This window comes from Sceloporus occidentalis, unplaced genomic scaffold, assembly GCF_023333645.1.
Source record: "Sceloporus occidentalis isolate IW3139 unplaced genomic scaffold, rSceOcc1.0.p SCAF_1, whole genome shotgun sequence".
NCBI classification, from domain to species: Eukaryota; Metazoa; Chordata; class Lepidosauria; order Squamata; family Phrynosomatidae; genus Sceloporus; species Sceloporus occidentalis.
The window spans coordinates 243,747,622-243,819,710 of record NW_028316981.1 but is presented as its reverse complement, the minus strand read 5'-3'; the positions used below and the strand labels follow the sequence as shown (position 1 = coordinate 243,819,710).

The following is a 72,089-nucleotide window of genomic DNA, read 5'->3' as shown; positions in this document are numbered from 1 at the left end:
AACTACAAATGCCAAAATTCCATAGCACTGGGCCATGGCAGTTAATGTAGTGTTAAACTGCATTAATTCTGCAGTGTAGCAACTGCCTGAATAAGAATAAATTTTTATTACTGTCATACACTAGTATAAAAGAGTAGGGTGAGATACAGCCTGAGTCATGTTAATGCTGACTTGACAAATCCCACTCATCCTTTGAGTCTATGCCAAGAGAATGAACTGGCTCGAGTCCACAGTCGCCAGTCTGAAGGCCTCTTAATCTTTCTACTTTCAGAGTCAGCTGATACCCAGCTATAAGAGATGCATTCTATCTCCCTTTAGCCCCAATTGACATGATTTCAAAATACAGTCCGTCCTCGCCTTATGCGGGGGATCCGTTCCGGATCCCTCCGCGTAAGGCGAATTCCGCCTATGCTCGAGCCCCATTGGAAACAATGGGGCTCGTGCACGGCGACGCAGCGGCGCGGGCGCACGCGGGGCGCAACGGGCGCGCGCGCCCATTCAATTGAATGGGACGCACCGCCCCTTCAATTGAATGGGACGCGCCGCCCCTTCGGCCCCGCGCGCCGCGGCTTCAGTGCATACGCTCAAGTCCGCGTATGGTGTGCCCGCGTATGGCGCGGGCGCACTGTACCGTATTTTCCAAAAGAATCATTATGCTCACAGGGGCAAGTCATCAAGTGGTGAGATGTGGGAGCTGGTGGTGCCCATTCTGGTTAGTGGGGCAGAAGGAACAACAGCTGATGGTGGATAGAGTCAGGTGTGACACACAGAGCCGAGAAGAAAGTGGGTGTTCATAGACACAAATGGCAGGCAGGCAGGCAAGCGAGCATTCTCTCTCTCTCTCTCTCTCTCTCACACACACACACACACACACACAGAGACCAGCTGGCAAGGATTCACTCATCAGGGATGCTACTAAAAGTAGCCTGAGCCTGAAGTAAGACAATGTCCTGTTTCGGTCAGGACTAGAACCAGAGATTCATACAGTAACTTGGAAGGGGCCTCATGGGACACTGAGTCCAGTCCCCTGTTCAATGCAGGATCTCCAGCTAAACCTCATCCCTAGCAGAGAGCTGGCCAGCCTTTTTTTGAAAAGATCCAAAGGAGACCCCACCACCTCTCTAAGCAACTGGTTCTGTTGCCAAACTGCTCTTACAGTTAAGAAGTTCCTTTGAATGTTCAATCAAAATCTACTCTCCTATTAATTAAAACCATTGGACCTGGTCCTACCGTTTGGGGCAGCTGAGAAGAGGCTCACTTTCCCAGGCCTATAAATGTCCGTTTGTGATGCCACAGATGGCACAACCTGGTGATGTCATTAAGCATGAGACATTATGCATCAACCACACGTGTGTGTTTGTGTGTGCATGCCTTCAAGTCACACGTGGACTTATGGGGACCCCATGAATTTCACTGGGCTTTCTTAGGCAAGGAATATTCTGAGGTGGCTCTGCCAGTTCTGTCCTCCAATATATAGCCTAAGCACCTGGTTTTCATTTATGGTCTCTCATCCAAATAGTCAGCGCTCCATATCTACAGATTCTTTATCCACTGTTTGAAGCATCCACAGCTTGAAAATATTAATAAAAATATAAACTACACGAAGCAAACCTTGATTTTGCCATTTTATATAAGGGACATGATTTAACTACCCACTCTACTTAATGGGACTCGAAGATTCATAGATTTTGGTATCTGGGGGAGTGGGGTCCTGGACTCAAACCCCAGTGGATGCTGAGGTCCCACTGTACTCAGAAGGACTGGCCCTAGTTAAGCTTCCAAGATTAGACGGGATTAGTCTTTCAGGTATTTGGGCAGAACCACCCTAGCTGCACTGAACACAGCATTCAAATAAGAAACACGAAGCTTAAGAAGTGAGAAAGAGGTGCACATGTTTTTCACCAGTGTTCCCTCACTCTGGGATTCTGCCCCATTTACCCTGAGACCTGGCAGCCCTGGTCTCATTGGTTTTGGCTGGAGGGATCATGCATGTGTGAATGCCCTTGAAATACCAGGCAGAATAGATCTTGTTATCACCCCATCACCTTCCAGCCATCTAGAACTGCATTTTAAAGGAACCCCTGCTCAAACCAGGGGATGGGACCGAGATAAAAGGGACTGAAAGGGAGCTTTTGCAATGTGCTGTGCATTGGGCTACCTCTGTACCAGGTTTGGAAACCTCCATTAGTTCAAAACACAGCAGCCAGATTGATTACTGGGACATCCAGGAGTGATCCTATTACACCAGTATAACCACTCCACTGGCTGCCAGTTAGTTTCCAGCCAATGTAGAAAAAGTGTTGGTTATTACCTTTGGAGCCCTCCCTACATGGTCTGAGTCCAGGTGACTTACAGGATTGCCTCCTCCCGTTCCAAGGCTGCCGCAAGAGATTCGACAGCTGAATACAGACAAATTCAAAACAGCATTGAAGAACAGTCTCTTCCGGCAGGCTTACAGAAATGGGTTTTAAATGGTGAATTTTAAATGTGGATTGTTTTAACATGTGTACGTCTTATTTCTCTTTTTAGACTAACTCATGTGTTTTAACTGAAGTTGTTTATCTGTTATTTGCTGCTGTTCCTCACCTTGATCCACGGGGAGAGGCAGTAAGACATAAACAACAATAACAATGCAATAACAACAACTATTAATTACTACTACTACTATCACCATCTTGTTGACATCTTATTTGTCCTTTCAAACTGATGTGTGTTTTAGATGATGTTGCTTGGCTGTTAATTGTTGCTGTTCCCCACCTTGATCCACGAGGAGAGACAGGTAAGAAGAAACAACAACAACAACAACAACAACAACAACATGGATGACGAGGACGATGATGATCCCATTTCCCTCCAGGCTGGAAAACAACTCCCTCCTATTGAGGGCAATGGGAGGGAGGTCCTAGGAAATAGGGGTGTGTGGAGGCACCTGTGGGGTTAGGATTGGTTGCCATCAGGAGGAGGAGGATCATAATAATGCTCATGGTGATCCTCATGATCCTCATGGTCCCTTTGAAAGGGCTGTCCTCCGCCTGGGGTCCGTGGAGAGAGGCGGCTGACACACTCCCCTCCTGCTAGTAGTGGGTGCTACTCACTGCCTGAGGGGGTCGTGGAAGGGGAGGGCCAGCCAGTCCCCGTGGGAGTCCCTGAGGGAGGCGGCCATCTCCTCGGGGCTGCGGTCGGAGGAGACGAAGACCACCTGGAAGGGCGCCTCCCTGGCGCCGACCAGCTCGGCGTGGAAGTCGGCCAGCAGCGGGGTGAACTCCCGGCAGAGGGAGCACCAGGCGGCCGAGAAGTAGAGGCCCACCACCTTGTTCTCCAGCGCCTGCTCGGCCTCCACGGCGGCCCCGCGGCGGTCCAGCAGCAGACGCCCCGAGAAGACGTCCACCATCGCCCTCCTCCTCCTCCTCCTCCTCCGGGACGCAAGGCCTTCAGTCAAGCAGGGAGACAGGAGGGCAGAGGAGCGGGCCAAGAGGAAGCCTTCCTTCTTCGTTCTCCTCCGCTGCTTCGTGTTTACCTCAGGAGAGGCTCCCTCGACGACGCCGCCGCCATCGGGGCTGAAGGAAGGAAATGGCGGCCAGGGCGCCCTCTGAGGCGGCCGTTGGGGCATTAAGCGGCCTAAGCGCCGCCAAGAATAGCCCTCTGCAGGAAGGAGGGAGGGAGGGAGGCCGCCTCAGGATCACTAGAGGCTCCCAGGCTTGCCTTGTTTCCCCCTCAGAAGCAGGGCCTTGGCCTATCAGGATTTCACCCCCATGAGGCCCGTGACCTCCGTCTGGCATCATGGCTCCCTCTCTTCCCACTTCCCTCCATGCTTTGAATGATGGAGAGTTCCTGCATGGCAGAATGGGGTCGGGCTGGGCGGCCCTTTTGGGGTCTCTTCCATCTCTATGGTTCTAGGGCCTTCCCCAGCATTCATGGGCTTCCCCAATGAGTCCTTCCTTCTCATGATGGGTCCCAAGTAGTACAGCCTCATTTGGGCCATCTTGGCTTCCAGGGAGTTTCTGGCTTGATCTGCTCCAGGAGCCATTTGTTTGCCCTTTGGGCCGTCCATGGGGTCATCCTCCAGCCCCACAGCCCAAATCAATGGGTTTTCTTCCTCTCTTCTTTCTTAACTGCCCAGCCCTCGCATCCTTCTACTTTGTTTACACATTCCTTATCAGCATCCATTATTTTATTATTCAAGTAAATGTGGAAAAATATAAATAAAAATTTTATTATTATCATCATCATCTAGTAGGCAGGAATCCTTCATAAATGTCACTCTGCCCTTTATATCCCATCATGGAAAACAGTTCTTCAGCATTTCTCTCACTGGCTAAGTTCACCTTTTGGGTCTTTTTCTCCATTAAATTCAAGGGAACTAGATATTGATTATATAAAATAAAAATCGAATATTGCTTTTAACCATGACAATACAACACAGCATAATTATGTGAAGCGGCTGAAAATGGAAATAGGAAGTATATACATCCAGAGGAGTAAGGCTAATCTATCACTGAACATCAGGGGGGATTGCATGCAGGTAAATGTGGATACGCTCCAAGGGTGGGCTATTTATGGCTTCCCACAGATGAGAACGGTAGTGCAGCATTGGAAGGGAGACAAAATCCCCATCTGTGATTCAAAGCAATGGCTCCCCATTATCAAGGCTGTAGTGGATACAAGAGTTGGGGATGATCCCAGCTTCTGCCAAACAAAAGTGAACTGATGCTCTCCTTGCTCCTAGGCCAAAGGCCTAGTAACTGTAAAGGTGATAACATGAGTAGTGTACAAGCAAGAGGAGAGATTTCCCCCAAAGGCTGGAATATAGGATTTCCCCCCACCCCTTAAGAGTGTATTTTCCTGGGCAACAGCTCCTAAATCAAGAGCCACTTGGTTTTGTTGGGTACAAGTTGAATTCTCCTTTCAGCTTCTGGGGGTTTATTAACATTGTGAAAATAATCCAGGGTGAATCCAGGTTAAATCTCTGTTTGTTCACATGCATCCTGAATGCATCCGATTAAGGGTTTTTTTTGGGCCGGGGGGGGGGGGCTGCCAAAACCTACTTAATCCAGGATAATTGATATCAGGGCTTTTCCCTGAGTTATTTTTAAAAGATCTGCATCGTCACTAGTGGGAATAACTGATGTGAATAGACCTGGGATAAAACACTGCATCCCAAAAAAGGGGTTCCGAATGCATTTCCATCATCGGCAACATCTTTCTTCGAATGCTTGCCTGTGTGAACAACTGAACTCGCAGAGATGTGCATCAATGTGGTTCCATAGTGTGAATAACAAACCTGGAACGCGGGACTGAGATGATCTGCACTCTTGTGCTAAAAAAAAACAACGTGTGAATGACTACCGTTCCTGCTGGTAGGTTTTTGAGTGAGGTTTATCCTCACTGGTCAATAGGCTGAAAGGTTCCAGATGCAGACAGATGGCAGTCTGGCAGAAACAGACATTCCTACCCTTTCCTCCTTATGGCATGCCTTATGGAAATACTACACAGGGCTCCATTGAATGGGGCAAACTGGGGTGCAGCAGAGGGACCCCCTCCATAAGATGGAGACATGTTCCAGGAACACAAGGCCTACAGTCAACAGAATCCTTGTGTTTAAAAGCATTTGTGCCCATTTTTACTCCTTGCAAATAATTTTTCCAATTGCTCCTCATATGTCATTTTTCCCCCTTTTGAGACAATGTTTATACATGAATTAAGATGAGTAATCGTACTTCAATGGCGGAGGGAATCTTTCAAGATTTAGATACAAGATCTTGGTCTTCTGTCCATCTTGCCTAAACTGATAAAAACTGTTTATTAATCATTGCTTTGCAAAGTTCACAGCAATGTATTCGCTATCACAAAAACATGTGTTTTTCCAGAGTTATTCTTATCTCTTTGACTTAATGAGAGAGCATAGAGTTTTCTCAGGACTGTGTGTCAGCTTGCCCAGAAAGTACAAACACTTCATAGACAAAACCATTGGGGAGATGGCTCTACTTTGGAGAGACAGCTCTTTTGTTCACTGAGAACATTGTTGTTGTTTTTTAAAGTTTAGTCTGGTAATAAGTTTCCCCAGTTTCTCTGTGGGTTATCGGCATACTGAATTCTCACTCGGCCATGAAAACCCACTGGGTGACCATCAGCAAGACCCACTCTCTTAGCCTCAGAGGAAGGGAATTTATCTCCCCAGGACAAATTCTGCCAAGCAAACCCACATGATAGGCTCACTGTGAGTCAGATCTGACTTAAAGGCACACAAAAACAATTGTTTTGTTCAGTTGTGTGTTTTCCTAGACTGCAAATTGTTGCTTTCCCACTGAACCTATTGTCCTGGTGCTGCAAGGCTGACTATAAAGAGATGAACCTGTACTCCTGTAACTCCCCCTTTCCATATTCCCCTAGCCTGGCTTCCAGCCATTTTCACGTTGCTCCTGTAAAGTAACCCGAAGTCATTCACAGGGAGTATGTTACCTGCAAGATAACGAAACTAGCATCCCATCTAGTGGTAATATTGGGGCATGCACCTAAAATGTGTTAATTTGGATGGCCATTTTGGGTTAGATGTGTGCTTTAACTGTGGATTTCAGCATGGCAAAGGGTTGGATTAAATGGCTGATAGGGTCCGTCTAACCCCATGATTCTATTATTGCTGTTGTTGTTTAGATCTAACTTTTAAATACCTCCTGTTGACATTTCATTTATACAGTGAGCCCTTGGCATCCGATGGAGTTTGGTTCCAGGACCCTGCATGAATACCAAAATCTGTGGATCCTCAAGTACCATTAAATTGGAAGGCAGAGTAAAATAGTGTTCTTTATATAAAATGGCAAAAGCAAGGTTAGGGTTTTTTTTTGGAGAATATATATATATATATATATATATATTTAAAAAAACCCTAACCTTGATTTGCCATTTTATATAAGGAACACTATTTCACTCTGCCTATATATATATATGGATGCTTGAATCCATGGATTTAAAAACTTGTGGATATGGAGGGCTGACTGTACTGAGGAAAATGTGTCTTCCATGTTTCTTTATTAATGGGAGTAAAACTTGCAACAAGTATAACCACAATCATTTTTTCAACATTTGTTTGTATTTCCCTTTTGTTTTCATGTAAATGATTTCTTGTAGTTGGAGTAATTTGCGCATTGGCGTACAGCAGATTTGCCAGAGATGTGGTTTAGGTCAGTTGCCATGTGAAAGCAAATCTCAACACAGGGAATTTTTAACACTGAAATTTGAAAGATCTTTATAGAGTCAATATGCCAGAATAGTCAGCAGTGGTGCAAAAAAAGTGGGGTGATAAGAGTGGGGTTACAGTAATAAAGGAATGTCGTCTGTTCAGAGGGAGAGGATGAGGTTAGGGCAGCAATAGCTGAAATAGCCCACCCTACAGAAGAAAAACCACCACCAATAGACATAAAGGTAGACATGCACTGTGGTACATTGCCAAAATAATAATATTTAAAAAAGGTGGTGGTGGACATTTTATCCAAATAGTACTGTATAAATAAACTGGAATGAAATGAAGCAATGCACCATAATGCAGTAAGATTTAAAAATATTTTAGTATGGCAGCTGAGACATATTAGGATGATTCTGTCTGGATAGCAAGTTTGGCACAGGTCAACACACTGCAGGAATCATTCAGTTTGAGACTGCTTTAACTGCCCTGGAGCAATGCTAGGGAATCCTGGGAAATGTTGTTTTGTGAGACATTTAGCCTTCTCTGTCAGAGACTCTGGTGCCACAATAAACTACAATTCCCAGGATCCCCTAGCCCTGAGACAAGGCAGTTAAAGCAGTCTCAAACTGGATTATTTCTGCAGTTTGTTTTGTTCCACAGTGGTTTGAGTATGAGATGAGGGAGCAAAATGAGAAATTTTAAGAAGGAATAAAATGAAATGTTGAAGTTATTTACACCATAATGATACTAGTATTATGCTCTGGGACTCAGAACATTATCCTCTCATTGCTCTATAATAGGTGCAATAATTGAATTAACTCATCTTAAGAAACTATATTTCTTAGGTTCCACAGGTTACGTACTATCAAATCCTTAGTCATAACTTACCTTGGGCTCATTCCCCACCTCATGCCTAGCACCTGCCTCGCAAGGCTGGCTGTGCTGAAAAGGAAATTAAAAATAACCCTGCCCAGGATTAAGTTGGGCTCCAGCATTTTCATGGAGATTGTAACTGTGGCCAACCCACTGTGTTCAACAGGCGCACTGCAGACATTCCAGTCACTAGGAGGCTGTTAGGAGTAGAGTAAGTTGACTTGCATACCGCCATTTTCCATCAGTCCAGTGTATTTCTCACCAAGCTAACAAAAAATAGCTGCGCTTAATGAGACTATTGCAAGTTCTCATTGTCCTTTTAGGAATAAAAAATATGCCTAAATTAAACATGGCAGGCAAGAGAATGTTTTTCTTCCTACTCACAAACAAGCATGTAATCCCACCCCCAACCTAACATCAGAAAATGGCTCTTTTTGTTGCTATGCTTTATAGGGGATTTCTTAAAAGATGAGGGGGAGATTTTAACCCCATCTCAACTGCTGACACAGCAGGGCCTACACACCTCCTTGTGAATGGAAAATAAAATAAATCTGCAAACTACATTAATTAGTCTGCTATCTGTTTCAGGGGATGGGTAAAGCACAGATGGGAGACTGCAAGGAGCTCCCAAAGCTCTTTTTGTAGCTCCAGCTCTCCTTTTCCTGCTAAAAAGAACGAAGTATTTTTCCTTAAAGCTTCAAGGAAGAGTGGTTGACCTTTCCCATAGGTTGCAGCCCTCCTCACAAGCTTTAACACACACACACACACACACACACACTCCCCATTTTTCAAATCCAGAAGTTGAATTCTTGTACTTCTAGTGTTAATTGTTGTTATTTTTAAATGCCAGTCTGTGCAGGAGTAAATTGGCCATTGGATCTGCTGGGAGTGTCATTCTATTTAACATGTAACTTTCAATTCTTTAAGTCAGAGCAAGATGTGAAGACCCCAGATCAAAATAATGAAAGAAGGGACCACCTTTACTTCCATAACAAAGGCGCGGTACAGGCTGCTCAAAAATGGCGCCTATTTTTCTGCCAGAGGGAAGCCTCAGCCGCCGGCAGAAAAAGAACCAAGTGCGCCACTGGTGCAATCATTATATAAGTGCCGCACGGCACCATGCAGCACTTATGTAACAATGGCGGCGACCATGTAAACAGGGCGCCGCCATTGTTACACCCTTGTCACGTGCGAGGGTTGTGGGCTGTGTGGGTGCTCTGCCCTCCAAGCAACGCTCGTATCTGATGAGGGCACCTGAAAGGCCAGTGTGTACTGGGCCTCACAAACCTATTTTATTCCATTTATATAAGGTCTTCTTGTGTTATTCAAAATGATTACTCAATATTATGGTGTTCAAAACTGTGTAAAGTGCCCAACTCTTAACATTTGATTCTTTGTACCTTCTTTGGGCATGGGGCATCAGATTTCCTTAATTTTATAGTCAGCTTCTTTGGCTGTGATATCCATTGAGCATATAAATCAGTTGGCATATTCAGGGTGTTTGGGGTCTTAAGAAGAACCTGTGACTTAGCCAGATGCTGGTATTATGATTATTATTACTATTATTATTTCTTTATAGAGTGCCGTCACTGTACATGAACAAGAAAAAGAACAAAGGAAAAAAACCTGTTCCCAGCCCTCAAGCATACAATCTAAAGACATGACACACAAGAAAAAGGGGTGGCAGTGGAGGAGAGGATAAAGGCTGAAACAGACCAGCCACAAAAGCCATCTTCTGGACGAATTGAGGATGGGCATTTTGACGCCACGTGCCCCCAAGATGCCCAGAAGCTGCTCAGCCAACCACACGGAAGCAGCTTCAAGACACTCCAGGGGCATGGTGTTTTGACGCCGCCTGCTGCCAGAGTGCCTGGAAGTTGCGCCAGGGCCGCCTCAGGCAGCCCAAACTTAGCCCAAATAAGATGGATATTTTCTGCTCCTATTTGGGCCAGTGGTGGAGGGCACCTTCAGGACAACAGTGTGTGGTTGCTGCGGTCCTAAGGTGTCTTTGGGAGGGTGGCTTCAAGCTGCCCCTTCATGCCAGTTTGTTCTGGCCCTAAAAGTCAAGCAGAAACTGCCTCTTCTTCTTTCCCTCTGAGGCCATGGCAGTGGCATTTTGGAATGGAAGGAGGGCCCTTCATCTGGCTCTGGGTTAGGCATGGTGGAGCGGTGCCTGCCCCTTCTCTCCTTCCAAGGCTATGGCGATGGCAGTTGCAATGGAGGCAGGGCTTTTCAGCTGCCTCTGGGATAGGTGTGGTTGAGCAGTGTCTCTTCTCTCCCTCTGTTGGTGGTGGGAGTTGAAATGGAATACACTTGTCCCTCCATATTCGCTAGGGTTAGGGGCACAAGACCCCCGTGAATATGGAAAAACCGCAAATAACAAAAACACCATGTTTTTACCTGAGGACACCCCTCTAGGAATTTCTAGGCCCTCCAGTGAAATTTTGTGGTCAACATCCATCAGAGACTGGCCATAGAACTGCGCTGGAGAAGCTACAAATGCCTATTAGAGTATACACTCTAGGAATCTCTAGGTCTTTCAGAGCAACTTTTACTTAAAGTTGATCATGGAGTTTCACTGGAGGACCTAGAGATTCCAAGAGAACATATTAATCAAATCCGTGAATAATCAAATCTGCAAATATCAAAGCTGTAAATATGGAGGGATGAGTGTATATTAAAAGTGTCAGTATATGTGATGTTCACAGTCCAAGGATTTCATGCTGTAGTTGGAAACCTATCTTTCCCCTATCCTCCCATACTGGAGGATGTGTAATTTGCAGGGCTTACCATCTTTGCTACTGAGGACATGCCTAAGTAAAGCAACAGCTTTTTCCAAGGACACCTTCCTGGTTTGCGGTTTGAGAGTAACCATCTAGTCCAATGGGACACAGACAGCTTCTGCTTGAACATGCCGTACACTAAAGCCTCTTTAACTAAGAGTAACATGTACACAAAATGCATTTCCAGTACACCTTTAAGCAACCAGGCTATGCAACAGCAGTTAACCAAACACAACATGAATTTAAAATATTATTTTAAAAAATGAAAATAAAACAATAATTTCTGGTCACAACTGAAAATTGCAAAATGAGTCATAAAACAACTTATTTCTGATGTGTTCCTACCAGGCATGGTATTTTCATATAGCAATTAGCTGCTCGCTTAGAACTGTAATTTTTTTTTGTTTTAATTTTTTACAGATATTTATATTTACAGGTATATTTGAAGTCACCTTAGGCAAAATGTTTAGAAAAATATAAAAATAAAATACTAAATTATGTGCCTTTTAAAAGGGACATATGGGAATGTCTGAAATAATTTTTCTTCAAATCATCTGGACAACACCATATTTTTGCCAAGTTTTGTTCAGAGGGTTTTGCCTCCCACTGAGACAGAAGCACAGTCCAACACTCAAACCAGTATGCCATGCTGGCTTTCATGTTTAATTATGTATGTTTTAATTTTTTTGATTTTTAAAGTTGTTTTAACTTTTGTATCTTGTGAATTTTTAACAATGTATTTTTTTTATTTGCTTTGAGTCATAAAGTGGGGAAAAGACAAGTAGAAAATAATATCTCCATGCGCAGTGTAGAATTAGAAGGGGGTAATGGCCATTGCTCTCGTTTCTTTACTGGGTTTTCTGGGGAAGTAGTTTCCTCAACAAATGATAGCCTCTTAACAGAAACAATTATTTTGCAAGTATCCTTTACCTACCCTTTTAACACAGCCTCCAACAACTTGGCTAGGGGATAATGGAAGTTGTAAGTGAAACATTGATGTGCACTGGGGGGGGGGGCGCTAATCTACTGCCAAGAAATTGGGATTTCAGGCTTTATTTAATATTCCTCATCCTTCTCACATGCAGGAAATTAATTGTCTTTAGAAGGTAAAAAAGGGTACATATAAAACCTTGGTAACTTTGTGAAAAGTGAGAATTAGTAGATGACAAATGTATCCTGTCACCTGACATCACATCTAGCAGTCTTTCTGGTTTAAAACAGATATTGCTATGTGCCCACAAGATATTTTCCAAGACCATTGATGGAACTGCTTCCCTCTTCCTTACAAACCCTTATGCATTCTCAAAACTTAACCTGGAGAGGAAGAACTTCCACAGCAGTTCTGGACAGGGGAAAAGGTTGGTGGGAAAGGGAGAGATAACTAAGTACTGCTGTGCCGTTAGACATTCACCGGAGTAACAGTGGATTTAAAGCAAAGTGTATCATGTAAGAGAAAAATAAGCAAATATTTTTCAAGCTGCTTTATATATTTGCTTTACTTCCTTAGATAGTATTTGTCAATACGTGCAACAGTTCTCATAGCTGCACTTTAATTTTAGATATGTAAAGTAAAATCATGTTCAGCTGCCAAAAAAATTCTATGCAGTTTAAATGGCTAATATAATTTAACATCCTTGGCAAAAGTTATTGCCTAATAAGCACATCTGTCTATGTAAGATATATCAGCATAAATTCTCATTGTTAAAATAATTTTAATTATAAAATGGAAGAAATTCCTGCTCACTTTTAAACACAACACTACATTTGCCTTGTGAGAACAAGATTTACAGTCATATGTTGCACATAAAGGGTTTATTTTAAATGTTTTAAGGATAGAGTTACATCATAATTATAAAAATTACTTACAGAATTAACAGATTTAAAGTGTTTATACTTCTAAATGCAGAGAACAGGGAACTGTCTACATTGTTAAAAAAAATGAAACCAAGCTCTAGAGATGAAGTCATTTACCTAATTTTAAATGTGAACACGAAGACCTTTGAACTATACACATATCAATAACCATCCAAATTGCACTAATGATGTAAAATACAAAAAAAGCACAGCATTTTCAAGGAACCACAAACTTGAAACTCCCCCCCTCCAGTTCTCTGAAATGGTTACAATTAATGTTTCTGCAAAGAAGCCTTTGTGTGTGTGTGTGTGTTTTTGTAACGGTACCAATTTAAAAAGCTTGGACATGTATCCAGTGAAAAAGGCTTTTCCCATTTGGGATTTTAATATGATTTGATTTCAAACTTAATTTAGGATTTGGCACAAAAAAGGATAATTTAAATTCAACTGATTTTTATTTTATTCTGAGCAAAGTACATGGTCCCTTCAAACGCTGCATGACACATACAACTGGAAAGTTACCTCCTGTTGGCACTATGTTTGCCTCACCAGTGCATTTAATCCTACTAACCACCATTAAAACAGCACAATAAGCAAATCCACAAAAAACACAAAATTAAAAAAAAACCTAAGAACCTAAACATTTTTTTAAAACATGCAACTTTTAAATTTGTTACACTGAACATTCTACCTTCTAAGCATGCAAAAAAGGGATGGTCTGCATTTTATGTTCATTGTTTAAAATTGTACAGGGCAGCCTGACATCACGCAAAACACACAATATACAATACTACAGCAAGTAAATGGAGAAAGGCCAGTAACTTTTATACACAGACCCATAGCTTGTGCTACCACAAGCCCCATGATAACTTGAAAACCATGTTGAATCCCTAGAATGAGGAACCAACATTTAGTTACCAGGGTAACAAGCACTGCATGCAGATCTGAAACATGAGCCTAAAACAAAGCCCAAAAGCAGATGGGCAGGGAGTAGAATTAGTCTCAAGCCTCTGAAAAACCAAAAGCAAAAGGTGTTCTAAGCTATCAAAAAGGCAGACAATGTGGACATTTAAAAAACCATAAAATTTATACAGAATATAGATTACTCTAAACTGGCAGAATGTGGTGTATTAAGAGACTCGCATAACACCCTTACCCCAATTGCAAGCTCTTTGTATGTGACATTTTCGGTCTACTTAATCCTCAGCAAGTATCTTGAGACATACCTTGGATTCATTGTTTATGTAGCCCCCAATTTTCAAAGTACTACATTTACATGTCTTGTGTATGTTCAAATACACTCACTCATTCTTGTGCCACAAATATCAACTTGGGCTCATGGAGCCAGGCTCAGCTTTGAGATTTACATGCAGGACTCTAAAGAGTCAATAGAAAACATACAGATCTGCAGGATGAAAAATACTGGGTTGCAAATCTGCTCACTTTGTTCAAGAACACAGGAACATTTATGACTCAGGTACTTAGGGCTTAAGGACTGCATTTGAGAAGCTCTTCATGGAAAAGACATTAGCCTGCCTTTGGTTGCCCATGATGAAATACTGGACATAATGCAACAGTAGCAATCGACAAGAGATTTTAAGATACTGTATTTATATGGTGAGCTTTTATTACCATTAAAGAGCATAATGAGGCACAAGCCTTAAGGCTACAATATGAATTCAGGCAAAAATAAGAAGGGCTTAAAACCACATGGATTTTAATATGTATATTCAACACCAGAGGTAATCTGGGTCTCAATAAGTAAGCTGATCAGCAACAGGTTTTTTTTAAAAAAGAATCTCTTTTAAGTTGTGTATAAACAATGGTGTTTGGTTCTTATTTACTTGTGCAAGGCAGTTTTTTAACAATCACAATGCCCTGTGTCAGCTTTGTTGCTGTTGATACTTTTCCACTGATAACTTTAAAAAGCTGCCACACCAACCTACCACTTTACCAAAAAGAAAGAAAGAAAAAAGAAAATAACAGGAATAAAAACGAACATTGGCTAACCTTGTGAGATGTTTGTTTTCAGCGATGAGGGCAGAGACATCCTTAATGAGAGTTGGTTCTCCTGTTTGCCCCAATCAGGCAGGATCTTAACTTTGGGCATCAGCATAGGGAGCCCCCCCCCCCCAGTAGCCCAGTCATTGAAAAGCCAAGCAAAGTATAGGTAAATCTAGCAGACTAACTGACCCTATTATCATAAGTACCTAACATTGTAATTAACCCCAAACTCAACAATCTATAACTAGAAAACTTTGGTTTTCAAGTTATCATGGGGCTTGTGGTAGCATAACAGCTTGTCCCCCCGGCACCGGGGAGAATATTTCCTCAGTTTCGGGAGGGCAGGATGTCTCCGCCCTCATCGCTGAAAACAAACATCTCACAAGGTAAGCCAATGTTCATTTTTCCAGCGGTGAGGGCAGAGCCATCCTTAATGAGAGATATACCAAAGCTCTCCAATGGGTGGGGAACTGAGGTAATCAGAATCTATAAAATGGACTGAAGTATCCGCCTTCCAAAGGATGCCTCAGCCGATTGGAAGGCATCGATTCGGTTATGATGGATAAATGTGGAAGGGGATGACCATGTGGCCGTCCTACAAATATCTGCTAAGGGAGCATTAGTTGCAAGAGCAGCAGACGTCGCAGCACTGCGAGTGAAGTGTGCGGTGACCTTTCCCTGGAGTGTGGCCCTGGAAATTGAATAACATGTAGCTATGCAGGAGCGAATCCATCTAGACAGAGTGGAAGAGGAGACCTTTTTTCCCATGTAGTTTGAGCTGAAGGACACAAACAGGCGATCTGATTTGCGAGATCTGCGAGTACGCTTGATATAGGTGAAGAGGACCCGTCTAACATCAAGCGTATGGCACGTCTTTTCGAGCTCCTTTTTAGGATCTGGAACAAATGAAGGCAAGATACTCTCTTGAGATCTGTGAAAAGTGGAATTGACCTTGGTCATAAATGTCGGGTCTAGTCAAAGTAAAGCCAAATCTTTTCTGAATATGCACAGTTCACTTCTAGTTGACAGTGCTCCCAATTCAGACACTCTACGTGCCGAAGTGATAGCTGTAAGGAACTTTAGATCTGCTTTGTCTAAGGGTTTGAAGGGCAGTTTAGTTGGTGCCTGAAGGACAATGTGTAAGTCCCAGTTAGGGTATCTGTGGACCGTGGGTGGCTTGATGAGAGAGGTTGCTCTCAAGAACCTTTTGACATAGCGATGGTTAGATAGTTTGAAGGCCAATTTTGCTGGGAGAGCTGATGTAATGGCGGAAATCTGTCTCTTTAGGGTATTTGGCCTGAGGCCTTTGTCGAGACCATTTTGGAGGTATAACAAGTGTGTTTATAGATATTGAGGAAGCGGAAGTCTGTTTAGATCTACACCAGTTATAGAAAGATCTATAAGAATATTAATAAATTCTCTGAGTAGATGGTCTCCTCAATTGGATGATGGTATCTGCGACTCGAGGTAATAGTCCGTCTTAATAAGCACCTCTCAATTTCCATGTGTGAAGGTTTAGCCATTCTGGTTCTGGAGAAGGGACTTGACCCTGGGTCAATAAGTCTCTGTGGATCAGAAGGCGCAGACAATCTAGAAACAGTTGGGATATCTCGGAAAACCATGCCCTTCTTGGCCAGTGTGGCGCTATCAGGAGGACTGTTGATCTTTCACTTCTTAGCTTTTGGAGGCATCGCGATATCATTGCTGTTGGAGGGAATGCATACAGGAGGCCCTAGGGCCAAGGTGCGTGTAGGGCATCTATTTGTTCTGCGCCCTGACTCAGAAAGTGTGAGAAGAACCGAGGGACCTGGTTGTTCACTGGGGATGCAAACAGGTCGACCAGAGGCATGCCAAACCTCTGTGTTATCAGGAGGAAGGTCTCTGGATGGAGGTGCCATTCTGCTTGATTTATGTCTGATCTGCTCAGCCAGTCAGCCTTTGTGTTTAGTTCTGCCTTTGTGTGTTCTGCTTTAAGGGAGAGAAGTTTGTTTTCTGCCCAGTGCAGCAGTATCGATGATTCTTGCATTAGGGATGTCAATCTGGTCCCTCCTTCTCTGTTTATGTGTGCCTTTGTTGTTATGTTGTCGGTGCGTACTAGGACCGCTTTGTTTTTTATATGTTGGGAGAATGCTAGAAGCGCTAGTCTTACTGCCCTTAGTTCGAGCCAATTTATGCTGTGGGCCCTTTCCTTTGGGTTCCAACGTCCCTGAGCATATCAGTCGTTTAGCATGGCTCCCCAACCCCTCAAGCTGGCATTGGTTGTTATTAGGATCGGGGGGATTGGCTGAATTGGAAGTCCTCATAGGATGGAGCGGGAATTCCATCATCGTAGGGATAGTTTGACCTTGTGAGGGAGTGGAATTTGTTTGTTTATTCTGTGAGTGATTGATTTTTGATGAGGTAATATCAGCCACTGTAGCGTGTGGGAGTGAAATCGGGCCCAGGGAACACATTGTGAGGCCGTTATCATGAGGCCCTGTAGCCTTGCGAGGAGGAGGAGGTGTGTTGGTTTTTTGGTTATCAATGCGATTGTGTCTTGAATCATTAATCACTCCTAAATTATGGATACATTGGGAACGAGTAAGGTGGTTTTTCCCAAGATTTACCAGAAAACCATGGTGTTGTAATGATGAGAGAATGACATTGACATCTTTTGTTGCCAGAGATGGGGAAGAGGAGGCGATCAGGAGGTCATCTAAGTAAGAGGGACCTTGAAGTCTCCAGTGTGCCACCAGAGCTATCATGATTTTGGTAAAAACTCTTGGAGCCGATGATAGGCCGAAGGGAAGAGCCCTGTATTGAAGGTGTCTTTGGTGATAACAGAAGTGGAGAAATTTTCAGTGGTCCCTGTGTACCGGAATATGAAGATAAGCTTCAGTCAAATCCACAGAAGCTAAGTAGTTGCCTGGATGGAGATTCTAGAATGGTCTTGAGTGTTTCCATCCAGAAGTGACGTTTGGGAACATGTCTGCTGACTCTTTTTAAGTCGAGGACTGATCTCCATGATTTGTCCCTTTTTGGGATTAGAAAAATGATGGAATAGGACCCCCTCGTGATTTGGAGAGGAGGGACGAGTTCAACTGCCCCGATCTGTAGTAGGTGGTTGGTAGCTTTTAGCATTAACTGGTGTTTGTGTGGTCTTTGAGATTTGGGGAAAATGATTAAATGCTTCCTTGGAATTTGAGTGAAGTCTATCTGATATCCCGAGAACAGAGTAGATAGCACCCATTTGTCTGAGGTAGTTGAGGACCAAGTCTGAAGAAAATGTTGTAGCCAGCCCCCCATTCTGGTGCTTGGATAATCATGTTGAAGAATTTTGCTGTTTTCTGGCATTGTTGTTATTGGATTGGCCGGAGCTGTTGGTTTTCGGAAAGGATGTATTGTTGTAGTGTTGTCGCAAAGAGGACTTTATACTGGACCACTGTCATCCGCCACCCCTGCCACCTTTACCCCGAGATGAATTGTATGCAGACTGGGGGGAACGAAAGGACTGTTGACCCTGATGGGAGGACTTCCTGTTGTCTCAGCGAGGGGCAGATGGAAGAGCCTTTTTCTTATCTTTAGTCTCAATAAGTACAGGGTCAAGGGCTTCACCAAACAGTTTGGTTCCACTGAAGGGAGCCAGTGTTTTGTTTAGAGCGAGTATCTACTTGCCAGTTTTTTAGCCAAAGGTATCTTCTGACCAGGATTGAGGCTGCTTGAGCACGTGAGCTAAACTGATGTCAAGGGAGGAGTCGGCGGCAAATGCTAGAACCTTAAGCAACTTGTTGATTCCTTGACGGAGTCTAGTGTTGCCCTTAGGGACTTCTAGCATAAGGTCTTTAGCCATTGATGTGCTGCCCTGGTTAAGATGGAAGTTGATGAGGAAGCCCTAATCGCAGTGGAAGAGGCCTCAAAGCACTTTTTGAGGACAGAGTCGGCCCTTTTGTCTTCAGGAAATTTCAGTGATTTTTCTCCATCTTTAGAGTAGACGGCCGATGTGATGAGAGAGGAAACCGGAGCATCCACCAGAGGGATCAGTAGTTTGGTCATTACATTTTGAGGAAGGGAATAGAATTTTTTGACAGAACTAGGATTAGGTCTGACTGTTGCCGGTTTGGACCATTCATCTTTGATTACTCTCATGAAATCAGATGGAAAGGGAACCTCATCAGTGGATGGTGAGGGTTTAGGAAAGGATTCGCCTTTGCCTTTGGGTAGATCGGTGTCATCTTGTTGGGTAGGCTGTGGCTTAGCATCAAGTTCAAGAGCTCTGATTGCATTTTTCAATAAGACAGGAAAATCATCAGCAGAAAAAAGCCTAGCCGAAGGAGGAGTCCCAGCTGGGTCTTCATCTTCATCAGACCACTCTCCTTCCTCTGATTCAGAGGCAGAAATGGATTGGGATCTGGACAAAATCTCATCCTCAGATGATCTAGCTGGCTGTAGTTTGGATTTTTTGGCCTGAGATGTTTTGCCACTAGATGGCGGCCTTCTCTTTCGTTTGGAGGATAAAGAGGAAGACAGAATGGCCTTTTCCCCTCCCTTTTTGTGTTTGCGTGCCAAGGCACTTTTAGGCACAAATTTGTCCCTCTCTGATTGGGGGTTGGCATCCCTGGAAGAGCGGGAAGCGGGAGGGGAGAGAGGTGACTCTCTGGCCCTATGGGTAAGGTGGCTATGCCCATCTGTCCCTGAGTCTTGGGCCGAAAGGGCAGCCGAGGCTTGACCCACTGGGAGGAGGGAGGGTTGGGAGGCAGAGGAGGAAAAATGTCGCCGTTTGCATGGCAATTAGAGCAGGGTGGACAGCTCTAGCGGAAGCATTTGGGAGGGAGGGGGGCACTTGGTGCAGCACTCCTCACGCTCCTGGGTCTGTCCTTCCCGATCCCGGGACAGGTTGCAGCAGCTGGGCACGGTGAAGCGCGGAGACGAGGGATATCCCTCCTCCGGCTACGCCAAGCAGCCTCCATACCGCAGTTCAGAGTATTGGGCCAACTCCTGTTGTTCGGGGGGGGGGGGGGGGGCTCTAAGCATGTCCGGACTCGCCAGACATCCCAGGGCTATCTAGGTCCTCCATTTGGCTCTAGTCTGCCCCGCAATATATAGAGAGAATTCTTTTTTTATTTTTAAGGAAGAGAAAGCTTGAAAAGCAGCCTGACAGAGTGAAGGCAGGAACTAGACTTGGCTACCGGGGGGGGGGGGGGGGGAAGGAGGCATGGCTCCCTATGCTGATGCCCAAAGTCAAGATCCTGCCTGATTGGAGCAAACGGGAGAATCAACCCTCATTAAGGATGGCTCCACCCTCATCGCTGGAAAAACAAACAGTGAATTCTGTGGCTTTGGGCTGCTTATTTACATCCCTATCTGCTGCAGATGACTTAACCATGGAGACTCTCTAACTTTTGCTAGACAGTACACCATTAGCATGCAGAACCCTAGTATTCTTTTAATGAAGTTCACATTAAACAGCATACCTCGAGCAAATACAATGTACAGCACAAAAGGTTGACAATAGGTTTGAGTTACATGTCTTGTCCGGACACACTCCTAGAAAAAAAGGCCAGGAGAAAAGGTAGATGCCTTCTTTAACAAAACACAGTTAAATACAAAGGAATGCAGCAGATCAAAACAGAAGGCAACAAATGATTTTCCTTCTCTGCAACACAAGCTTTAATGCATGAGGACTCTTCTTTTGTAAGGTTTGTCTTTACATGAAATAGTTTTCAGTCCACACACAAGTAACCTATGTTGCTAGGCTTGATATGGAAACACCCAGTAGTTGCCGTGTAGAACTCTTTTAATATTACGTAAGTGACTAGACTGATATGGCACCAAGCATCTGGGTTCTACTAAAAGAAACAGAATTCCCTACAACATTTAGAACTGAAGGCATCAGTGTTTTACATAGTTTGACCAGATCCTACGTTTGCCAATATGGGCTCTTGCTCTGCATTGTCTCATCAACTGCATAACATTTCTGCCATGTTCTACTTTCTGCAACTAAAATGTAAAAGCTTACCTAACAGTAGCTTAACTACTAACTTGAATGAAGTGCACAGATGTTAACTGGGTTAGGCACTCCTTAACACTGCTTAAAACATTTTATAATCATCTCTGCCCAAACCGAGGAAACAAGGACTGCCAGACAAGAAAACTTTAATGTTACATACATGAAAGTAATATAATACCAAGCAACACTTGCATGTGGCAGTTGAACAGTTAAGTGAGAAGCTGAGGAAAAGTTATAATTGGGGGGAAATCAGATTAATGATTACATTGCTAGATCCACTGACACAGCTTGAATTTGCAGCTGCTGTTTTGTCTAATTTCGTCGACATACTGCCCCAACCCAGAAGACTTCCTTCAAGAAAAGAAGTTCCCTTACACAAAATGTGTCATGTTCACATAGAAGTCTATTTGTATAGTTCACAATGGAATAGTTTTCCTGGCAGAGATTGTGGGCTCGCAGGGACATTTAAGCTTTCAAATAAACTGGAAAGCAATTAAGTCTTTATTGTCTATAAATTTTACATTGAAGTTCCACAAGTTTGGCAAAAGTTTGCATGGTGTCTAGGATGTCTTCACTAAATCATAGACATAAATATGGAAATCGTCATCAAACTTGATGAAATAGACCGAGGGTTTGGCTTCCACTTGATGAATGACCATGCCAGTCCTTTTTGAGCCATCTTCTTTGGCATATTCCACTTGCTTTCCCACTAGGCTATCCACAACTTCACCAGGTTCCCGTTCGGCTGGCGGTGAATCATCTGAGAACAAAATGTTTGTGTCAACACATTTTTATACACCCGTTTTCACAATCGCCGTCACAAAGCTGACCAATAAATCCAAGCTTTCTTATAAACAAGAATTCATTATTTTAATGTTGGCAAGATATGCATAGCAACCAATTTTTACCACAGGCTTGTATTTTAACACAGATAAGTAAAACCTCTGGATGTACACATTTGAAAGGAACGTATTCTTCTTAACCAATTTATCTAGAACCATCTTTACAAAAACCCCTGGAGAACACAGATACAAAGATGGTAATGACAGACTGAATGGATGTTCAGTTTCCTTGTTCTTGGGAATTTATCAGATTATGGCAATACACAGAAATTTATTTATATTGGCCATGGCTTGAACCTTCAGGCAATATTCTCTTAGGCCTACATGCCTTATATTTGTTGCTACATTTAAGTACTAAGTATCCTGATCCTGGCTAACTGATAAAGTCATATGAGATTGGGGTTTTTTCCCAGTGTGGAATTAGTACTTCAACCAAGGAAAAAAAAATTGGAAAACTAGCAAAAAAATGTGAAGCCCACATATTGTATCCATAGCATTTTTGGTCAGTTGTCCAAGGAATTCAGTGTTGTATTTGGCAAATGTGCTCAAAGTTAGAAAGAAAGCCCTCAAGAGGCTGGGATGTTAACAAGCATTATAAAATGTGTCATCAACCCAGTGGGTTGAACCCAGAATGTCCTGGCACACTACAGGTATTATAATGCTAGTTAAGACCCCAGCCTCATGAGGGCTCTTTCCCCCAGTTCATCACAATGCCTTTCTGATTTTCAGCCAGCAATCACATTACATTCCAATAGCTCCCTCCACCATTCATTTGATTATTTATTCTACTTGAGCTTAGGCAAAATCTTTCCTCCTGCCTTTGTGCCCAAAGACCATCATTAAAACAAATGTACAGTGGATCCTTGTTATACGCTGGGGTTTGGTTCCAAGATCCCCCGTGTATAACAAAATCCGTGTATGCTCAAGTCCCATTAAGTATAATGACATAGCAAAATGGTGTCCCTAATAAAAAATGGAACATCAAGGTAAATTTATACTTTTTTGGAACATTTTCAAACCGTGTATGCTTGAATCCGTGTATAAAAAATCCGTGTATAAGAAGGGCCGACTGTATTGCCTCATCTTGATACCCACAAGGTTTGCATTTCTATTGCTACTCACACATACAACCTGTTAATTCATAGCTGTAAAGATCTGTTCCTAGGCACCACTCCACACATCTAATGAAGTAAACTTGTCTACAAAAAGCTTTTGCTAACAAACTCTTTCAGCTAGCCTCAAAGGTGCTATAAGATCCCTTTGTATACTGATCTAGCCTTATGCTTTTAAGTTAACATATGTAACTTGAGGTTTTATTTAATCCAACTGGTGGTTTTTATAATGGCAAAAAAGAATGAGAACTTAAGTACCGTATACAAGTTGACCTCATGTGTAAGTCAACGATAGGTTTTGGGGCCAAAATTATGGATTTTGATATGACACATGGATAAGTCAAGGGTAAAACGTAGGGGCATGTAACAAAGGATGTAGAGGATGAAGCAAAGGAAGCAATGGAAAATGATGCCAAAGAACTTACAAATTCTGGCAGGCATAATTGTTTGTGTTCACTGTACTTTTGAACTTACATACATTGACTCATGGATAAATTGGCCCGGGTTTTTAGGTCATTTTTAATTAAAATTTCTAGATTTATACATGAGTATATAGAGTAAGTAATTATGATTCTATTACCAATAAATATGCTTTTTTTAAACAGAGTAACAAGTGCCAAGAAAATTACACTTTTAAGTAAAGCCATTTTTCATGACCAAACACCACAACTTTTAAAACTTGCTACAATGTCATTTCCAACTGAAAATGATACTGTATATTTGGAGATGTGGCTGCCTGTACACTGTGATGGCATCAGGTAAAAGATACAAAAAAGGTTCAAAATGAATTCTCGGCCACTCTCACAGAATAATAAATAGAAAGCTGTTCCAGAAAACATCTAAAGGAAGTGGTGACTGCAAAGAGCTCTTATTTGGGTCAGTTTTATTTGAGTACTATAGAGGTAAAAAATTAATATTCATGGTTGAAAGTGTACTTCAGTTTTCAATTACAAAATAATGAGATTTTTTAAAATAGTGATCCACAGATGTCTACAAACATTTAGCTACCTCAATTTAAAGCAGAACATTTTGAGTAAGGACTTTTTCCAGTGAAATAATTAAGAATTAATCTTGCTTAGCCTGAAAAAAAGCATATTATGCTTGTCCTAAATTTTAAAATCTCAGATTTTGGAGTTAAGAATGTGGTTTAAAACAAGAATTGCTCCTCAGCATTTTAGTTCTTCTACAACACCACTGTTCAATCAGATTTCCAGAACTTAACATCTATTTCCCCCCACTATATATATGATCAAAGATGAGCCAACTTACTGGAATCAGGCATTATACGGAGATCACCTTCTTTATAGTCATCTAAGAGCTGGTACATGTACAAGACAGGATCCTTCTCATAGGTAATATAAAACCATGTGTTCATTATAGGCGCCCGAGCCAATACCATTCCCCTCCATTCATCTTTTGAACCGTCTTCTGTTTCAAACATATGTTCCACTGCTTTGCCAATCATTGTGTCTGCCAGGTGGGCATCACTGATTCGAGATGAAGCTGGAAGGCACAAACCAGTATTGTTGTTAATATTTTGTGAGAATTTTTTCATTTGTAACCCTAACACTTTAGCTACCAATATGCAGAAGTGTCTAGTTTAAAATTCACCGTTAGAAATTACCTACCAACAGAAAAGACAAAACATTAGGAATGTGTACAAGCAAACCTGTTAATGAACTAAATGTGTCCCTGGCATTAGTTCTTCAACAGACAATTTGGTGCCAGAGGCAGAAATAACATGGAAGGATAGGCAAAGACCCCTATACCACAAAAAGGTAATGGTTCAACATGAGCCAGGGCTGGCTAGTTAAAACCAAATGAATGCATTCATTTTTTAAAATGATTATTCATATATATAGTCTGACTATTATTATTATTATTATTTTCTAACCCTGTTACTGGACCAATTACTAACTTGCTTTTAAGGAACATTTTTTTAAAGCTAGTAACCATAACATCTTAACTGCCTCTGAACTAGTCGTTTTATTCAGTGTTTAATGCCAGAGCTAATGCTTAAGTTCTTTGTGTGTGTGTGTGTGTGTGTGTGTGTGTGTAGTTCTCTGAAAAGTGTATTTGCATTTTTGTTTACTATTTGTTCAGATTTAAATATAAACAATAAGTAGGACTAATATTTAACATTAACTTATTTTTATCTGTCTCAGAGACTACTTTGTATGTTTTATTATGTATAGTCTACATATATTCAATTTAATAGGAATAATAGCAGAAATAATTAGTATTTTATTGAAAGATCTAAATCATACCAAAGCCTAATAATCTGGATTGTTAATGTTAGAAAGCATTAAAACATAGTTGATCAAATTTTCTATTACATAAAATAATATTTCACAGTATTAATAAACAGGATTCCATGTTTTATTAATATATTAATGTAAAATATTGGTTTAAACAAATGAACAGACAGTTTAAACAAACAAACAAACCTAGCTACCTCCCTCATTGGAGCCCCCCCATCCTGGTTTCAGTAAACTTGTTAATCAAAACTAACAATATTCACCTGCTCTCTACCTTTTGTGTATCTTGCCTATTTTAGGCAAGCTCATACAGGTATAGAAGGATCAGTTAAAGTGGAGTCTCACTCTTTGCCAGCTCAAGCTTTATTGAATGATTTATTACAGGTGTACTGCTGCAATCTTGACACTGGGAATCTGTGTTTCTCCAGCTCTCCCTCACCACCCTCAATGCTGATAAAATACTTCCAGAGGATGAGAAGGAAAATGGGGCAATGGGCAGACATAAAAAGACTTTATAAAAGGAAGCTTCTTTATCTGAGAGTTTATTAACTGTCTCGTCTCTAATGCGATCTCCTACTCAAACAAATAAATAATGGGGAAATGGCATATACAAGTTTTAAGATGCACTCCCAGCGATTTGCTTGATTTTTGTCCCAGAATGGATTATGAACAATTATCCATGCAGAAAGGACATTTAAGTCTTCCAACATACTGTTTTGTTACTAAATTCACATAGAACTGTAAGCATAGAAGAGAATTTTACAGCATTGTTACTTAAAGAGTTATAAAAAATTTCCATGATTTTCAAGCATCTGACACTGGGCTGGAACAGACAGGCAGGTAAAAGTGGCTTGATCATGCTTTTCCCTAAAAGCTGGTCGAAACTCTGCTGCCTGCACTGCCAGCTCCCAAGGCAGATGGAATACCCATGGCCAAACGGCACGGTGCAGCTTCAGGCTACGCTGCTAGACACATTTATTTTTTGTTGCCTCCTCACCCTGCATGTGCACCATGGCACAAACAAACTGCCTGCAACCTCCTACTACCTCCCATGTCCACTCACATGCCATCCCACTGCATGGCTGCCCCTTGATTGGCCACACAGTTACACCTGTGATGCTCTGCCAGTAAAGGGCATTGGTGAACTGGTATTTGAGTGATACACTGGCAAAACACTATCATGAAGACCCTCCATACATGTCCCCCTGTTGGACTGTCTGGTTTGTGTTATTGTAATTACATTCATTGGAGTTGTTCCACTTTCATTTCTTTGCTTTGCCGTAGCCCTGCATTGGTGCTGGGCTGTTTATAGGCATGCATGAAGATGTCAATTTTCTAAACTAACCTGGAGTATCCTGGCTTCTCTTTGCTCCAGTTTTTAGCCCCAGAGTGCGGCTTTGCTTTGGTTTCCATCCGCTTTGGAGGTGTGCATCATATAAATGCCCTGCCTTCAAGAATGACTGTAAACTGTTTTATTTTGCCTGTCTGTTTCACCCCGTAGAAAGTTTTTTTAAAAAATAGACAAAAAAGGTCCCAACATATCTATTGATCTTGTGTTAATTGGTTATTTCCCCGTTCTCTTTGCGATCCGTTCATCCTTCCTTCCTGTTTTGCAAACAAGAAGTATTCATAACAATTAAAAACATTTCACTTCATGTGAACATGTCTGACTTCTGAATTGACTACGCACTGACAAATACAACTGTGGACACTACAATATACTACAATACTTATGGGTCAAAAAGTAACTCTGATTAAGTCACTCTACTGAAGTTTTTCTTCTTTAAAGAAAAGAAAAACAAAACAAAAACAATGCCTTAACCAGGATTAAATAGAACTGACAAATATTAATTTGAATTTGTCAGTTGGAAATAGTGACCACTGACTTCAAAAAAAAAAGGGGGAGGAGGTCAGTTCTTGAGGGATATTAACCAATTTCTCTAACCATCTTCAAAATGTGGGAAATCTGCATTCGCTCCCAATCTGCATTAGAACAACTTCCCAGTGCTGGTCTTTTAAATGTGTGATGTGTTTTAATTCAAGAATGTTTAACGGATTTGTTTTATTTCAAGTATAACTCTCTATTTTATATTTATTTTAGTACTGTCAGCCACAGACATTTCCCCCCTATTTTTATGCATATGAAGTAGAAGAGGTAGCCCTTGCCATTTACAGAACTAAGGCATGTTTATATATTATGTGAAATTTGCCAGATAGGTTTTTACAGTTAGATTTGATGCTTTGCAGTATATAAAAATATTTGTTTTTCATATTTTAAGCCGGAAGCCAGTTTTCTATTGTTTACAAATTATGTTGGCTATCTTGAAGCCATTGTAAAGTCATGTTTGTGGTGCAATTTAAAGGAAGTGCACTCTTCACTCCTTATTTCATTCTGACTATTATTCATCTACTTCGGTCTTTGCGAATGCAACCAAGTTTGATACTTAAAACTCAACACATTTGTACCTTATTAAGATCACTTACCAACTCTATCTGGAAGGACTTCAAGTGCTGAAACCCTCTCATCTTTGTGCAGTTCTAGTCCATAGACACAATCAAATCCATCGTATTTAATAAGATAAAGAGAGGGATTTACAGGAACTTGGTCTAGGACTGTGCCTTTCCACTGTGTTACAGGTCCACTCCCTTCTTTCCATCCATGTTGTATTCTGCAACCTACAATATTTCTTCTGGGTTGAGAAATTGGTTTGCTTGGTCCCATGTTGTTTCGATGCTTTCTGTATATATAAAGCCATGAATTGTTAGTGTTTAAATCTTCTAATACATTCCTTACATTCTACCTCAAACCAAACCCTTGCAATGTACAAACACAGAGCTGGAAGCAACAATGAGTATCCTGGCCGTGAAGGAAGGTACAGCTAAAGCAATACTGAGAAGTGACTATCTGTAACGAACCCCCAAACCACAATCCTTTTCTATGAAGGCATTTTCTCTCCTGGCCATTTTAATGTCTTATTCTGTTTCTTTTTTCTAGAGTCTGGCCATTTCAAGTTTGATTTTCCACATTTCTAAACTTTCTTGAGGTTTAGAAACAACTGTGTTCACCACTACCCACCATCTTTTCTCCAACCTCCTCTTTCTCCACCATTTCTGTCATTGTTGGAGGTGTGACTTTGTTAGGAGGCATGTTTTAAGTATTTTCCCATAAATACCTAAAACTTTTACCTCAGGAAATACTCAACTGTGACTGTGTTTTCACTTAATAACACAGATCTACTTGAACCTTATAGTTAGGTCAGTGATTCCTTATTTTACCACTGACTTTTACCTCAGGAATCACTATGTGTGCGTTTTTCCTCCCTACTAGTCTCTTACAATTACCTCAGGACTTTTACCTCACAGACTAGTCTTATCTAGGGTTGTCAGTCTACAGGTAATCTCTTACACATACCCTTGACCATTACCTCAGAGATTATCCTCACTGACTTATGCCTCTTTATTTAAACTGTTGAACTTTTTATTTTCCAAGTTCAAATCCAATTTTGGGTTTCTGGTAACTCGAATTCAGAACCCGGTAACACCAATTGTCTCCAGCACACTTCTCATCATATTTTCAGCCACTGGATTTTACGTATCCAGACGCTGCACACCAATTTATGTAACGAACCCCCAAACCACAATCCTTTTCTATGATGGCAAGCTGCCACCCGTGTTTTGTATTGGGAGTAGCGTGGTATTAACTCAAGTCTAGGTGTGTCCTTTTTGAATCAAACAACTAAAACTTTATTTACAAGAAGGTTTAACAGTGTTGGTTTAATATAATATTTTATGTAATTGTTACGTTCTATTTTGTTATATTTACCGTTGGGTTTATAAATCTTTGTCTAAATCACCAGTTCCTTATAACTAAGATTCACTCAATCCTTCTATTAAGTTCCTCTCTTAAACTTAGACCTAACAGCCACCAAAGCTAACACCATCCTGCAGGATATCACCCTCCAGCCACTCCCTTTCCTAGAGTCCTGGAAGTGAGACAGTAGAGATCCCTTTCCCACTCAGACTCTACCCCTAACTGTCCTTCTCTAACCCTGGAACCCTCACTACTCTCTGGATTCCAAGCCCTAACTGACTATTCCTCTCTTGGACTCAACTGTTCCCTCAACTGTCAAATCCCAACTGTCAACATTCCAACTGCCAAAACCAACCGACACACGGAATGTTCAAAAGTCCCAGCCCACATTCTATTGGCTGGACCTCAGCTGCCTTCTGATTGGTCAGCCGCGTGTTCTCTGCACCACACTATCCACCCTCTGTTCAAAGACCCCGAAAGGACAGTCCACCATTCTCCAAGGCAGTCTATTTTACTGTGAACAGCTCTGAAAGTAAAGATGTTCTCCCAACTGTTTAGGTGAAATCTCTTCTCTTGTAATTTTGAATCTATAGGTTCATGTGTAAATCTCTGACGTAGCAGAAAAGAAGCTCACTCCATCTCCTTTACTGTTCAGGTTTCCCAATCATACAAAGACATTGGAAATACAATGCCATGGATAATCCTAACTTTAGTGTTCAATGATGTATCTTTACATTTCAGGAGCTTGTCTAGTTCTTTCATGGGTGCCCTTTAAAGTGCTAGTCTTCTGATTTCTTGAATACAATCTCCATTATAATTAATTTCTGAACCAAGGTATGGAAAATCCTGAAGTACTTCAATGTCTTCGTTGTCTACTTTAAAGTTATGTAAAAATCCATGGTCATTATTTTTGTTTTTTTTTAAACCTGCTTTTGCACTTTCTTTCTTAACTTTCTTCAGTAATCGTTCCAAATCTTTGCTTTTTTTCTGCTAGTAGCATTATGTCATCTATCTATCTATCTTAAATTGTTGATGTTCCTTTCTCCAATTTTGATGTCTCCTTCCTCTTGAGTCAAATCCTACTTTATATATGGTATATTCAGTGCACAAGTTAAACAGGCAGGGTAAAAGAAATTACAGCCTTGCCTGACTTCCCAGCCAATTGGAAACCATTCTGTTTTCTGTATTCTGTCCTGATAGTAGGCTCTTGACCTGAGTACAGGTTATGCAGCAGGATGATCAAATGATGTGGCAGAAAGATTCAAACCCTGATCTCCAGTCATAGTCTAACATTCAAACCACTACACCATACTGGTATATACTGTAGATAATTGTATATATTTGAAAGTGAATTTCAAACTGGTTCACAAAATAGATTTTCCGAGTCTGTATTTCCACGAGCACAGCACAACATATAACCAATAAAAAAGTCTGTGAGTGAAAAGATCACTGTCTTTTACACATTCTGCAACAACATTAGGTCTCAATAAAGCCAATACATGAGTTTGCACATCTCTCAAAAGAGTTGTAAAGCATGGGTTAACTACTACAAAAGCACTTACTTGTGAGTAGCTCTCTTCTTCATGATGCTGGCAGACACACCGGCATGCCCTACAAGAAAGAGGTTAACAGTAACTAATCCAATAGGCATCGGGGCATATGGAGGTATCATAGAGTTGGAAGAAGCCACTAGGGCCACTGAGACCAATCCCCTGTCATACAGGAATACACAATCAAAGCACTCCCAACAAATGACTATCCAGCCTCTGTTTAAAGATCTCCAAAGAATGATACTCCACCACACTCCAAGGCAGCATATTCCACTATCGAACAACTGTTACCATCAGGAATTTGTTCCTAATGTTTAGGTGGAATCTCATTTCCTGTAGTTTGAATCTAGTTAAACTTTATTGTATGTGCTTGCTCTGATTACAAATACCAATTTTAACAGATGATTGTTCAAAGTTTACTGGGGTTAATCTCACTAATTCTCCACTCTATATCTAGGCAATATCTTTTACACTCTTGTAACCTATCTTCTTTGATTATCCTGAACAGCATTCAGTAGCTAATAGTCTCTTTATTAAGTGTAAAATACAATCTTCCTATCTCTAGGCCCAAGAATATATAGTGCGCCCGTGCAATATGTGGGTGCACTATACATGGTTTTGAACTTATGCTGAAGCCACACAACAATTAAAGAAATGGTGCGCACGCCCATGGTGAACGCACTTCCCCACAAGCATGTGCTCCATTGTTTGCAATGGGGCGCAATCCCCTTATGCGGGGGGATCTGGAATGGATCCCCGCATAAGGCAAGGACCTGTTGTACATAGATAAAGTATATAAAAACTGTAAATACAGCCATGTGTGTATACTTACACTGGATAAAAATGAATTCATGGATATGTAGTGATATCATGTCGGAATTCAGTGACAACAAAATGAATTTGTGATAAAACCCAGATGGAGTAAAATGTAGAGACAAATTGATCAATCCTACTGTAAAAGGATGTACAGTCTGCCCTCTGTATATGTGGACTTGCCATCCGTGGACCTAAGCATATGTGGATGGCAAACCCGCGTGGGGGTTGGCATTGGCAGAGAAGGAAGAGGGAGAAGGACAGGTTTCTTAACTGTAACTGTAGTTCTTCAAGTGGTCATCTCGAATCCACATAAATGGGTTATTCTGTGCCTGCGCAGCATTTCTGGATTCTAATGGAATCGCTAGGGAAGACTTTTTGGAGGTAGCTCCGCTCACCCTCTATATAGGCAGGATGTCTTCCCGCCCCTTCTCAGTTCCTTTTGTCCGCCACGTGAGCAGCTTGGAACCTCGCTTAGAATTGCTCCTTCAGACCCCAAGGCAGGCGCAGAATAACCCATTTGTGTGCTTTGCAGAGACCATGAAGAAGGAGAACAAGGAAGAAGAGGAGAGGAGGAGGAGGAAGGGAAAGGAGGCCAAGCGGCAGAAGCATGACAGAGTGGTGAATGAGACCAGGAGGAATGCAGAGGAGGTAGGATGGACTGGGCTGGGAGTGACCACCGGGGGGCCGAGGGGCAACAAGTGTGGGGGGCTGGGAGGCCAGCAGAACACAGAGACCAGGAAGGCAGGCAGCTCCTGTCTCCTCCTCTGCTGCCTGGCTCCTGCTCTGGAGGGAGGGCCTCTCAGTCAGCGCTCCACAGTAGGGCCTTGGGGTCATTCCCACCGCCGCTGCTGTCTGCCGTCCTCCGCCTCGGCCCCACAGCACATGGCCGTCCGGCAAAGACCAGGAGGCGACGGAGGGAGGCAGGGAAGGAGGCCAGCGCCCTCCGCCTGGACTGGGCCACCACCCTCCACTCAGCTCTGCTTGGCCCTTGGACTCTCCAGAGGGAGGGAGAGCCAGCTGGCTGGCTGAGGGCCCCCGCCGGGCCTGCTTTGGCTACCTGCCTGCCTGCCTTGGGGTCTGAGGGTGAGGTGAGCCTGCTGGTCCTTGGCTCCTGGGGGGGGGGTCACTCCCAACCCACCCGTCTCCTCTGCATTCCTCCTGCTCCCCTTCCCCACTCCATGGCACTGCCACAGCTTGGCCTCCTTTCCCTTCCTCCTCCTCTCCTCCACTCTTCCTCGGCTGGAGGTGCGAAGGAAGCAGGGAGAGGAGGAACGAAATGGAGGAGGAAGAGAGGGGAGGAGGAGGAAGAAAAAAAAAGGAGGGCGAGTGGCAGCAGGGCAGCGGAGGGAGGTAAGAGGAGAAAGTGGAGGATGTGGGGAAGAGGGGGATGAAGGGAAAGGAGGAGGAAGAGGAGGAAAAGGATGACGGCGATGAGCGGTGGTAGGGCAATGGAGGGAGTAAAAGGAGGAGGAAGAGGAGAAATGAGGAGAAGGCAGAGCCGCAGCAGTGGTGACAGGGAAGAAGAGGAGGAGGAAGAGAGGGGGAAGAAGAGGTACCCCCTGCTGCCTGCCACAATGAGAGTGGCAAAGCTGGCATCGGGGAGGGGGACAGGCCAATGTGCCATTTTCCTCAATGGTGGCATGGCCACACCACCATTGAGATTTGTAGGACTTGAGCATAGCTGATTTTTGTATGCACGGGGGTGGGGGGTTCTGGAACGGATCCCCCACGTATAACGAGGGCCCAGTGTACATAGTCATATATGCTCAGTTACATTTATGAGTTCTTTGGGAAAACTAGTCTATTACTCACATATATGCAAACTTTCAAAAATTATCAGATCTCTGGTGTTTCTACAGTTGTAAAAGATTTAATCCCACCACAATTATTTACAGGGTTGGAGATCCTGGTGTTTCCAGAAATAGATGTTAATAACGCTCATGATATTTGCAAACAAATTCAAGAGCATTCAATTCTTACAGGCTTTTTCTAAAGTGAGACATTTATCTATGCTTTACTAGCTTCAAGCTAAGAAACTCATACATGTTCTTGAAGAAGGAAACGATATCAAATTTCCAACCCCGAGAAGGAACAAACTGTTTTTCCTGTTGGCTTATCGAAACTGAAGGCAAGTAGTTGAATTAATGTAGAACAGAGCACAAAGTTATCCAGAAATGTAGACGGCTAACTGACTTGCAAATCAGCATCAATATGCTGTATCAAGTGCATTTATTATTATTTTTTGGTGTTCAAGATCTATTTGATAGAGGAAACTCAGGTGCAAAACCTTGATAGTTAAGCTTCAGAATCTATATACCAATAGGTTTCAAATAATGCAAATTACATGTTTGCAATCACACTGTATATTAATAAAGAGGTATTGCTTACTCCACTTGAGCACTTACATGTGAAAACCCTGAACGTAACCAAAGGTCAGGTTTTGCATTTATAAAAATATTTAGGGAAGATGAGGTTTGATCTAAAAACTGTGTGGGAGGCAGATTTAAATATATTTATAATTGATACCCATAGGGGAAAATTATGGATTGTTCCACCAATAAATTCTCTCTGCACAACATAAAGAAATGTCTCTCAAAATACTTCATTTTGGTATAGCACTCCTTACAAGATCAAGCATCAACTATCTCACCATAGCATCCTGGTATGGATGTGGAGAGACTGCTTTCCTTCTACATGGGATTTTTGTTCACCAATAGTTTGTTTTTTGATGCTTCGTCTCCCACTTTACATCACAAATGAAAACCAGAATATAAGCAATAGTGAATTATTCCTATTTGAGAGAGATAATAAGAAAATGATTTTTTTAAAAAAAATTAATCAAGTATTTTTACCAGCAGCTAGGCTGGGGCTGTGCATGCCACACTGTTAAGGTCCTAGGAACCCTATAAATAAAGGAGTGGTTGGATAAGAAAATGAAATCTGTCCTTTCAGAAAAACAACTATAACATAAGAATAAAGGCTATGTAAACACTGCCCCTTTTATAGAAGGATGGTAACCCTTTAGTATGTTTGTTACTTAGACCTAGTCCCTACATCAGTGGTTCCCAACCTGGGGGTTGGGACCCCTTTGGGGGTAGCCCAACCCTCTCATGGGGGTCACCTAAGAGTCTTAAGCCAGGATTCCTGGGGGCCTGCAGGAAACAGCCAGAAGGAGGAGGAAAGGCAATTGTTTGCCTCCCAAGGGCAGGGTAACCAAACATCTTCCTTTTCCTAGGACAAGTCCTACATTTTAACCTCTCTGAGGAGTCTGGGAAGAACTGCAAAACTTCCTCCATTTGAGGAGGCTAAGTGAAGCAAAGGGAGGGAAGGAGATGATTGAGAAAGGCAGGGAGGCGGAGTCCTGGCTGGGCGCCATGGGCGAGGAGGAGCAGTTGAGGCAGGCAAGCAGAGGAAGCGGCGAGGGAGAAAGAAGGGCACTGGGCTGCTGGGACCCGTTAGGGAGACAGAAGACAGCCTGTCTGTGCCTTGCCTGGGCTTGGAGGAGGGGTGATCAGGGGAAGAGAAGGGAAGGATGGAGCATCGCCACTGCTGCGTTCCCTCCACTGTTGTCTCTGTCACAGAGAAGAGGGCCAGGGGCACCATCTGAGGGAGGGCTCTTCCTCTGCTCTTTCCTCCTTGAGCTCTGGTGGCTCTGGGGCTGGTGATAATGTCTTCCGTAGAGGTTTGGTGCTGGTGCAGCTGCCTCCTCATGCGTGGATTGAGGCATGCAGTGGGAGCCAGTGTTTAACACACACACACACGCCCATCCCCTTCCAAGTTCTTCTGGACTTATGACAACCCTGAGGTGACCCTAGCCATGGGGGTTTTCTTGCCAAGATTTCCTTGGAAGAAGTTTGTCATTGCCTTCCAATGAGGCTGAAAGAGTGTGACCTGCCCAAAGTCACCCAGAGAGTTTCGTAGCAGAGCAGGGAATCAAACCTAGGTCTCCTCCTGGGGAGACACCAAAGCCCAGCACTGCAGGGCTACTGAACAGAGGCTGGCATTGAAGTGGCTTTTGTCCCAGCCATAGTGGCTGTCAGCTTGTTGCCAGTTTTCCCAGCAACCAAAACTGGCAGCCAGCATGGCCAAGCTCATGGGGCAAAAACCTCACACCAGCAGCTTGAGCTGGAAGGGGCTGGAGGAAGAGGCTCAGGAGGGCACCAGGCCATGCTCTGTGGCGGCAAAGGAAACTTTCCTCCCCCACTTCTGGGATTGTAAGTTTGCACCGTCCCCTCCCTCTTTGCTCCCTCCTGCTCCCTCTCAGCAGTGGGAGTTTCTGGGCTGTCCTCAGGCACAGCTCTGAGATAAAGTTTGCCAGGCACTGCTGGCTCCCCAAGCTCCCTGCCCCTCTGGATGGCTGCATCCCAGTGTGAAGGCTGGTGAGGGGCTTTTAGTGGTGTTACTGCTCTTGTTGTTGTTCGGTGTCTTCAAATTGTTTCTGAATTATGGTGACCCTAAGGAAGGCTTGTCACAGGGTTTTCTTGCCAAGATTTATTTAGAAGTGGTCCTGCCAGTGTCTCCCTCTGAGGCTGAGAGAATGTGACTTGCTTAAGACAACTATGGGTTTCCATAGCCAAGCAGCAATTCAAACCCTGGTCTTCAATTCACAAATCACTCCACTACACTGGCTGTTTCTTGAAGCCTATCACAGGGTTTTCTTGGCAAAATTTGCTCAGAAGGGGTTTGCCATTAACCTTCCCCTGAGGCTGAGAGAGTGTGACTTGCCCAAAGGCACCCAGTGAGTTTCATAGCAGAATGGGGAATCAAACCCAGGTCTCCAGAGTCCTAGTCCAACTCTCAAACCACTACATCACCCTGGCTCCTATTCCCATGTACCAATACGAAATAATTGCAGTCTTTTGTTGTCCTTGTGTGTGCGAACCTAAGACAACCTTATGGGGTCTTCTTAGCAAGTTTCTTCAAAGGGGGGTTGCCATTACCATCCTCTGAGGCTGAGAGAGTGTGACCTGCCCAGGGCCACTTACTTGGCCACAAATTGTACATACCCCAGAATGCATCACCATATTGGCAGTCCTTCTCCCCAACACTCTCATTTCTCTCCAACCAGCTTATAGCTGGGAGATGGAAATAATTTTTAAAGCAACATTTAAATCTGGACTATTTTTCAAAAAGTAAGGTCCAGAACACACTGCAGAATTAATCCATTTTGAGACTGCTCTAACTGCCCTGGCTCAGTGCTAGGGAATCCTGAGAGCTGCATTTTTTGTGGCACCAGAACTCTCTAAGAGAGTAGGCTAAATGTCTCACAAATTACAGTTGCCAGGATTCTTTAGCATTGAACCAGGGCAGTTAAAGTGGCCTCAAACTGGATTATTTTTGCAGTGTGTTTTGGACCTAAGTGGCCCATATGCTATTACCATTATTCAGTTTTGTAGCTGTTATTATAAATTGAAAAGACATAGAGTACAAACTGCTAAAGTACGCTTCTCTTCTGGAGTGAGATGTGCTTTTCCAACTGACTCTCACCTCTAAGGAGGGGGCTGCCAGGAGGATGAGGGGGGTAGGAGCACAATAGCATAGGGGGGTATTAGGAGGGTTTTTGTGCATTTAAATTTTGTGGATTTATATTATTGTTTTTAGCTTTTATTTTTTAATATCATCTACATTTTTCTTGAATATCCTACATTTTGTGGTTTCTTTCCCTCCGCTCTGGTTATGACATCTGGTCACCCTGCTCAAGGCTCCTCCACTACTTGGCCTTCTCCCAAGAAAGAGCAGGGTGGTGGCAGCAGAGGATGGAATTAATAGTATTAATATTAATTATTAATAATTATTAATAATTAACCATTAACAAGAATTAATTAGTAATTATTAATAATTAGTGGTTGATAATAATTATAATTAATTAATCAGATATTAATACTGTATTATATAAATACTGTAAATAAATAACAACAACTAATATTTACATTTATTCATAACAGTAGCAAAATTACAGATATGCAGTAGCAACGAAAATTTTATGGTTCGGGGGGTCACCACAACATGAGGAACTGTATTAAAGGGTCGTGGCATTAGAAAGGTTGGGAATCACTGCCCTACATGGACCTCAGGAGAACCAACTGAAGCGCTGGAAAAAATAATTTTAAATGTTCTTTTGTTGCTGGGTGCCTTCAAGTTGTTTCAGGCTTATGGCAACCTTTAAGCAACCCTTGTTGTTGCTCATTTGCAATAAAATTTGACTCATAAGAAAAACAGTATAGAAAACTTCCTCCTGGTTTTGTTTTGCAAACTCTATGTACTGCATACATATCCCCATTACTAAAAGCAATATACAAAGATTCTATGTGGTTTTAACTTGTGTGTAAAAACAAAGAGAAAAACACAATCATGTCACAGCAACAATGAAGAGAATAAGAGCTCCATGGATAAAACAAAAACCAATTTAATTATTTATAAACAGCTGAGGTACTTCAGAGTGAAATAATGTTTCATAAACTATGGAAGAGAAAAGCAAATAGCAACACAATTAAAGATAATAAACATGCTAAATGTTTTCTAAAGACCCCAGAAAGAGTCTGTCACAGTAAACAGGTCTCAAAGTTTATCTTCTGAAGGACCAAAACAGTATACAAAATACAGTACAAAATGAAACAAACAGCGAGTGTACATGTAACACCAACTTTCTTGCCAAGAATGCATTTGTCCCTGAAAAATGCTCCCAAACATTACTAACCTGAGACTTCTGAGTAAAATCAACATCAAACATACAGGACTAAAACTGTCCTTCAAACAGATCAATATGCACAGAACTACCTCTCTGAAAAAGGAATTCAGTGATGAACACCCATGTTCCTAATAACTTCATTATTGACCACAGCTGCCCAAGAACTGAACAGGACAACCCCTTAAAGTTACATAAATTAATACAGCTAACCCTTTATATACACAGATTCAACCATCCAGACTGAAAATATTCCAAAAACATACAAACTCCAAAAAGCAAACTTTGACTTTGCTATTTTATATAAGGAACACTTTCACTATGCTACCTTATTTAATGGGACTTGAGCATCCATGGATTTTGGTATCCACAAGAGTGTTCCTGGAAGCAAATTCCAGAAGATACCAAGAGCTCCCTGTAACTCTTTCTTACATACTAAAAACTTTCTAAAGTTCAAAAGATAGCATATTTATATTATTTGGCAATAAAAGACAACATTCACTGTTTGATATTAAAATTGCCCTGGCACATTTCTGTTCTAACTTTAAGAGGTCTTGTAGTTACACCAATGTAAATTGCATTACATGATATTCATAGAGCCCATACAGACAGGCCAAAATAAAGCTGCTTCAGGTCACTTTGGAGGTATGCTGTTTAAGTGATGCATGTGTCCTAAAAGCCCGGAAGCCGTGCCAAAGCCTCACTCCAATCCTAAGGACTAGAGAGCAGCTTTGGTGCAGCTTCTGGCCTCTTAAGATCCGTGTGTCATTTAAACAACATACCTCCAAAGTGACCTGAAGCAGCTTTATTTTGGCCTGTCTGTACAAGCTCATAGTTTCAACCAAAGAAAAGTAACTTCAGGTATCATTACGTTCTGAAAATATTTATTGCATCAACTATTATTGCCAGTCCAGGAAAATGGGTTTATCTGTATTTTAATGTCATTTTCCATTGTTTCAATTTAAACTCTTGCTTCCCAGCTCCATCTTCCATACTTGCTTCATTCTATGCACATGTGTTTCCAAATTAAGTTATTTCTGGAAAATGAGACAAATCTATCTTGTATTCATTAATGTCAGACCACAGCCTTCCCATTTCAAATGCCATTTTATCCATCACGTAAGTTCCTTTGTCATCTTTGCTGCAGCTTCTGTGACTTAAATTAGGTATGTAAACATAATGCAAAAGTGTACATTTCCTTTCTACAGAAACATTATTCAGAATCTTTTGGGGATATAGTGCTTGCATAAGAAATCATCTGCACACTTTACTGGATTGTTTAAGGAGCTCTCAAAGTCTTCCTAACTCATTATTCCCCATGAGGTGCAACGGTTGAGCTTCTCAAATGACACATAGACCTGATAAGTCTGGTTTCTTCAACTGTAACTGCTGCAATACTGTAAAGTTATGCCAGGGGAATGTTATGTTACGCTGGCTCTCAACTATTTAATTGTTGCTTAGTTAACCATAAAATAATCTCTTTGCTGATGATGTAGAAGACAAAATTTCAGCAGGTGCTGCTTATGTGATATAACACAACCATTAAAGGAACAAGATCTGGGTTCCACCACCTTGAGGTGCCACAAAGCAACATATGGATCTACAGCCACCAATATTTTCCATCTACTTGTGGGATGCGATGCATCAGTGCATTACCTACCTGCATCAGCTCTGGATCGCTGACCTGGTGCCTTTCCAAATGGGGTCTTCATTCATCTGTAATTAAGTGAGCAGCAAAGCTGCTGAACTAGGGTGAAAATCCAGTGCTAGGGGATGTTGTAAAGTCCTTTTCAGTCTTAGGGTAAAAAATACAACAGTCCAAACGCCAAACCAGGATTCTCTTCTCCACAATCTTAATAGATGCAATTTCAATTAAAATATTCTGAAAGAGAAAAATAAGCACATGGATTGTTAACCAGTAACTTATAGGACAATAATCAGACTATGAGCTTTCAAGCAGTGCAGTAAAAAAAACCACTATCTGCCAGGGTGGAACTATTTAAATCAAAGTGGTGTAACAAAAAAATCTCATGGAATCACAAATGATTTATATTAGGTATTAGGAGTCAACAACTAAACTACAAATTGCGGGAATGTCTGATTGTTAAGGAAGTAGGACTAGAAGGATATCAATATCTATTATCTTATGTATATATATTTGCTTTATTTGTTAATTTGTAATTATGATATTGGTGAGATGTTATGAGGATGTTTTTTGTCTTAAATGCGTGTATATTTCTAAATAAAAATGCAAAACAACAACAACTCAAACCATTGATTTAAGACCAATGATAAGCAAGACACATACTGTGTGTCTTACTACTACTTCAAGCATCCCTCCAGAAACTGTAGAACAGACCTAGACAACATACAGCCCATGGGCTGCTTGTGGCCCACCAAAGGATTTCTGAAGGCCCACAAAAATGTGGAATGATTTCCAGTGGTAACTGGCTGCAAACGGCCAGCCAACCTCTGTTTTAAGGCTCCTCAAGCCGCCTCCTCAGCCCAGCTTTCTCCTGAAGAGAGGGCTGGGCAAAGGACAATGTTTGCCCTTAAAGGCTCTTCCATCACTCGACTTTCTCTTGAGAAGAGGGCCGGGAAGAGATGGAGGATGACTAAAATATTAATAATAACAATAATAATAATTAATAATTAATTAATTAATAATTGATTAAAACTTATTTGTGGCCTGAAGAAGTTTAGCGTATTTTAATTTTGGCCCCTACCTACAGCCAAGTTGTGCAGGTCTGGTGTGAAACTACAACTTCCTGCATTCCTTGCCATTGGCTTTATTGACTAGAGCTGCTGGGAATCGTACTGAAATGTTTGTAGGACCACATGAGTCTTATCCCTGATATAATACAGTCTGCATACTTCTTTGATAACTTTTTTTATTAATTTAGGAAAAAATGAAGCATAATGTATCCATTATATTTGTCAACCTGTAGGTTTTGTGTAGTAAAATATAACCCTGTTATAAAGAAACACGACCTTTAAGTTTATTAAACTAAATGAACAAGTCACTTTTCCAATAACTATGGTACTTTTAAGTAGGTCATCTGCAAACTCACTCATATGTTGTTTGCACCTGAGCCTCTGAGAAACTTCTGGAACATAAGTAAAAACCTTGCCCCCCTTTGTTCCTCCCTCACCTTGGTTTCATGTATACTGCGACAACCATACCAGTGTAAGGAAATGTATATTGTCAATGACAGAGAAAGGGGCTATCTTTGTACTATCTCTGTCAGACTCACACATATGGATGAGTTGTAAGCTAAATTTCACCAGAGGTTGGAACAGTTCCCACTGGCACATAAAAAACCCACTAGCACATAGAAGACTGCACTGTTTTCTATCACTCCTCACCTTCATGTCTAACTGACAATAGCAAATAAAGGTAGATGGCTAAACCCATATGGCAGTACCACACACCTCCCCCCAAAGATGCCCTTTAGAAAGGCCACAGAAGTAGTCACAGCTCTGGTGAAATGGTTTTATTTAGCTGCAGGGTGAGATTTCTCAGCCAACTCACAGTTGAGTCATTACATTAGGCACCCATTTTGACATGTGCTAACTGGACACAGGGAGACCCTTCACAGGACTCTACTATCATTCACAGGACTCTAGTATCAGACAAACAACTAGGCTGTGAAGCCATTTTATTTTGCCATTTTATATAAGGGATACAATTTTACTATGTGGTTGAATTTAGTGGGACTTGAGCATTCAGGGATTTTGGTATCCAGGGTTGTGGTGGTGGTTCCTGGAACCAAACCCCAGTGGGAATCAAGGGCCCATTGTATAACCTGAATGCATCTTAAGCTGGTGTCTATGGAGAAATGTCAAGAAAAAAAAATCAATTGCTGAACTAGATCCTATCAAAACTAATTTTCAGTCTGTAACAAGGCATATGGGGCACCCAACAACAGTGCTCATTGCCTCAAGAACAATACCACAACAACATTGTGTTTTGTGGGTGTTTTGCTTCAGCAGGGACTGGGAAACTGGTCAGGATTAAGGGCATGATGGATGAGCCAAACATGTTTTACTCTGCAAGAGATCTAGAACTAGAGAAAGTTCTTTTTCCAGCAGGGCAATAACTCTGAACATATAGCCAACACATGTTTAAATGACACATGCAACTTAAGAGGCCAGAAGCTGCACCAAAACTGTGCTCCAGTCCTTAAGACTTCTGCATCATTTAAACAGCATACCTCCAAAGTGACCCAAAGCAACTTTATTTTGACCTGTCTGTTTGGGCACAATGAGAACCATCCCCTGGTGAAGACAAGAGCATAATCTGTCCTGGAAGCACTGATCATGCTGTCAGGGATGATGGGAGTTGTAGCTCTTCACCTCTGGCTCGAACTCACCACCTTGTTACGCACCGGCGCTGACCAGTTTTGGCCAGTGGTTAAAGCTTTGCTCTAGAGCAGCAGAGTTACAGAGAATAGGCTGAAGACCCTGACAAACTCTCCAAGCCTTCTCACTCTTGCTTCCACAGAAGTCTTCACACTTCTTCAGGATCCAGCTGGCTCTTGACTCAAGACACCAGACAACTCAGTAGTCTTATATAAAAGATCTACTTTATTCTACTATATACAGCTCCAAAACTATCCAACACAACTCCTCACTACTACCCACTACTACTACCCACAAAATACATTGGGAATCATAGCCATTATTATAGCCCTTGGAAAACACCACCCACTCTTGTCAGTTTCCACCCAGTGGGCGTGTACAACCATTTTCATTGGCTCTCTTGATTCATCCCACAATTAATGATTTCATCATTTCACCTTGTCCACTTTAACAATTCTCAAGTGTGTTCAATTATCCACTTTGCATTTCTGTCCTTGGCATTTAGGACTTGCTAATTACATTACCTTTTACACCTGTGTGGCTCCTAATTGCTTTTGCTGAGTCATCCTGACTCTCACATACATGTTTTATTTCTTACACTGTATATCCCATGTTGCATTTTCCTTAACACATGCATCCAACTTTTAGTGTAAGAACAAACAGGTATGCCTGTCCTGGAATTTTCTAAGTTGTTTGGCATTGTTTTCCTTTGATTCATCCTTTGTTATATGACCCTTGACTTATCCATGGGTCATATCAAAATCCGTAATTAGGCCCCAAAACTTGACCTCCACTTATACATGAGGTCGACTAATATATGGTACTTGTTTTTTGTGACAGAATAAAATTATTTTTGAGCTTCTTTTATATATCAAGTGGCAACAATGCCAATTAAACCCATCCTAATTATAACCTGTAATATAACAAAATGCATAAATGATAAATACTTCTACAATATACTGTATATTTGGGGCAGACCTCAAGGCAGCAGAGAAAACAGCACAGAGAAAAGGCATAAGAAAGCCATACAGATGCAGACTGATGCCTGGTCTTGAATGTTACATTCAAAAGCCAAAATATAGACCAAAGCTTATGCTTGATATGTTTTCCTTCCAAAGGAATTTGTGTAAAATACTTCCAGATAGTGGTTTTTTAAAGCCCAGACAGAACTATGATATCTCCCCCCCCCCCCCCGTCGTCCTTTTTATTCCCCTTTTGCCATAGTTTCCTGGCATTCTTGGCTAGGCTTGCCATATCCTGCCTGTGGGCGGAACTTCCCCGGTTTTGGGCGGGTCCGCACAGTCCCGTCCCGGGTTGGCCCTGCCCCCGGGATTTCCCCCGCCCCCGGGCTTTGTTGCAAAGTCTGCAACAGCAGTGGCGGGGGAAAGAGAGAGAGGCCTCTGTAGGCCTCTCCTTTGGCAGGGGGGGCCTTCCCTCCCCTCTTTGGCTCCGCTGGAGCTGAGGGAGGGAAAGAAGCCTCGCCTGCCGAGGCCAGACTTCTTTCCCCGCCTGAGCTCCGCCGGCAAAAACGGAGCCCAGGCGGGGAAAAAAAGCCTCGCTGAGGGGGGGATTCCTTCTCCGCCTGGGCTCCGTCCCTGGTGAGAACGGAGCCCAAGTGGAGAAGGAATCCTCCCCTCAGAGAGGATCCTTTTCCCCCTGGGCTCCGTTGGCAAAAACGGAGCCCAAGGGGAAAAGAAAGCCTCACTGGGGGCAGATTCCTTCTCCACTTGGGCTCCATCCTTACTGAGAACGGAGCCCAGGCGGAGGAGGAATCCTCCCCTCAGCGAGGCTCTTTTTCAAATGCAGGACCCCCCCCAAAAAAGGTCCTACATTTGAAAATTTTGTCCTACATTTGTCCCAGTTTGGAGGTCCGGACTAATGGCAACCCTATTCTTGGCCCAGATTCACTCATATGATGAAAACCATACCCAGTCTTTGTCTTTTTATGTCATGACATTTAGTTGGTTGAGAAACAACTCAAAAGCCCAGAATTTGAAGAAAGAAATGATAATTACTGTTCAGCACTGATGATATTTTTAAGAAATGAAACATGAGATAAAAAACTTGAGTAAATGCCCATATTTGATTGCAGATGTGTTTGAGTATGACTATGACACAGACATTAATTCATTTTTATTATGGCATTATCCACTAACACAGACAGAATATTATTTGGTCAGACAGGGATGTGTCCTGCCTTTAACTTCTACAGGAGTGGAAAGCCTAGCATGACAAACTGATATTGAAGACCAAGAGATCCATACAAATACAACTGGGAGAGCTCCATCTATAGTTTAAGAACATCTGTACCAATCTTTCCTGTAGATATGCTTGATGGTTCTCTATCAAGACTCTTGTCTTCCTAGAATGAAATGACCCAAGTCCTTGAAATGATTGCTCTCAAATATTCCCACCCAAACTGGTCAAAACTGAAGTACAAACAGTGAAAACGTTGAATGTATTGATATATGGGTTACAGCTTATCTAAACCACTGCACCATGACAGTAATAGGAGCAAAGAAAGATTTTCTGTCACTGTTCTATCTGCTCAATGCCGAGTAGAGTAATTTCTGACTGGTAGCAAACTTTCTTCAAATAAACCCAGAACAGTAATATCTGGAATCCTTGGGTGCTTACTCTGGCTAGTTCACATTGCATTTTGCAAGGAAAAATTGCCTGTATGAGTTCAAGCTTGGAATTAATAGGTTAAAATTATATTTACTATATCACTTTGTGCAGCACTATCTCAAAACACTTCTTTAAAACATTTTAAATCACTTTCAAATTCTCTAAGTCACAGTCTTCACACACTAGAAGGATGGTTGATACAAGTTGTACCTTTAGAAACAAGCATTTCAGCACCCTCTAGTGGTTGCCTGTTTACAGTCATTCCCAACTAAGTATTTTTGAGTCATCATCCCAATAGCTTCCCTTTTCCACATGCTATGTTTCCTTAACTCCTTTGATGATTGTTTCCTAAAAACAACAAGAAGCTATGGAACACTTTAAAGATTTCATACATTTATTATAATATGAAACTCAGATGCATTATTTTTTATCACAAATTTCAGACATATATACTAGGATTGCCAGGTGAAATAAGGGCCAGAACTTATATACATGTAATGGTTGTGCAGAAGAGGAATTTTCAGCAGGTACTGCCTGCATGACAAGTAATACCTGCTGGAATTTCTTCTTTTACACGTCTATTTGAAGTATAAGAGCTCTGTTCCTTATTTCACCTAGCAACCCTATCACAGAGAAAGTATTTTTGGTTGAGTTTGCAATACTGAGTGAAGACAAGGTAAATTAAATGTAGAACATACAGATAGCAACAATTACATTATTAACACTGACAATGCACAGAAATCTTGCAAACCCAAACTTCATGAATGCCAATTAGCATAGTAGGATAAGAATTCATTCTTGTATTGAAATGACAACTGATGAAAGTGCAGGAAGAATTTAGCAGCATATTAAAGAATGAAAGTAATGATCACATAGGTTTTGAAGCAGCTGATGAAAACAATGTAATTGTTACAGGTCACCTATACCTTGGCACTGTATCTTGTCTACATTTTGGTTTAAAATCAGGTATTGAATGAAGTATCTGTGTACTGTGCACATGAGAACCTTAGGCCTGTTACAGACTGCCAAAATAAAGCTGCTTCGGGTCTCTTTGGAGGTATGCTGTTTAAATGATGCATGGGTCCTAAGAGTCCGGAAGTCGCGCCAAAGCCACACTCCATTCCTAAGCACTGGAGTGCAGCTTTGGCGCAGCTTCCGGATTCTTAGGATGCATGCATCATTTAAACAGCAAATCTCCAAAGAGATCCAAAGCAGCTTTATTTTGGCAGTCTGTAACAGGCCTCAGTTCCTCCATAGCCAACTTTCCAAGTCTTGGTCTTTAGCAAGATACGGTGCCAAGGTATAGATGTTTAACAATATCACACTGTCTCAGCCTCAGAAAACCCTGTGACAGGTTTACTTTAGGTTTGCCATAAGTTGGAAACAGCTTGAAGGCACACAGCAACAACCGAAGTCGGGATCATACATGCTAACTTATTTCCGATTGATATCTATACATGTGAAAGCTGGCCAGTGAAGAAAGCTGACAGGAAAAATCAACTCATTTTAAGCGAGTTGCTGGAGAAGAGTTCTAAGGATAACATGGACTGCTAAAAAGACAAACAAATAGGTTTGAGACCAAGCATGCATTCTCACTAGGAGCCAAAATGACTAAACCGCAGCTATTGTACTTTGGACACATCATGAGATTACATGATTCATTAGAAAAAAATATAATGAAAAGATAAGGGCCAAATTAAAGGTGGACAAAATCATTCAGGGAAGCTGCCGCTCTGAGTTTGGAAGTCCTGAGCAAGGCAACTGATGACACAATGTTGGAGGCCTCTCATTCATAAGGTTGCTCAAGTTGATGCACACTGGAAACTGCTGCAAACCCATCCTCCATCATCTAGCTTAGGAAGTAATGCTCTAGACAAGTGGTCCCCAGACTTTTTTTGGGCTACTGCCCCCTTTCTTCTTGGATAACAATCCCAGCACACACACCCAACACGTATTGCTTGATATTAGGTCTACTGTTCTACTGCATATTCAAAACAACCTATCTCAGTTGCTGCTCCCTTTGCCATCCAGTCATGCAAGGAGCAGCAACCAAATAGTTGGCTGAGCAGTGGCTGAGGAGCTTCTCACCCATGCCAGCCTTGCAGCAGAGGTGTCACTAGGGGGCATGTGGACTGTAGGATGCACCAGTTGACATCATTACCACCATCCTAGCAATGCCACTGTTGTTCCCTAAACATCTATCTCTTGGAAGAAATAGGATATATCATTAATGTACTTTGTAAGACATTAATAATAGCTCAGTGGAAAACAGGTGTGGCCAGAAAGTGAGGCAAATGAGGGCTCTCCTTTCTCTGACAACTGAGCTTCAAACACCCTCTGGGAGAAGCCTCATGAGAATTTCCTAGCCACCACTACTAGTGAAAGATGTGGCTAAGGGACTGAGCTCATGTGGGGAGGTGAAGAGCATGAAACAGCAACACACAAAGCAAACAGTGCAGCTGTGAAGTGGTTTTAAGGGATACTGAAAAGATGTTTCATGCAACCATCATTCCCACCCTGGTCTTAAAGGCTAATGATTCCCCATGCTGTTCTTGCGTGCCAATACAGTGACTGAAAACCCTCCTGCTGCCCCCTTTTCCCACACTGGCCCCTGGATCTCCCTCCCCACCCTCCAGGGGTGTACCACCCACTTTGGAAATCACTGCTTTAGGCCTTCATGATGAGGAAGCAGGACTGTACTCTCCAAAAATTTACGATGATATACATGTGCTTTTCATTCTACTTCAATTCATTTTAATTATTCAAGATGTAAACCTGGGCTATCTAGGAGTTCTAACAGTCTCCACAACTAATATTTAGTTAAAGTGCCCCACGTACTAGAAGCACTGAAAGATAGCAAGTCAGACTTAACTCCTAACATACCTCTTCTGAATACACATACCCAAGTTTGCATTGGTTTACTGGGACCTTTATAGTAATTTCTGGGCAGTGCTGCACAGTTGCTAAAAACTTTCAAGATCTTGTGCATGATCTGTTTCATATTTCTCCCCCATCTGCACTTCATTTCTATGAAAGAGCAGTCCCTATAAATTATGTAACTAATTACAAACGAAGAGCATATTTTGCCTGATGGTTTCTTCTATATCAATGCGAGTCACTGATACCTTTTCTGGAATAATAGAAATGGGCTAAACATGCCAGAAGTCTTGCATAACTGCAAGTGCTTGCAGCTCTTTTAGCAAAAGACAGCCAATCTTTATGAGCTGTATTTGGAGTTCCCCATGTAACAGCTTTTTTCCCCTACCACTGGACATGTATGCAGCTCCTGCTAAATGCCCAATCAGGCAGATTCAAAATTATAGTTACAACACAACTCAGCTGTCACTGTTTGGTTTAGGCATCAAGTCTTACAAACTCAGGGCTGTGGTTTCCTCAGTTTAGTGTATTCACCTGTGGTGTGGTCTTCCTCTTTTCCTACTCAGAGCCATAAATGAACAAAGTTAGGAAAGACCTGGTATCTACGTTTACCTCCTTCACCTTTTCCCTTATCCAAAAACTATTCTAGTTGGTGCAGCACACAACATTTAACTCTTCCATGGCTGAAAGATTATATCCCAACTGATATAAATTCTGGAGTACAAGTAGGTACACCTTGAACTGCATGTTCCCCTTGCAAAAATGTAAGAGAATCTATAGCATCTTGTGGTTGTTGCTTAAAATATTATTACTATTAATCTACAAGATACCAATTTATATATACACACACTACAAACAAAGTCAGTATAAGAAAAAACAGAAAATGATGTATATCCTCAAGAAAAATCAGATAATTATTATTCATAAACAAGTTCAATTTTTTTAGAAACCTATTAAGTGCATATCTCTCCACAGTGTTTACAGCATGTACGTTTGGTTAACATACTGTAACCCAGAACCATTCATACCAATATAAGACCAATTAAGATAAATAAATAATAAATAAGACACCTACAGCAATAAATTGTCATGCAACAATTAACTATGTCAAAATTCAAAACCTTCCTGATGAAGAGTATCTTTATCATCTGAAAGTGCAACTTTTAGAGAGGGCTGTACACTTAAAGAATAACTTTAGAAGGACTCAGACCTAATAAATCTATTCCATAATATCTGTAATATCTTTTATAATTCTCAAATGTTGCTGACAAATTATACACTTTAAAACATGTGTGCCTTTTTTTTTTTTAAACCAGTTTCAGGTCCTCATGCCTCCATGACCCTATCAGCTCTTTTCCAAGACTGATTCGTTAAACCATGCAGTCAAAAAGGTGCCAAACAAATACAAGTTAACAGTACTTACATCTGAGTAGGTTTCACAAACACAGTTGCAATAAAAACTGTGTAGGTAATTATCAAATATTTACTGTGGGTAAGTTAAATTACAAGAAGCTGCAACTGTAAAAAGGGCTGTTACATGTTCAAGAAGCATACAAGCATTGGTCTGTACAATGTTGACCCACAGACCAAAATGTTACCACAGACCAAAATACCACTGTCTCCAATTTCAGGAGATAAAACCCTAGATCTGGCACACAGGAAGATTTTTGTAGCCTTTGCAAACAGGGAAATGTATCTTCCTTTTTGCATCAGGAAGACAGCTGGGACACTAAACACAGGTGAAGGCAACCAGACTCAGCTGCTAACACACACCATCTTTCAGTACAGCATCTGTATTTCATTATATTTTTGTATATTGCCCTTCTAGCATTAATGATTAAGTTGCAATAGTTATGCTTCTAAAATCTCATTGATGAAGTGTGCTTGTGTGAGAGATACAGTTTAGAATTATAAATATTCCCAAGCTATGATACTGCATTCTATCATTCTATGTTGGTTTAAGATTTTATGTTCTGAATGAAGTTAGTTGCCACTAGAGAGGGAAAAATTATGAGAAAACATCTTGTTAAGGACATAAGCACCAATGAGGCAATCAAGAGCTCTAAAAGATCATGAAAGTGAGATTACGTCAGAAGTCTTGAGTTTTGTTGACAAACTCTCAAAGGTTTATAACCATCAGAGCTTTAGTATATCCTAAGATCAAGCCAAAAAATTAAAATACTTGAAGACAAGAAATAGTAGATTGTAATACAGACATAAAGCATATCTAGTTGTGGGTATACCTACAGAGACACAAAAACTTCTTTAGGTCTATAGATCTTATGAAGACTTAAAGCTCAATATGACTTTCATATGGATTTATTTTAAAGAGAATGTACCAGAGCTGCCTATGTATGAGTGGCAGAAATTATCATGTATTTATTTGTTACATTAGGACCCTACTTTCTCATCAAATAGTGTTTAAATAAGACCAAAACTCAAGATTAAGTGTAAAAACAAAGAGAGCTTTTAAAACACATCAATGAACATCAAACTTACTTATAATGTCATCTAAGCCAGAAATGGCCAGGCATCCCTTTGTAATGAATTTCATATGCTGGGGACCACCACCAAGAAAGCCCCCTATGAAGTTGCCATAATATATGCTTCAGAAAGTGGAATGAATTGGAATTCAAGTGGAACAGAAAGAAGGTTCCAGGAATTTTAAACTTAAGCAGATTTGTATGGGGCAATGGTCCCCCCCTCCCCTGCTCCCATGTTCTAACAAAAATTTGAACTGTGCCTGAAAATGGATTAGTATTCAGTCAAGCTACTCCAATTTGAAAATCAATTGTTCCCAATAAATGCCTGGTTGTGAAGAAGGTGATTTCTACACAATGTTCAAAGGCAGTCTCATGTAGAGCCCATTGCTGTAATCTAAACAGTATCTTACATCCCACATCTATCAAAGAACCTGGATAGCAACATGTTAGAAACAAAACTTCCTGATAAATATTGTCTGAGAGTATGATTACAGACAATCTATTATATTTAGTTCAATTTTAAGGATGGAAACATGCAGTAGTATAGCTGAGAGTAAACATAAGCATCCAAAGTTACTACTTGGCATGTCAAAAGCTCAGAGATGACTACTAATCTATAGCACAGGGGGCGGCAACCTATGGCCCATGGGCCGCATGCGGCCCGCCGAGCCATTGGGACCAGCCCCTGCTTGGTCCTGCTGCCGATTGCCGCCGCCAAAGGCCCCGGGGGGCAGGCGCGCGAGGCCTTGGGGCTCTCGCGCAGGTGCGCGGGGAGGAGGAAGGAAGAGGAGGAGGAGGGAGGAAGGCGGAGGAAGAGGAGGAGGAGGAAGAAGAAGAAGAGGAGCAGGAGCAGGAGCAGGATGGTGATGGTGATATTGATATGAGCCAGCTTGGGAGGCACAGCCAATGTAAGTTGCTGTGATTTTTACAAACTCATGCGCAGTGAAGAAAAAGTACACACTTCTGAGAAGTACATTTGAACCCGAGGGCAAATCACTTCTTGTGAGACCACCTTGACATGTTAAATATGCATAGCCATGTGAACCCATGTTCAGTGTGAAACCCAAAGAGTTTGATTATGCAATAAGCCTCTGAAATATGCAAGAGATTGGCATGTTAAGTAAAGCCATGTTCAATACTAAAATGTGCTGTTTGGAATGGGGGGAGGGGGGGTTGGCCAGAAAGGGAAGTACATTTCTGCCATCTGTCTAGGAATAATGCCCAAATGTCTTCCATTCTGATCATGCCTAAGAAACATGCATTTATATTAACATTTTTAAAAAAATCATCCAATTTTTCGCATGTCCTCCATTTTAAAAATGTGTCCTACATTTGAAAATGTTGTCCTATATTATTTAATTATTCCCCCCCCCCCTTGTCTTGGGGACACCAACCCGGCTCCCGGCTCAAAAAGGTTGCCTACCCCTGCTATAGCAGATAAGGTAGGAGATGGCACTCTTGCTTGCAGGAGGACTTGGGGACTGAGGGAGACTGTAATGAGTCTGTGCATCAGAACCAACTTACAGGTGGGGCTAAGTGGAACTAGTGCATACTCTCTATACTAGTGTTTCCCAAACCTTGGTCCTCCAGGAGTTTTAGACTTCAATTCTCAGAAGCCCTAGTCAGTTTGGCCAACAATCTGGAATGTTGGGGGTTGAAGTCCAAAACATCCAGAGGGCCAAAGTTTGGGAACCTCTGCTCTATACAGACAATGTTCTGCATTGCTTTTAACATTTTTCCTTTTGTCTCCAGTGTGGTATAACGGTTTAAGTATTGGACTAAGACTATGGAGGCCGGAGTTCAAATCCCAGCTTAGCCACTGGGTGACCTTGGGCAAGTCACACTCTCTAAGCCTCAGAGGAAGTCAAAGGCAAACTACCTGTGAACAAATCTTGCCAAGAAAACCCTGTGGTAGGTTCATCTTGAGTTACTCTAAGTAGGATATGATTTGAAGGCACACAACAACACCAGTGAAAGGGAATACAATCAGCACTCCATATCCATGGATTTTACATTCAAGGATTCAATCAACCACTTTTTGAAAATAGTCACCAATAAGCAAACCTAGATTTTGCTGTTTTATATATACCACTGTAGAGTGTTCCCTTCCTTTATGCGGAGGATCCGTTTCAGACCCCCCCCCTTAAGTGAAATTCCGCATATGCTTCAGCCCCATTTAAAGTAACAAAGCTTGTGCCTGAGGTAGTATGCGCATGCGTGCGCCATGGGCACACAGCCATTATTCTTTCCCGTGCACGGTGCCTCTTCTTCCAGCACGGCTTTCAGAGTATGCAGAAAGCTGCGTATATTGCACCCGTGTGTGACACAGGCACACTGTATATAATGGAACTTGAGCATCCACAGTTTTTGTATCCACAAGGGATCCTGAAACCAGAACCCAGTTCATGCTAAGGACCCACTGTTTAGTTATTTCCTTTTATAATAACCTGTACCATTTTCACATAAACAATCAACCCAAACCTAGATTAACAGAAGTGATTAGATATACTGCAAACTAAAAACAGAATAACTACTCTCAAGGCCTCTTTTCTAGAGAGACCTGCATTACATACATTATCAGTAATTTATCCTAGACCATATTGCAAGCAGAATGAACAAACATATAATTTATGCTTTGCTTTTGACCCTACATCCCAAAATTCAATCTGCCAACCTCTCCATAAATTAAGTGCAATTTCATTAACAAGATAAGTCCAACAGCTACATAATTTTCTGATTTAGAATCAGAGCACGCTAAACTACTGGACAGGATAAGGTCGTCTTTGCAAAATGTGCAGTTTTTAGTGAATTAAGGCCTGTTACAGACTGCCAAAATAAAGCTGCTTCGGGTCTCTTTGGAGGTATGCTGTTTAAATGATGCATGCACCCTAAGAATCCGGAAGCTGCACCAAAGCTGCACTCCAGTGCTTAGGAATGGAGTGTGGCTTTGGCGTAACCTCCGGACTCTTAGGACCCATGCATCATTTAAATAGCATACCTCCAAAGAGACCCAAAGCAGCTTTATTTTGGCAGTCTGTAACAGGCCTAAGATTCCACTTAAAATTTAAAAAATGCTCACTTCTAAATGATTTTCCTAACATCTAGACTGATGGTTTTAATCGGAGGTGTGCATGGGGTGGGTGGGTGTCCTTTTCCCCAAAATAAATTTATTTTATATACAGTATATTAGAAAATTTAGTTAATTATTTTACAGCAAGGTGCTCAGTAAATCATTCCTCTGTGGAGGACTGCAAAAATTTTAAAATTAACCAAGATTTCTGTTAAGGTCTTCAGTCTGGAGTTTAAGCAAAGAAACCCAGATGGCCTTTCTACTGTTTTCTAGTCTTTGTCTTTGGCAAATGGGCTCAGAAAATCCCTAAAACACTGACCAGAACAGAAAGATTGTCAATGCCATCCTTGTAGCTGAGCCCTTGTAGGGAGAGTTGGCCCCCTTTAAGATTCATAAGTGGCTTATGTATTCTGGATGATATGTATTCAACTTCTATGTAATTGGGCCCCCATTCATTACAAAATAATTGTACTGCCAATTTAAGACTATAAAAATAAAGGCATTGTTTTAAACCATGTATATTTGGTGGCTTTCTTCAAGAGAAAAATACTGAAGGAATATGAAATATTCAATATTCAGGAGCAAATGCTAGAAATCTGTTTCATTATGTCAGAAGCACTGCCAAGACCGAGTATAAAGAATGGTTAATTGGAATACAACAATATTAGATAATTGATCTTAATTTCTTAAAGTTGGTTCCCAAAAGTGGAAAAAAATAATTTATAAATGTCGATCTACTATCCTGTCTTCACTTGAAAGAGCCTTTAGCTTTCTAATCCATTTATGAATCTGACATTTCAATGAATGGATACATTAATATGCTTCAACACAGCAAACAGATAAACAATGCTATTTTGTTCCCATATTTTATGTCAGAAGACATTTCAGATATGTTTAAAATTTAAAAGTCTTAATGCATGGGTTGACAAAGTGAGGACCCTTCAGAAATTGAACCACACAATTCACACCTGCTTTAATGAGCATACTAAATAGTTAGGAATACTGAGAATTGCAGTTCACCAACATTTGAAGGAACACACTTCACTCATTTTTCCATTGGATTTATCTTTAAACTCTTGATTCACGTTTTGCTTGCAATCTACCAAGATGTAAGATTCTTTTCACTTTCCACTCACTAAAAATATGCAGGATTTAGCCATTATGCTATAAATTTGGTACTTCTTTAAAAACACAACTGGCTGGCTAGGCAAGTGCACTAGAACTGCACTTGGTGTACTAGAACACACTGGCCTGTGGCTTTTGAGAATGATGGGTTTCAATGGTCACCTTACACAGTCTCAAAAATGGTCAGATCCTTCAGAATGTTGATTCTGATCTTTCAACAAAATCCTGAATAGTCTAGTCGTTGAACAGTTGAGGCAGACATCTTTGCATATGTGATCTTCCAGAGAGGCCTTGCTCCAGGAAACCAGGCCTCAAGGTTTAGCTTGATAGCCCAAAGCTGAAGGTGTTTTCATCATGATCACAATCTTATGTACAAACACTTTATCCAGAGAAAGACATCAGGAAAATTTCTACATTTTTAGCCTTTTCCAGCCTTGGGAATCTAGATATTGACTTCAACTCCCATCATCACTATTAAAGTTACAGATCAGATGCATCAATTGGACAAAGATTAAAAAGCCTTTTTTAAATGGATGCCTCTTTTTTAAAAAAAGCAGTCAGTGGGCAAAAGGAACACCTTGGAGGAATGCCTGGCAGTTGGCTTTAGAAGATGGTTGTACAATATTTTAATTACAATTGATGCTATTTTAATTATCTTTTGCGTTTCAGACATCAGACATATTTCAATTGTCTGATGTCTCTGAGAATCCAGACAGCAAAATGGAATAAAAGAAGTGAAAAGAAAATGGTCCCTGTTTTGTCCTGGAACAAATTACAATTATTATTGGGGGGGGGGGGGGGGGGAGAGTTTCCAGCAATATCAAAGGCCAGAAAGAATAGACATACATAGCCATTTTGTGGATAACACCATTATTCAATATAATACAACCTAAATAAACTCAAGGGTCTGTCTAAACAGAATCAATGGGCATCTAAATGAAATTAATACCAATGGGGCTAGAGCTGCTTGCAAATGTGCAGGAAAGATAATCCCAAATCATGGTCACTAAACTGAATTGCAGCAGTAAAACATTAGTTTATGGCCAAACTATACATGACATTATATGTGGAAGGTGCTTTTTAACTAATTTTATTTTGGACAATAACAAGTTGTGAGACCTTGCACAAGTTTTCAGCTAAAGATTTCCCCTTACCTGGCTGTCCCCAAAGATGTCTTAGGGGGACAGAAAGTCAGCAGGAAAAAAAGCTCAGATGAAAACTGGCACAGTTCCTCTATTGAGAGCGCATTCCAGCTCAGGTTCCAACTGCTGTTTATTCGCCCAAATATTCATATAGTCCAAAAGCAGGAATGCGATTAACTCACATTTCATCTCTTCACACCACTGCTCTTTCATACACAAAACAGACTTTTCTAACACATATTTTAATTTGAAAACAGCATTAAGTATGCAGATTTATCTACACACACACAGATCAATGCTGGCAAAAGCGTATCACAAATACTTCAGAGAACCAGATTTATCCCGAACAAGTCTGACCCTCAAAATTCATTTTAGTTTCCAGGAAATTCTCTGGCTGAGCATAATTGAATCTGCAACTCACATTAAATGAACAGAATGAGGCGTGGAAGATGACAGGTTATAAGGATAAGATAGGACCTAGTAGCAACCATGTTCCTAAGCAGAATTTGAGAGGCAAAGTGGTTTAAAGCTAGTCTTTTTCTTACCATCCATTTCAAACACCTTCCTCTGCCCTCCTGGTCTTGCAACATCAAAACAAGAATAGCATATTATTGAAAATGCTATATGAATTTTCATCTGCTGGTCTTCTTTACCATCTGCCACTGCTGTTATTTGTGCTTTGACTGTCACACAAAACCAGTAACAAGGGATTTGTAGTGAATATAAACAAACAAAATGTTCAACAGAAATGTCATTCTCCTGTTTTTTTAAAATGAAAAATAACCTGAGGCACTAAGATAGAAGCAGACAGTGAATGAGGATGCACCTTCTTTACTTGGTTACCCACACATTTACAACTTTTCACTACGATACAACCCGGAAGTAACTGTTCAGTAAAAAATTGTCTCACACAAACCAGTTTTTATAATCCAATTGGACCATCCCTTCAGGTCATTCCAACTAGGTGCCCTGAGCCTGCAGGACCTGAACAGCACTGCTGATAACAGGGTGATTTGGAGGTCTCTCATTCATAGGATAGCCATACGTCAAAGTCAACTTGGCAGCTGTAAGCAACAAAGATATGCATCAAAACAAGAACAGAACTGTGAAGTTGAAGGCTTTCATGGCCAGCATCCATAGTTTTTGTGGGTTTTTCGGGCTATGTGGCCATGTTCTAGAAGAGTTTATTCCTGACATTTCACCAGCATCTGTGGCTGGTATCTTCAGAGAATGCTGGCATGGAAAGAGAGTGGGGCATATGTATATGTGTATAAGACACATGCACACACACACACTCTGTGTGACCCTGGTTAGGGAGGAGTGATTTCCTTGTTAATCTGTGTATTTTTCTGTTGTTGAATGCCAAGGCCTCAGGGTGGGAGGATATGCAAAGAAGATTAGCGTCTGTTTAATTAGTGATCATTGTCTGATGGGAAAACCCCTGACCCTCGGTGGTTTTCATCTGCATTTTGCTGGGTCTTGATTTTAGTGTTTTTCAGGACTGGTAGACAAACTTTGCTAACTCTAAGGGTTTCTTCTTTCCTGTTAAAGTTGCCTCAGTGTTTGTGGATTTCAATGGCTTCCCTGTGTAGTCTGACCTGCTAGATGTTGGCATGGTCCAGAATTTCAGTGTTTTCAAATAGCATTTTATGCCTAAGAAGGTTTATAACATGTTCTGATTTTTATGGCTGACCCAGTCTGCAGTGTCTCTCATGTTCCTTGATTCGTGTTACCTGTGTAACTATGCAGCTGTGGACAAGTCTATATAGGGACCACCAAACACAGTGTTTTGATGTCTAAAACATTATGGAAGAGTGATATTCCACCTCATTGTAGTGGCTAGGATGATTCTAGCTTGACACTGGAAAGAAGAAATAATTCCAGATATTGAAGAATGGATTGGGAAAATTTATGACCTGGCAGAAATAGACAAGTTATCAAGACTCCTAACAGAAAGAAATGTAGAAAAAATTAATAAAGATTGGAATCATGTGGTAACATTTTTGTATCAGAAAAGAGGGCAAATGACAATAGAAGGATTTAAAGACTGATATGATGTTAAATACAAAACCAGAATGTGTTGTTAAAAACAGTGTTGACTAGTAAATCATATTAAGAAAAAAGGACACTTTTAATTTTGGTAAAATAATGTGTAGTTTATATTTGTATTAATAAATATAAAGGATTATATCTGATAGATGGTAAATAATCAAAACTGCTAGATAGGAAGGATATGTTGTCTATTTGTTGAGTGTATGGTAGTATTATATGATAGGTATGTTAGACAGAAAAGAGATTTTGTTATGGGATGTCAATAAAACATTCAGATCAAATAAAGAGAAGGAAAATGGGGATTAGAATGTGCAGGAAGATGAGTTTAGATCAGAGAGGTATAAGAAGGATGGAAGGAGGAGGTATTAAAAGGAGCAAGAATGGGAGAAATATAGTAGTTAGAAGGAGGACTAAGAAGAATTAGGAATGTTTGGCAAAGTAACAACTAGAGAGGAAGGTCAAGAAAGTATTTTGTTATTTTAATAAGTGAATCAGAGAAGATCCAACTGATAATTTGATGGTAAGATGTGTGATACTTAAAAGTGTTTTATTTAGAAGTAAAGTGTAATTGTTTATCTTTGTATTCTACTACAATGACTATGTCACTTATAAGTGGGTTTTTTGGTGTTATATGTTTGTTATGTTGTGACTATATAGTCAAATAAAAAGCTATCTTCTTCAATACAGCAGGATCCAGTTTTGTTTCTCAAGGTATCATCCCATCTTCCATGAGTGGGATTCCTTGTCTCCTCATAGAAATACAGGGCAGACATCTTATTGGCAGTCTAGAAAACAGGCTGGTTGACACACTGCTGCTCAACTCTTTCCTCTTCATTCCAAGAATGCAGTCTTTTTGAGTGTGACCATGGGATGGCAGAAAACACATCTTTCAAGTTTACTTTCTTTTACTTCATCTCCTGAAAGTGAATCCCCACGCATAAGGATTCCCTCACAAAGTGTAGACAGAAAACAAAGATATCACCAAATAATAATAACAATAATAAAGGCATTACTATGAATCAAAGGACAAAATGGATACATTAATATCTTACTTATTGACAATGTGTTCTCACTGTGCCTACAGCCCAGGATAATATGCTCCTTCTCATTTTCTCATGGGAAATATTGACTCTTGATGTATAGGAACTTATCCAAGTTTAAGGGAGTCATTAGGTGCCCATGGATCACTGCTACACCATGCAACCTTGCCTAGTGTAAACCACACCCAATATTCAATGCTTGCTATCTGTATCAGAATGGAGACTGCAGTCAAGAAATCAGAAGACTAGGAATGAGAAGGGAAATCATGCAAGAACTAGAAAATATCTTAAAGTGTAAAGATATACAACTGAACACTAAAGTCAGACTCGTAAGAGCCATTATATTCTACATCACCATGTACGGATGTGGGAGCTGGACTGTGAACAATGTGGATAAAAAGAAAAATCAAGTCGTTTGAGATGGGATGCTGGAGAAGAGTGCTGAGGAAACTGTGGACAGCCAAAATGACAAACAAAAGGGACCTTGAACAGATTAAGCCTGAACTCTCCCTGGAAGCCAAGACTATGAAACTAAGCCTGTCATACTTTGCCCACATCATGAAAAAGCATGACTCATTAGGAAAGGTAATAATGCTAGGGAAGATAGAATGCAGTAGAAAGAAAGGAATGCTGCATGCCAGATGGATAGACTCAATCAGGGAGGTCACAGAGCTGAGCTTACAGGACCTAAGCAGAGCAGTGGAGGAAAGGGGGTCTTGGAGATTTATTATCCACAGAGTTGCCATAAGTTGAGGAAAACTCAAGGGCAGTTAATAACAATATTTGTTATTAGAAGAAGAAGAAATGCTCCAGTGGAAGGAACCCTGGTTGCTCACAAATGAAGAAAGCCACTCAGCTTTAGGGGAATGTTGAATCCAATCAAATATTTGCTAATTGGAAAGAATAGACAGCATTTCCATTTCATCTGATGCTGCTTTATAAAATCCATGTACAAAGCTTGATAAGAAATACAAAAGTGAGAAATCAGTTTATGTCAAATGTAAATAAACACGTAAAATACAGGTCACAGAATTTGACATATAAGCCAGATATCTGATATAGTGTGAGAGCAGGTTATTTTTTTTCCATTGCACTAAAGACTGACACTATATTATTGTCCATTGGCTACAAATGTCTCTTTCTTTACTGGAAACTTGGCACAGTTGTTGTGTTTCTTCAAGTTATTTCTGACTTCTTCTGACGCTTGGGTGAACCTGTTATGGTTATTTCTTGGAACGATTTGTTCAGAGCCTCTGCTTTCCTCTGAGGCTGAGAGATTGTGAATTGCTGAAGGTCACTCAGTGGGCTTCCATGGCCAAGCAGACATTGAACCCTGGTCTCTAGATTGTAGTCCAACACTCAAAAGCAGTACATTATCAATGTGAAGTACATACTACTCCTCTTCCACCAGTAACTTTAAAAAAATAATTACTGATGGTTTCTGATATTATCAAATCAAGTTCCTCACTTTGTTCTAATTCCAAGACAAAGATGTCTCAGTACTGATAGATGAATAAACTGTAGAAGAGAAGCACTCCTGGCAGCCATCAGCCCACACAGGGATTGCTAGTCTTGTAGGATATACTTTTCTATTCCAGTTTGCTGGACAGAACTAACTGTGTTCCCCTCCCCGCAATCCAAATTTTGAATATATTACCACACTTACATATTACAGTAGCCATTCTCCTCCACAAATACAGTGGGCTCTTGGTATCAGCCCCCAACCCCATGGATACCAAAATCTGTGGATGCTGAAGTCCTATTAAATACAGTGGCATAATAAAATGATGTCCCTTATATATAAAATAGCAAAACAAGGTTTACTTTGGAATTTATATATTTTTAACGTACTTTCAAGCTGTGCGTTGTTGGATCTGTGGATAAAAATCCATGGATAGAGAGATCAGATTGTATTTCAAGGCCTGTGCATAGGCTACAGTTTTCTTAAGATGAAGTAGGTATTCCAAACATTTTATTTCAGTTTTCTACTATATTTTTAGCACTCACTCAGAATACCAAAAGATAGGCCACCGATATCCAATTAGGGTTTCACAAATTTTATTGATATTTTCTAACAGACTCAACAAGTACACAATGATCACGAGTACTTTTCCTACTAACAAATGATAATTTAAAAAGAAATTACATGTGAACACATGATGAACACAAGAGATTATAAATCAAATTAGGAAATGCCAAGGCAAGAACAGATCTAGGATAACAAATGACTATAATGGATTGATAATACAGAAGTAAGGAGGGAAAGCATTTTTCATATCCAAATTAAAGTGATTAGATAGGATCTAATCAGCTAGCCAGAATGGTCTAGGCTTGACTCACTGGCTCCATCAGATGCACACCCTGGAGCAGGACTGGAGGATGTGCCACCACCAGATGCTTTGCAATACAATTCCCATCAACCCTAGCCAAAGTTTTGTTCCTATTTTATGGATGATAACCACACACACTTCTCATAACCTCCTGCTAAAATGTGTGCGAACAGACAACTTACAACAATGAAAGTATCAAAATAAACTTAGTATAGTTCTGAAACAATGTTTGATTCTATAATGATTCTAGATACCCGAACTAGTTACTTGATACAGGGAAGATGGTCGAAAAGGGTCATGTGTTTAATTATTTGTAAAGGGGGAAAATTTAAGTATTAAGTTAAAAATCTGGACTTAAGTTATTCCTAATATTTCAACTTCCGTGACCATATATACTCGACTATAAGTTGACCTCATGTAGAAGTTGAGAGCAGGTTTGGTGGGGCAAAATTATGGATTTTGATATGACCTATGGATAAGTTGAGGGTAAAACGTAGGGGCATGTAACAAGACCCATTATATGGATCAAAAGAAAATAATGTCAACTTACGAAATTCTAGCAAGCATGACTGACTGTGCTGACCCTGAAGGCTGGATGGATGAGAGAGTAGAGGGAGGTCAGTGTTTCCAGGATAGATTACACGCTGGCCTTTCACCAGGGGATGATTCATTTTTTAATAAGAGTTAAGGTACAGTACTTACATTGACCGAAGATAAGTCGACTCTGTTTTTTGGGGTCAATTTTTTGACTAAAATTTCTAGACTTATACATGAGTATATAGTATATACAGTAATTGCTTTTAATTAAATATAAATTCAATTATGTTGCCATACTACATTAAAAAATTTCCAACTTTACTGACTTTAAGTAGGTAATTCACATCACATTTAACAATTCCTTTTTATCCCATGGTTTGAATACATCATTTGGATGTTAATCTTTCCATATACGACTATGAAAATCTTAGCAATTAGAATCTAGAAGGCCCAGGAGACTGTCAAAATCTTGATATAGCATGTTGTTAACATGCCTTCTTAGTTCTTAAGTTATGCTCCATATTCAGATCTATTTCAAATAGCAAATTTATTACAATGGTCAAGGATCTATTATTATTGCTATTATTATTATATTTATTTGTATATGCTCTTTTCCCAGAACTGGGGCTCACAGCAGCTCAACAATAGTAAAAGAATAATACAATCAAAAACATAGAAAAGAGGTGCATTAAAAAGGAATTAAATTATTACAATATTAAAACAGATCACTATTAAAAGAATAAAATACATTTTGAAAAGATAAAACTGATTATAAATACTTTAAAATGAAACAGCACCCGAAGTCTTAGGCTGCTGGTGGAAGGCCAACAAAGAGGGAGCCATTCTGGTCTCTCTAGGAAGGGAGTTCCAGTCTAGGGGCAGCCACCAAGAAGACCCTCTCTCATATCCCCACCAATTGTGGTTGTGATGAGGGCGGGATGGAGAGAAGGGCCTCTCCTGAGGATCTCAGAGCCCTGGCTGGTTCATACAGGAAGAGATAGTCTGCCAAATAGCCTGGACCTGAGCCATATAGGGCTCCATAGGTCATAACCAGTACTTTGAATTGTGTATCTTCCCACTAACTGACTACCTGCCGCTACTGCAGCTAGGAAAAACAAATCTATACACTTTGCCTCAGTATTCTATTACACTACTGAAAAGCGAGAGGTGACACACAGGTAATTTCAGGCTACATCCACAGTCAGTCAACAAAGGGTGAAAAAAACACCTCACTCTAGCAAAGAGAAACCCCAAAATAAAAACTCGCAAGCATGCCTATATACTACTGCATCCAACTGGAAATTTTGAAAGATACTCACAGTATTTCATAGTACTGACACAAAATGAATATTAGTTGGAAATGATAATGATCACAGATTAATGTGTTTGATCAAATGTTTGTCTCAGACTGACAGAAGTAATTTAGTTTGCAAACAGACTGATCTATGCACTTATTCAAAAATATCCCCATGTGTAATCCAATGTACAAAATACATATTGCCATGGAAAAATCAGTTTTCCTAAATCGTAAGAGGAACAAAATGAAAAAAATCAAGATTGCAAGATTATACTCCCAAACTTGTGTGCAACATGGAAGACCATTATTCAAGCCAATCTTCGTGAAAATGTGTACCTGCCCTTAATCATAGTGAGATTTCTAGTTGTTGTTGTGTGCCTTCAAGTCATTTCTGACTTCTATGTTGAGTATAACTCACATTTTCCGATTTGCAGGACCATGTGCATTTTGTGTCTGTATATGCTTTCAAGCGTGTACGAGTGCCTTAAAGTCGACAACTTATGGAGACCTCATGAATTTCATAGGATTTTCTGAGGAAAGGAATACCTAGAGGTGGTTTTGCCAGTCCCTCCCTCTGAAATATGGCCTACTGCACCTGGCATTGGTTGGCAGTCTCCCATCCAAGTACTAAGCAGGTTTGACTTTGCTTAGCTTCCAAGATCAGACAGGATCTGGTGCCTTCAGGGTATTTAGGCCACCAGTATTGGTTACTGAAATATAACATAAAAGCAGCTGTGTTTATGTGGCTCTAATATTCTAACTGCCCTGTCTATCCCCTACAATGGCTTAGGAGGCAATAGAAATGCCAGACCAATAACCATTAAGAAGATATGACAACAGCCCACTCTGGTCCTTCCCAAGGCCATGGAAAATCCTTGCTCAGAAAATCACATGTCTGATGCTTTAGCTTTTATTATTTTAGCATTTCACATCCACGTTTCTACCTATCTCTCCCATAATGAGGTGGCTGAAAATTAAGCCATCATGTTTATGCAAAAGAGCCTTCAAATGCATGGTATGGTTGGCCCTCCATATCCACAGATTCAAAACATCCATGGCATGAAAATATTCCAAAAAGATAGAAATTCCAAAAAGCAATCCTTGATTTTGCCATTTTATATAATGGACACTATTTTGCTATGTTACTGTATTTAATAGGACTTGAGAATCCATGGATTGTGTTATCCACAGGAAGTCCTAGAATCAAAACATAGTGGATACCAAGGACCCGCTATATTTGCAGCAACAGAAAGTAGCCTATTAGGAAAGAATCCTAAAAGCCTTATTCCAAATTCTCACCTGCGGCTGTTAGCTCATACATTTCTCTCAGTCCATACCGAAAATTATCTAAGAGCTATTGTTTCTTTTTTTGCTACTAGAGCAGGAAAGGGGAACAGAAATTGCAGGTCAGAAATGCCAGGATCACTCATCATTGGCCATACTGTCTACTGCTGGTGGGAATTCAAATCCAGCATCATCTGAAGGGTTGTGTTTCCATGAAGGCGTTGACAGTGTAACTGCAGCATATTTATTTGTATGTCAGTTCTGACCCAGTGACTTCATTTACAAATGACACTGAGCCAAGATTTGTTTGAACCATAGTTTGCAAATCTAGATAGAGTCTGTTAATATAGTGAAAGCAAAATACAGTAATAATGGTTTGTTTAACCAGTTCCTGGCTTGTTTCCCCCCTCACTTCTTCTGCTAGTATACAAATATTATCCCAAATGTCTTGGAAACAATCACATTTTGTCTGGGGGTGGGAGGGATGTCTGTGTTTGTAGAAAGATTTGTGGGTGCTGTGTTTGAGAGGATCAGTATCTGAATGATTTGTGGGGTTTTTTAACATAAAAAAGAGGGTTATGACTGCATTTCAGGGTGTTTTGTCTCTGTATTTTTTCCTTCTGTGAAACAGGTATTTTGGTATGTTGGGGTGTGTGTCATAACTTTATTTTGTACTCAGGAAGGAGTTGGGGGGGGGGGAATAGAAAGATTGCTGCCAGAGATAAGGAGATGGATTGAATTATTCAGGAAAAAAGTAAATAATTCCTTTTCTTATTGATGCATACCTCTGCGGACTAGTGAGAAGATGGGTAGGATACAAATATAAATCGGTAACGAGCCATGATTCTGGAAATGAAGTAATTTTGATCCTTGTTTTTCAAAAATGGACTTTGTTACCAGAAATAAACCATAGTTTGTTGGATGATGTGGATTCAGATATTCAGACAAGCCAGAATTAGACTAAACAAACCACCATGTAGTGGTATGTGTTAACCAGCCCTGTGTTTTAAGATCTGAGATCAGAATCTCTTTTGTAATGTTTTTAGAACTGAGATTAAATGTTCTTCTCAGAAACTAAAACTTCCTTGTAGTACATCTGGGTGAAGCCCTACATCTCAGAGCCAGACACTTATCCTCAAATAGCAATGATAAAGATCTTCACCTTCATATGTAGGCCTAAACTATGGATTATTGCCCACAAATTCTACATATATATGTCAAGATAACTTTAGCCATAATTTTTGAATGTGCACTGAAAGTGTTATATACCTTCAGTGTATAGTTATAAAAGAGGGCATCTCCGAAGTAGACCGCTATTAACTTTAGTACCACCAAAAGTGGGTACAGATTACAGATTTAGCCACTCAAATAAAAAGAAAAGGGTACAGGGCACCATCTGCTCATCACAACACGTGGTTGATCAAGATGCCAAGAAAAAAGTCCATCAAGGATGAGGCCAACATTTCCATACTGTAGCCCTGGGGTACAAATGACTTCACACTGTCTATATTAGTTTATTTCAATTAATCTGTGATTTCAGTAGGATTCAACCCTTCATTACTGGAATTTAAGCTACACATTCAGCATGACTACCTTGAAAGCCTTGGAACGTACACAAATACAATAACATTTTCTAAAAAAGCAACTGGTTATACGACTCACATGAGACAACTAATGCAAGAGTTCCCCATTCCTAAACCTTGGCTAAAAATATCATTACTCCACCAATCTGCTGGATAATTTCAAAGCAATTATACCAGTCACCAAACAAACGTCGAAGTGCCTATTGGTTGCAAAGTGCGCCCGTGCCATATGCAGGTGCACTATACATGGCTTCCAGTATAAGCAGAAGCCATGTGGGGAGAAAAACAATGGGGCACGTGCCAATGTCCCATTGTTTCCAATGGGGCATGAGCATACGTGGATTTTCCCTTACGCGGGGATCCAGAATGGATCCCTAGCCTAAGGGGAGCGTCCACTGTATTCTACATTTTTGAAAAATGCCACCAAGTGTAGTGATAATAAATTAGGCAAAGACCACAGAAGGATTTAAAAACCAGGATGAAAGATGACCACCATAAAGACTGATCTGAAGTGTTAGGAATGCCCTCCAAATATTATCTATGAATAAAATATACTCGTCCCTCCACATTCACTGAGGTTAGGGGCACAGGACCTCGGTGAATGTGGAAAAACCACAAATAACAGAAACACTATGCTTTTACCTAAAAGAATACCTCTCTAGGAATCTCTAGGTCCTCCAGTTCAACTCTGTGGTCAACATCTGCCAGACACTGACCACAGAATTGCACTGGAGCAGCTATAAATACCTAATGCACTGTTCTCTCTGGGAAAATCTAGGTCCTTCAGTGCGACTTTTGATTAAAGTTGACCACAGAGTTGCACTGGAGGACCTAGATATTCCTAGAGAGAACATATTAATAAAATCCATGAATAATCAAATCCACAAAAGTCAAAGTCACAAATGTGGAGGGACGAGTGTATACAGTGCAAAAATACTTTTCATCATTCACAAGCAGTCATGGGCAGCCTCTTCGTGTTTTTAAAGATAAACATGCAATTACACTCAAGGTCATTGTATCACAGAAGAGTACAGACAGAAAAACCTGTCTAGGGATTTGCATGTACCCAGCTCAAAACTGTTTCGTGAAGTTTTGTGGAAGCCATGAGGAGATGCTGGTAGTTGGCCAAGATCTTAAGAAGGAAAAGATCCCCAGTTCTAAAATACAATTGGATATCCTTTTATTACCAAACACACGATGGTAAGGAATCCCAGGACCTGTACACACAGTGAAACCCTAAAGAACAAGGCAGGAAACTTCACTGCATGCAAATATTTCAGCTGCGAAAGGGTCATCGCGAGGGCAAATTGCTGTACAAGACTATCTACTGCGATGATAGTTCAGTTTTGTCTCCCAGGGCACTACAGCAATTTTAGTGGAAGGCACAACAGCACAAGGCGTTAGGTAGGGCTGCAAGGGGAAAAACATACTTTTGTCACCCTGTTCAGGGCTAACATCCTGGCTGATCCTAGGTAATGATGCATATCCCTGTATAAAAGGAATAGCCTTGAGCATTCGGCTAATGTAATGCCTATTTAATCACCGCCAACGGTTTTTGGTGCATCAGCCTCCCTTCCCCCAGACCTAGGAAGGCAGATACGCACATTCCAGTCCAGCTTCTCAGCAGAGGTCGCCCCACTCCCCCTCCCTCTCCACAAGTCCTTACTAAGATCCCAAATCTTTAGGACACCCCCTCCCCAATTTATCACACTGTATGGAACAAATCACAAAGAAGAAAGCTCCAGAGCAAAGATCCCTACCCTTGATATGCAGCCACCCAGAAACACACACACACAAACGCAAATACAGCAGGGAGGATGGTGAATTGTTTTTCCTTCCTTTTCAAGGAGGGGAAGAAAGGGAGAGCATGAGGAAAGAAGGCACCAGGAGATGATAGGCCGAGAAGCAGAAACAAAAAAATGAGCTCTAACCGAGAGGGGGGGGGTGAAAAGCAGACAGTCAGCCATGTTTTGCTCTCTCTGTGTGTGCGCCAGTGAATGTGTCTCCCCAGTATTTACAAACCTGCAGCTGCAGCAGCTCTTGGAGTCTGTAAAGGGAGAAAAGGGAGGAGAGGAAGGAGGAGGAGGAGAAAGGAGGGGGAAGGAAGGGCGACAAGGAAGGGAGAAAAGCAGAAAAGAAAGGAGAGAAGGGAGGAGAGACAGGCAAAACAGCAGACAAAGGAACCCAGCAAAGCCACACACACACACACACACACACACACAGAAAGAGCTGCTGTGTCAGGGAGTGTGGAGAGTGTGCTTCTCTTTCCTACACTGTTGGGCTTCCTAGTTAAAAAAAGAGAAGGGTGGTGTATGTGTGTGGGAATGAAGCACACTCTCAGGGCCAGCAACAAGGCCCCCTCCTCCTCCTTTTCCCGCCTACAAGACATCCTTCCCTCCCTGCAGCGCAATTCGTGCCACTATCAGGAGGGGATAAAAGGCAGGCGAGGGAGGGGAGCAAGAGGGGAAGCCATGGCGGGGTGTGTGTGGGGGGGGGAGGAATGTGGGTACCCCTGCAGGGGCCCCTGCCTGCCTGCCTGCCACACAATAGCGGGAAGGAGGAGGAGGGAGAAAGTGGAGGAAACCAACACATTCAGGCGAAGAAGGGTCTGGGGGGGACATGACTGGGGGGGGGGGAACTAGCGCCGCCCCACATCCGTCAGAGGAGGAGCCATGGAGGGAGAGAAAGGGGGCAGCCCTGGGAGAGGAGGGGGAGGTAGTGAGATGAGAAGGAGAGGGAGGGGAGAGGTTTAAGGGGAGATTGAAAAGGGAGTCTTGGGAGGGGAGAGGTGGGAGCAAAGAGGATGAAGGGGCATTAGGGGGAGGGGAGATGGGGGAGGTGTGAGGGGAGACCTAAGGATGGGGAGATGAGGGAGAAAATGTGGGGGGGAGGTGTAAGAGGGGGCCTTAGGAGGGCAAAGGTATGAGGGGGGATTTGAGAGGAAGGTGGGGGAATATGAGAGAGAAGATGTGGGGGGAGGTGAAGCCCTGGGAGGGGAGATGGGGGCAAGGTGTGAGGAGGCCTAGGGGGAGATAAGGGGGGAGCCTTGGGAGGGGGAGTGAGTGACAGGAGAGGGATGGGGAGAGACCTGAGGGGGAAAGTGTGGGAGGAGGTGAAAGGGAGTCCCTGGGAGGGGAGATCAGGGGGCAAGGAGAGAAGTGTGAGGGGACACGAGGGGGGAGGCCTGAGGAGGAGCTTTGAAAGGGAGATGAGGGGGGGCCCCTGGGAGGGGACAGGAGAGTCCTAAGGGAGGGGAGACCAGGGAGAGGTGAAAGGGAGGCACTGGGAGGGGAAGCAGTGGGAGGGGAGGTGTGAGGGAAGATGGGGGAGGGGAGCTTTGGGAGAGGAGAGGAGAGGAGGGGAAAGGTTGGCGGGAGATGAAAGGGAGGCCCAGGGAGGGGAGATGGGGAAGGGCTTTGAGGGGACATTGGAGGGAGATAAGGGAGGAGACCTGAGGGGGAGAAGATGTGGGAGAGAGGGGCCCTGGAGGGGAGTGTGAGGGAACATGAATGGGGCACATAAGGGGGAGGGGAGGGGGTTGGTTTCCTCTCTGCCTGCTCTCCCTTCTCCTTCTTGGCAACAGCTTCCGGGGGGGGGGTTCTGAGGAGGAGGAGGGGGCGGAGCGGCGGCGTCTGAGGCGGGAGCGCACTCTCAGCCCCGAGGGAGGGAGGGAGGGAGCGGCCTCGGCGCCTTCCCCACAGCGCCCCCCTCCGGCGGCGGGCGGTACTGAGGCGGCAGAGGCGTCGGCGCCTTTTCCCTCTCCCCGCGGGCGGCCAAGGCCTCACCTGGGCTCCGTGGCGCCGCCGGCTCCTTCTCCTTCTCCCCCGCCTCCTCCTCCTCCTTCTCCTGCCGGGCGGGGGGCTGGTGGCGGCGTCGGCGGCGGGGGTGCCAGTGCTGCAGAGGCTCCTCCGCCGCCGCCGCCGCTGCTCTCCCGTCCAGGCCGCTCAGATCCTCGGAGGCTGCGGCTCCCCTCGTCTCCCTCGGCCCCCTTCTTCTTCTTCGTCTTCTCCTTTGCCTCCTCCTCCTCCTCCTCCTCTCCGCTGCCACATTGAGAGCCGCCCCTCAGCCTCGCCAGCAAACGGAGGCCTCCGCGCCTTCCTGCCAAATAGTGAGCCGCTCCAAACACGCGGCCCCGCCTCCCTCCGCTTGCGCGGCGCGCAGGCGCACTGGCATTCTCGAACTGCGACAGGACACAGAGAGAGAGAGAGAGAGAGAGACTGGGCCGCGAGCCGCGCTCTCAAGAGCGCATGCGCGGACTCCCTCACCCTCACAGCCCTCCTCCCAAAATAACAAGGACTCCTCCTCCTCAGTTTTGTCTGAGGAGATGAGCTCTGGCTCCAAAGGGAGGATGGGAAAGCTCCGTGTGGGAACATGCTTAGTGCGGGCTTCTCATAGGAGGAGGAGGAGAGGGAAAGAAGCGGGCCTCTGGGTCCCCTGAATGCCAGGGATAGGCTACACATTGGCTTCTCTTGTGAGTGTATACACACTGTAGGAGTAATCCATTTTGAGACCGCTTGGACTGCCCTGGCTTAAGGCTAGGGAATTCTGGGAACTGTAGTTTTACATTGAGCCTTCTCTGTCAGAGCATTTTGTATAGGAAAACATGATCTCATTTCCAGTTTATTGTATGGCTTGCACAGATTATGTGAAGGACCCCTTTCCATTGTGTTACACATTTTCATCAGGGACGGAAAGCACCTTTGGTGTTAGAAAATGAAATGTGACTGAAAAGTGATTCTGCAGTCATAGCATGTGCTCTGTATGTGCACATCAACATTCATGCATTTATGTATATTATTTAGATGTTTACCATCACATTCATAGAGGAAATGAAAAATAAGCACACACAAAAATCCTGAAAATAAGAAAGCTCAACAGTTCACGGCAGCAAATGCAGGTATCATAGAGAGATTGACCAGGTGTATGGATTACATAAAGCCCCTTATGTAAAAAGCATTGTTACTATCATCCTAAATGGTCTTTATAGTGAATGGGGTGCCAAATGATACTTAACCAAACACAATTCAGAGCAGCAGCTGTTAGTCCTCCGGCAGTAGATGGGAACAGACAGTTTCTTTTCTTATACCTTCTCAGAGCAAACAGCAGTTGGAGAAAGGTGCTCTTAAAGGCAAGGAAAAGAGAATCTCCCTGCATCTAGACCTTGTTTTCTGGTTGGTGGGAAGGGCCAGACAGAGGGGGTTTGCCCTTTGCCTTCCTCTGAAGCTGAGAGAGTGTGACTTGCCCAATGTGGGTTTCCATGGCCAAATGGAGATTGAAATTCTCTTTGTAGTCCTGTGTTCAAACCACTATACCAAGCTGGCTCTCCTCCAAGGGAATGCAACCCTGCAGAAAGTACAGTCAGCCCTTCATAGCCACAGATTTTTTTATATCCATGGATTCAAGCATCCACGGCTTCAAAAATTATATATATATATATATATATATATATATATATAAAAATTCCAAAAAGCACACCTTGATTATGATGATTATATTTATTTATATCCCACCTTCCTCCCACTACAGGGACTGAAGGCAGCTTATATATAATGGACACCATTTTACTATCCTATTGTATCCAATGGGATTGAGCATCCATGGTGTTTGCTATCCATGGGGAGGAGGGGGAGGAGGAGGTCCTGGAACCAAACGCCAGCGGATACAAAGGGCCCACTGCCATTTGCCACAGTATTATGATGCGGTGTGGATAAAGTCTAAAATTGCTGTGTATCTCAGCACCACACTTGATATCAGATTCTTTTCACAGAATTTTAGGCAAAGTTTGCATGTTTGAATGGTCTATGGCAGTTGGCTATGATAAGCTTATCTACATCGGCTTTCTTATTCAGACTAGTTTTCCTGAAGTGCTAAAGAGGCAATGGTCCGTGACTCATCTTGTGATAACTTATGATAGTAGTTTTATGTGTTCTAATTATAAAGTGTAGCAAATCAAATGAACAACTTAGCCTATGAAATCCCTCTAATTGTTTTTAGAATCATAGTAGTTACAGAACAATAAAGAACCATTTTTATTTTTACTTTAAGCATATGCATATTCTTATACTCTTTATGTTAATTGGAGTATGGCTCCATCCCTGCTGTCCTTCCAACAGCAGGTAAAGACGTTATTATGCCACCAGGCTTCACATGACATGGATGCTGCTTTGGTTTTTGGTTTTATTTTAAAGAGTATTACATTTTAAGCCCAAAAAACCCAGAAAAATCAATGTTTTTAATTGTTTGAATTGTTTAATTTTAAAAAAACTTTGTATTTTTAATGTTTTACAATGTTTTCACTTGGACTGTTTTAGATTTGTTAGCCACCTTGAGTCGCTGTCCTGGGAGGAAGGTGGGATATAAATAACTGGAATAATAATAATAATAATAATAATAATTAATAATAATTTTGAAAATGACTTACTGCCAATGTGGTGTAGTAGTCTGCGGGTTGGAGTGAAACTCTAGAGACCAGAGTTCAAATCCTTGCTCAGCCATGGAAACTCATTGGGTGATCCTAGGTAAGTC

General features: G+C 41.7%; 2 protein-coding genes across 4 annotated transcripts in view; both read right to left on the bottom strand.

The window, feature by feature from the left end:
* Positions 1-3,405, bottom strand: part of NXNL2 (nucleoredoxin like 2) — a 15,940-nt gene extending 12,535 nt beyond the window's left edge. Inside the window, exon 1 of the mRNA XM_089512091.1 lies at positions 3,096-3,405. Coding sequence (XP_089368217.1) covers positions 3,096-3,391 — 296 coding nt within the window. The 5' untranslated portion in view covers positions 3,392-3,405. The remainder of the gene's footprint in view (positions 1-3,095) is intronic.
* Positions 3,406-12,528: 9,123 nt separating this feature from the next.
* On the bottom strand, positions 12,529-69,707 carry LOC149323692 (spindlin-Z). 3 transcript variants are annotated; one of them, XM_089491067.1, is made up of 6 exons: positions 69,350-69,707; positions 39,415-39,636; positions 30,266-30,314; positions 27,377-27,630; positions 23,904-24,137; positions 12,529-21,440 (listed from the first exon to the last, which is right to left on the bottom strand). In XM_089491067.1, exons 2-6 carry the CDS (start codon positions 39,464-39,466, stop codon positions 21,241-21,243), a joined length of 789 nt encoding a protein of 262 aa, XP_089347193.1. In that variant the 5' UTR covers positions 39,467-39,636; positions 69,350-69,707; the 3' UTR covers positions 12,529-21,240. The 3 variants fall into 3 exon arrangements, with proteins under 3 accessions (XP_089347193.1, XP_089347201.1, XP_089347209.1); XM_089491075.1 differs by lacking the exon at positions 69,350-69,707 and adding an exon at positions 67,587-67,706; XM_089491083.1 differs by lacking the exons at positions 30,266-30,314; positions 39,415-39,636; positions 69,350-69,707 and adding an exon at positions 28,716-28,877.
* Positions 69,708-72,089: the final 2,382 nt, after the last annotated feature.

What these genes read in the sequence shown, in the direction of transcription:
- LOC149323692 (XM_089491067.1), bottom strand. Translation starts at nt 39,466, where the DNA reads ATGAAGACCCCATTTGGAAAGGCACCAGGTCAGCGATCCAGAGCTGAT. An exon ending in GCGATCCAGAGCTGATGCAG is followed by an intron (nt 30,315 to 39,414) that starts GTAGGTAATGCA and finishes TCTTTCTTGTAG; the next exon opens with GGCATGCCGGTGTGTCTGCC. An exon ending in AAGAAGAGAGCTACTCACAA is followed by an intron (nt 27,631 to 30,265) that starts GTAAGTGCTTTT and finishes TTATATATACAG; the next exon opens with AAAGCATCGAAACAACATGG.